The sequence below is a fragment of the Sinohyriopsis cumingii genome, chromosome 13 (assembly GCF_028554795.1).
Source record: "Sinohyriopsis cumingii isolate HCF-2022 chromosome 13, ASM2855479v2, whole genome shotgun sequence".
NCBI lineage: Eukaryota > Metazoa > Mollusca > Bivalvia > Unionida > Unionidae > Sinohyriopsis > Sinohyriopsis cumingii.
In genome coordinates this window covers 29999423-30052612 of record NC_142973.1, presented here as the reverse complement: position 1 = coordinate 30052612, position 53190 = coordinate 29999423, and the positions used below count along the sequence as shown (strand labels likewise).

General features: G+C 39.8%; 1 long non-coding RNA gene across 1 annotated transcript; it reads right to left on the bottom strand.

The window, feature by feature from the left end:
• Positions 1-2157: 2157 nt before the first annotated feature.
• Positions 2158-4877, bottom strand: LOC149785129 (uncharacterized). Its single transcript, XR_016413485.1, has 3 exons — positions 4755-4877; positions 3234-3454; positions 2158-2504 (listed from the first exon to the last, which is right to left on the bottom strand). It is a non-coding gene; the product is annotated as an uncharacterized LOC149785129 (long non-coding RNA).
• Between the last annotated feature and the right edge of the window lie 48313 nt (positions 4878-53190).

The window sequence follows — 53190 nt, the reverse complement described above, 5'->3', positions numbered from 1 at the left end:
AAGTGCCGTGCCTACTGACACAATACGGTAGCTCAACCAGGGCTGATGGCATGACAGGATTCGAAGCCGGACCCTTTCGATCGGGAATCTAGAATCCTGCAAGTCTACCTTTAAGCCACCAAAAGCACGCGAAATATCCTTGTATTTGAATAAAGATTGTTGCACGACATACTTTCGAAATAATTTCTAAGGCCGACATCTCTGTCTGTCTGTCTGACTGTCTGTCTCTCTGTATATAAATAAATAAATAAAAGTGTGTGTGTGTGTGTGTGTGTGTTACTACGAACCGTACAATTACGACGTCAAGACCCGGGTTACGAATGTTGATTATCAGTCAGGGATTACAAATGAGATAATACATTGGAGTTTTTCTCAATATATTTGTCATTGGCTTATCAAAGTAAACAATTAAATGTGCATTTATTCCCTCTTTTCAATTTTGCCTATGTTTCGTTAAATAAGAAAAAAAATGTGCGTATATGAATTGGAATTGAACTCAAAACCTTTTGAAATTAATTCTTTGAAAATGTATTATGTACCATAGAGTCTGGTTTATTTCGTATTAGCATAAACAAGCACCTGCCTGAGGAATTTAACATCGTAATTTGTTACAGACTACGTCCGACCTTCTTTTTTCACTTTATGTAACTTTACAGCCAGGACCGAGGCTTGATAAGATAACAGTGAAAGAAAACAAAAACAAAGCTACATTTTTCGCTCAGATTTCAAAATTGAGTGTGATGCAGATAGGCTTTGTCATTTTTATTTTCTGTCCTCTTCAGAAACAACAGTCCTTTTATTTAAACAATGATAACATATCTGCGACTCCATAATTTGCAAACCAAGAGACATTAGTATCACTCGACTCGAGAACTCAAGACGATTGTGTTGACCTTCCGGCTCACATTTAAGCATTTTATTTTTGATAATCCTAACTCAGGCGGTCAGGAATAAAGTCGACATTGAGTGGTGAAAGACATGGTGTTGTACCAGGAAAGCAGAATCCATACGAGTCTCTTATAAACATTGTAATAATCTGCTTAAGGTTCTTAATTTGAAAGTTAAATCTACAACGCATATTTCGTTTAGTGTCCGGACGATATCACCTTTACAGATATGTTTACATACAGCAAAGAAAATTTAAAACAAAAAAATATATATTTTTCCTTCATGTCTTTATGAACGAGTAAAACGGTTGTAAAAGTCGAGCAAAGATGTATTAAATATGCTGCAATATGTATTGAATAAATCAATACCAGATGTCCAAGCTATTACATACGTGATCAAGGAAAAGAAAAGCATGCACATTTACAGTGAAATAGAAAGAGACAAACAGATGCACGATCATTTATGCATATAGATAGAAATAACGACTGATAAAACGAACGCTAAGATGAACAATACTAAAAGACAGTCAGAATTCTTGTTTGAATTTACTTAGACCACTGAATCCATTAAGTGGCCCTCTACTAGAATAGTATTACGTAGATCATTGAGTCCATTTAGTGGCCCTATACTAAAATAGTATTACGCAAATCGTTGAATCTATTAAGTGGTCCTCTACTAGAATATTATTACTCAAATCACTGAATCCATTAAGTGGCCCTATACTAGAATAGTATTACGCAAATCACTGAATCCATTAAGTGGCCCTCTACTAGAACAGTATTACGCAAATCACTGAATCCATTAAGTGGCCCTCTACTAGAATAGTATTACGTAGATCATTGAGTCCATTAAGTGGCCCTATACTAGAATAGTATTATTCAAATCACTGAATCCATTAAGTGGCCCTCTACTAGAATAGTATTACGTAGATCATTGAGTCCATCATGTGGATAAAACAGCATATTATTAACAGGTGAGCAACGCAAATAAACACAACGCACCCGTTCACCCCAAGAGTGACGTAAACAAGCCTTCGGAACGTTTACATAGATATTAAGAAATTTAATCACTGTATATAAAACGTCAGTGATCATAAAGCAACAGAACTATTCTCTATGTGTGCGTGTGCGTGCGTGTTTCTTTGTGTGCTAAGGATAACAATGCATACAGTTAGATATAATAGGTATTTTTATTGTCACCAATAATACGTTAAACATGTGCAATAGAGAAAGTGAGACTATTTTACATTATATCGATAGTTTGGTCTGGAATAGCGATTGTTAACTTTAAGTAATACCACCAGCACTCTTGCATTGTTATGCTTAAGACGAGATAAAGAATGATTGTAGTCCAGATTTACAGTCTATGGACTTCTTTGAAAACAGGTACTTGCATAAATCAGGTAGACTGTGTTATGTGGTCGGTTCGGAATTTTACTTCTTAGAGGCGTTACCTTAAAGAATCGTTAAAGTTTTAAAGCAACCTTTACATACTAGTAAATATAATACGCAAGATATCATCCTACCAGGCTGTCCGATCGGAGAGAACTGGAAGCCATACACTCTTAATAGAAGCTCTTGGCTGTCCGATAATTCCTGGATGTTTGTGTAGCTGATCTGTCAATGAGAATATTTTGTATTCATTATAAATACTATGTGAAGTGAAAAAAGGAGAGATATTAAATGATCTATGAGCTTTGCGCTGAGCGATGACATTAAACATCGTTGAACTTTACAAAAACAAAAGGAGCCAGCCCAAGAGTTTTTGGCACCCTAGACGAAATATGAGTTTGGCGTCCCCCCCCCCCCCCACACACATAAACACACACACACTACTTTGGCGCCCGTTTAAGCCTGGCGCCCAAGGCGACCGACTAGTTGTATGTATGGTAGTGCTGGTCCTGATAATGCCTCCATAGCTAGGCAAGCATGAGTTGTTACAAAGTAAACATTTAAGGAAACACATTGATCTTAGAGCTGAATATTCCAGAGAAAGAATATGCATGATATTACTCTTAAAAGTCAATAATAATAATAATAATAATAATAATAATAATAATAATAATAATAATAATTATTATTATTATTATTATTATTATTATTATTATTATTATTATTATTAATAGTATATTATCAATAGTATTATTATTATTATTATTATTATTATTCAGTATGGTTATCCATCACCTCAAAAGTTTAAAATGTTTATATAGATCATGTAATTTTTTGTATAACAACATATATTTCTCATGTGTTCAGCTTTTCGCATTTTGTTGCTCTTTATATTTATATACCTATTTATTTATGTATAAAGTGATCATAGTATTTTGCTACTTTTTAACTGACCTTTGCTCGAAGAATGAAATTTCCAACACTGATGACGTCAGCTGTAGCATTCAGTCGGTAGATGTATTCGTATCCAGGCCGGAAGTTTATGAAACCGCTTTGCACTTGCGTCAATACACACAAAAGACACACATGCAGAACCCACCAGCGGCCGAGATTGCCGCATTTCGCCTCCATGACCGCTTTCTATGCTTCACAGCATAAGGTTCGAGGTCTCAATACTTTGGTTTTGCGAGAAAGAAAAAAGACAAGTATAACTTCTCCTAATAACTGAGAGTTTAATATTGAAGACAAGAGTTCTTTAAAAAAAATTGTATAACTTGAACTTTAACCTTTAGGAAATTATTATATGCGATTCAGATGTGTTATTTTAGATCAGTATTTTCATTTGAGTACCATTCGACATAAAGATGGACAGTTACGTACATGCAAACAAACTGTGCACACATACATGCATCTATTTACGCATTCATCCATACAGAGCGACACAAGACAGGTAGGCAAAGAAACTGAGAACGCTATGTTAATGCAGCCAGATATATATATATGGGGGCATTGTGAGCTGCAATCTTCAAATAGCATTACTCTGTAAGTGCTGTTTAAAGGTTTTTCCTTTTTTTTCTTGAATTCTGGCCAGAACGTACAGCTTGTCTCTTTCAAAATTTATTGCTTTCCTTGTCCATTTAGTTACGTTTCTCAGTCACCAGAAGTAATAGAAATAAACAGTTGTTGTAGCGGTTATTAAAATAGTTAATATGGTGTTATTGGAATACACCTACAGGTCCTAAAACCCTGAACTATGGATGAAACACGCACAGATTATTAGGTTTGTTATTTATATTCTTATGCTGTTTTGCGACTATGACATATTTTATATGCGCAGGACTGATTACTATGTGTATAGCAACCAACAATCATTATTGAATATATATAGTATCACAGTTGTGTACATTTTTTTTCATGCACATACTAAAGAGAGACCTTTCTGAATACGAGTCTACTTCGCTTCAAGAAAAATAAAATTGATTGGAGGTCCTTTTCTTCTTACACCAATGGTACAAAACATCATTCAATACTGAGTTTTGAACATTAATTACGTTTTTGTTTCTTCGAAAAGTTGCATAATCAACAAATGGACGGCAAATAAGACTCTAGCATAATGTTTATACTAGTTCCACATTTTTTGCAACATGAACATATGCAAAAACAATTTAAAATTATGAATATATTTGACCGATAAATGTACTTTAGAAAATAGCCGAGCCCTTATATAAAATGAGAAAGAAACCATTTTTAACATTAAACATTTAAACTCAACCGAATTGTTGACAACAGAATGAATAATATAGAATATAAAAATATATTCCTTATGTATTATCAGATATTCACAGTTAAACCTGATTACATCTAAAAACACAATGATATCAAATATATTGAAAGAAAATATCTTCTGGAATTGAAACCATCTCGCTGAAAAATGATTTGTATCCCTTTATTTAAAAAACATAAATGTTCACTTACCAGGAGTATGTGTCTGTAATCCAGTTTCAGGATTGTGAATGTTTTGCGATTAGGTTTGTGGAATATACTTGTGATGGCTGAACAGCTGATAAGGGTGGGCTGTGACTAAACATATGCCTCGAGAACCAGACCAATACCGCTTTATCGTAATCGACATGTTCATGCAAGTTTGTAGTATTTACTGCATGCACCCGAAGAGAGAGAGAGGGTCGGTCACATATATTTGATAAAGTAATCTGCATACGTGTTGTCATTTTGGAGAACCAAAGGTCTATTATATTGCCTAGATTTCTCACGAATACGTAGGGAACCATGCAGATATATATAATGTTAAACGCATACCGAGCGAATCAAACACATGCGTTAGCGTGGCTTGATAGTCAGTGTTTTCCGTTAGTTCCAAAGACCTGAAAAGAACAGTCACTGTCATCTGAAAAGTTCTTAAACGAGCAAAAAGCTAAATTTATTTTGTTATAATCATATAATTACAGCACATCATGAAACTCAAACTTGACACTTGCATGGTTTTTCTCTTGTTTCACATTTGTATGACTTAATAATAAGCATTTTTAGCCGGATATTAGATCTTCACGCCATGCAATATAAACAAGACCCCAAAACATACTAAAAAGAATTATTTCTGTCTCAAATTACTAAACACGTGTATCTAAAAATATTAAGATAATTCCTCTTGTGAAGAAATTAAGGATGGTCCATTTTGTGAAACTAGTCTATGCTGACACAGAGTCTCGTGAATAATGTACATTATGACGTCTGCTCCTAGAAATTGGCAAATTACTCGTGCTGAGAAATATTTTCCCAACACCCGTTCACCATTATCAACGAATAATCACTTATATCTAACGAATCTATAAAGGAAACGCAAATGCAAATAGCACATAACACATGTTTATTACAATAACTCCATTTTGTCGACCATGCCCTATACATATTTAATTACCTTGTTCAAAAGAAGAGATAGTTCGACAAGTCGCGATGTCAAATCCCTACGCATTTTATTATTTGTTACTCCCATTCATCCATGCCATGCACCACCTCTACTCAAATAAAACCCACCCACCATGGATAGTGATGGATAGTAACTAAATTATTTGTCTTCATGCTAAATTATACTGATTATACTGATTAAATGATTTGATGTGGGGGAAAAAGGAAAAAAGCTGAGACGTATTCTCCAAAACTGGCTGGAATTTATCAATCTACATATGTCTCAAATGATGGACTCTCCATTTCTAAGCACTTTTGAAATGGATCGTTATCTATAGTTTTTCTTTTTCATGTTTATTTCTTAATTCATTTTTTGTTGCACAGTTTTCGGTACGCTCACTGGGAACCGTTACTGGTAGAAAGATTTGGGAGATTCTTTTTAATACCATCAAGAGAAACAACTCAACAATCGCTATTCATTACGTCCCTTTGTACTCGGGATTGTTCGTGTAAGAACGACCGACCCACAGATGCTCCTGGCAAGCTTTCTCACATGCCCACAGTGGCCGAGCTTGAGACTCTAATCGACGCAGATATTGCAGTGATCGGTAAAGGGGAGTGCTTTAGATCATTAGGCCACCCGGGGCCTCGGCAAGACTATTAAAACATCAGTATACCCAAAATACTGAAACTTCAAAATTGTGCCAAAACCCCCATATTTATTATTTGTAAACGACCAGTCATACAACAATCATGAATAGATAAAATAATGGACAACTGCATTAGGAATGATTTAAATCTACATTATTTGGTATAATATTCTTAATGTGAACAATTAAACATTTTACAGAAATGTGAAGAAAGAAAAAAAAACGGATTTTGTTTAGAATATACATTTTTTTTTTTTGTAAAATAAGAAAGAGGCGCCTCACAAGATATCACTTACTTTTGAGTGTTGTATCCTTTACACCTTTTCTAGTATTTTAATAATTGACATGCGGGAAAACGACAACAGTTATTTTGCCTGTTAAGAGCCTGGTATAAATTCTTGTAAGGTTATCAAGTTGTGACTTTGAATCAAGATACTTTCTATAACTTTTCTGAGTATCAGTTCTCTTTAAATTTATTTTTATTGACAAACATAGATTTAAGAGTCACTCTGGTCTTTTTTTTGTGCAAAATTAAATAAATAAAAGATTAATATTATTGCCAAAGTTTCGTATTTTTCTCAGACATCATCAAAAACTGTAGCATATCACTATTTCCTGCATTCGATTCCGTTTTATTTTAATACTAAATAAAAATTGAAGTTCAACAGTAATTGCATATATGTATTAGAGCAGGAAGACAGTTTTTAAGCGATATGTTGGAAACCTTTCTTGTCTGCAGCTTGATATGTCATTTGACTTCCATGACTATAAAACTACACAGTAGTAACACACAGCCAACGCGGGGTGACGCTGTGACCAAAATCCGAATAAGAAAAACAACGTAGCAGTACTAGTTGCATTTGTAACAGCTTTTGTAGTACTAGTACGATCATTATCAAGCCCAATTTGTTCGCTACATCTGTCTTATGGCGTAAAAAAATCGGGCGCAGATGATTTATAATTTGGCTTCTGAACGGAGGTAGGGGATGAACCAGGGTGGGGGATCTGACTCTTTCTTTAACACCTGCGTAAGCATATTAAGATGCCTGTTTTACACATGATGTATGACAGTAATTATATGGAGTGTAGAATGTGGAAGTCAAGCGACATACCAAGTTTTAGGCAAGAAAGTTGTTGATAGATATATGAAATCATATTCAAGCTTTAAAAGCGTAGAAGCTGAGAACATTTAATGTTAATTACCTTTTGCTTGTGTAGCTTGTGAGGTACTTAGCTATTTCCTTCTTTTTTTCAAGTATACGGAACACTCTTAAGAAGTCTGAAGAATCAATATCATTGACATCAGACATAGCTGAAGATTCGGTAATATCATTGACAATAGACTTGAAGATTCGGTAATATCATTGACAAGTGACGGAGTTGATGATTCGGTAATATCGTTGACATCAGACATAGATGAAGAATCCTGTCAGGGCAAGACTTATGACAATTTGACGGATGTGTCCCCGCATTTCACAGGGGCCCGGTGCGTTAGTAATAATTAAAAAATATATATCCATAGAGAGTAATTTTAAGCGATGGAAGAAAATTTTAAGTTCAATATCATATAAAACTTATTTAATTTTTTTTCTCCAAATGCCGTGCTCACAGGGGGCTCCTCGCACGTAAATTCAGGGGGCCCCCGCCAAAATGATCCAAATCGGACCCCGCGTTTGCTATGACCGTTACTGATTCCTGAATATCATTGACATTGTACATAGCTCAAGATTCGGTAATATCGTTGACAATAGACAGAGTTGAAGATTCGGGAATATCATTGGCAATAAACAGAGTAAAAGATTCGGTAATATCATTGACAATAGACAGAGTTGAAGATTGTGTATTACCGTTGACATCAGACGAAGAAAAGCAAATTATATTTGCATGACACTCTCGTATATGTTGCGGAATCAGCTGCAACTGTTCGGCAAGCTGTACTTAGTTTCCCCTATATAACTACTATAGATAATATATAAGTAAAGTACGAGGAAGTGAGTCTTAAGTCAGAGTTTTTTTAAATATAATATAATGAAAATCCATCAATCTACTTTCTTGAACAATACAAATTAATAAATCTTCCTCCAAATCATCCTTTACAAACATTTTACGAAAACGCTTCTTCACATACTATAATGAAGAGTCATACAAATTTTCGGTTTTATTTATATGTCCTGGTGTAAAAGCAATACTTCATTTCACATCCCTTTTGAGAGAAACACGAGGTATTCAGGTCGAGTTTTATAATAATCTTCATTGATGTCTTCTTCATAGCATGATATTTCTTAATAAAATTAAAAAAATCAGCTAATGATAAAAAATAGAAATGTTTCATTGTATTCTAACTTTACGAATTCGGCTCAGAAAGGAACACTTAAGGTGACATAAGAAACTCTATTTTCATACCTACATAATGCAATAAAAGTTAAAACACACATAAATGCACACATACACACTGAAGTACTATCACAGTTTATTTATACGAATTTGGCGATCAAACGTAGTTTTTATGTTGGTGTATTTCGAGATTTTTTGGTTTTTTTTAGCAATTAGTCGTGAAGATACTATATAATAATGATTCGGCTTAAAACACACCACCTTCCACGAAAATATGAAATTAAGCGTAGACTGAGAGAGTTAGTTAATATAACCAAGAAAGTGCCCATAAATATTGTATGGCTTATAACTTTGTAATGTCAGCAAGGCACTGTTTGAATACCGTTTAGCTTATTTATGCATTCTATGGGTCCGTATTGATCTCTAATTTCCTTATCAGATTTGAAAAGATTTCTTCCGGGCCAACTGAGAGTGTGTACCTGTGTTGTTAATTCACACAATTGTAAATTTTCTGATATAGGGGTTTATGTTATAAAGCATTTTATCTCACAGTTTTAACTTTTATCTTAACGCTTTTAAAATTAAAACGTATGATAAATCACGTGTTGGAGAAGCAAACTGACTGAAAATATATGTGAAATGAGAGTAGCTTGTTTTTATGCTAGACTATCACAAATTACTGCCGAAGAAAAATTCGAGATCAGTCATATAAACTGCTAGTTTTGATTTCATTAATACTTGTATTGCATCATGCAAGATAATATTCTGTTAACTTATTTAATGACAAACTGTACTTGATTCATTATTTTGCAATACAATTTTTAATATATAGAAACATATATATATAATGATAGAATAATACACCTTTATGGTATAATTAAAATTCCTTAAATAACAATAATATGTAAGGTGTACCCTGTGGTTGGCCATATTTGCTCAAAATGTATATTTGCGATTCGATTACATAAAGCAGACCTCTCCCCTTGAAACCATACAATTTCTTCTAGTTACATTGACCAAATGATCAAGCTGTTACACGGCACGGTATAATCCTATGACAGTCTCGATTCTTATGGCATTTACATTTTAAATCTGACTGCTTGATCTCACATAATTGAAGTTCCTGATTCGTTAATTTGTTTATTTTACGCTGGGCTGCGAATTACTGGAAGGAAATAATCTTGATAAATCACTGGATTGAAATAATATCATATTTTCTCACTGCCCGTCAACAGACACGGAAACATTAAGACCAAGAAATTTTAAGTTATTCTGGAGAGGTAAGTATAACATTTAATTTACTTTCTTAAGGTGATATTTTAACTTTGAATTGGGAAGGAGAATTATGTTACTGCTTATACTGTATGTGCCAATAGTCACAAAACACAGCAGAACATAAACGGTGAACCGCCAAAATCGCACGGGATCCAGTAAGAATTTTTCTATTTTAGCCTGTTATACATACATCTGGTCAATACGTTTCAGCATAAAATAAAAAGAAATTTTGCTTGCTACGAGTAAATAACGGATATTTCATTACCCACTCTATGAATTTTATCCATTTTTCACTTGTTTAAAGCAAATATCATATATTTCCTTAGTATTTGAAGAGTAGATGTAATTTTTAAGGAATAATAATTTTTCTGACGCTTTTGTTTAATTAGTATATCATGCCTTCTCAATACGTTCGAAAGAATGTCAAGGACAAAAACACTTATTTGTGAGTACTGATATATGAATTATAGCACAAACCCAAATAATAAAAAACATTTGGAAAAGCATGTAAAACACGTAAATAGCAAAAACAACTACGAGTAAAACTTCTCAAAACGTGTTATTTTCCGTTAGAACAAAAGTACGCAGATTGCTTATATACACAAATGGAGAGAAATATCAGTGCATACGTAAGCAGCATAAACTGCATTTATCGGACCAAAATTACCTTATTAGATGAAATGAACATGTTCTATTAATGCTTACAATACATCAGCAGAAACAAAAATCGTGTCACGCTTTCCCTATGTTACTTACATCATACATATGATACGTATTAACAATATGTGAAGGTGGTGTCAGTAACATCGATGGTGGACATGGACATACGCAAAACAGAACAGAGCCTTTTAAAGTTTCAAAGGCCTTTATTTGTACAGTATGCAAATAACTTGTCCATTTATTTCATACTGTTTTAATGCTGAAGTGTTTTTGATCATTGGATTGTGTGTTGTAGTTCACGACATACCAATTGTGATCTGTACGTATCTAAATTTTATAAGAGTACTGGTTTTATTTCCTTGCCCTATTTTTATTTCGCTAATTTGAAGGTTGGGTAGAAATATTTCCGAATTTATTCTTACATTGTATTCCTACGCAACACCTTTCCTTGTAGTTTGCCAAATATTTCAATAATATTTTAAAAACTTGATTGAACTTGCGTATTCTTTCTTCTTTCCAGACAAATTTTAAAATCGTCTTAAAGGATACTGCATTTGCGTCCGAACCAACTTTAGATTTTCAACATTTAATGGTGAAATTAGGCACAAAAATGTTAGTAATAAAACACAGCAATTAAATTTGGAAGAATGAGTAGTGATAATGTCCATATTCTTTAACATTCAAATTACTGGAAACATTAGTAAGTCTAATGCATGCTAAAATCATCGGAAATAAATTCTCTAAAGTACTTAGCAGCGTACACAGGCCCAAATGACATATGCTTTAAAACTAAACAAGATTGAAGGTTTATCCGAAGCGTGCTTGTTCACTATGATTGAATAAGCACTGAGTGACATTTCTAATATATTTTAAGCTATGTAGCTTACGTTTTGACAGTTTTAATTGTGACATAAAGATAGCAAAAGGTAACATATGCTAGGCTGAAGTGCACTTTGGATTATTTTGGTTATATATGGTGCTTTGATCTATCTATCCATTCTATATATGTCTGTATGATGTAAATAAGATTCAATGGTTGGGCATCAACCATTGATACAGAATACTGAATAAGAGACCCATTAGTTACAATACAAATTACTTGTAAAAATAGTTTTTCTGGCGTAACGTCAGAAGTGTGTGTGTGTGTGTGTGTGTGTGTGTGTGTATATATATATATATATATATATATATATATATATATATATATATATATTCTTTTATTGCTTTGGCGATGAAAGAATCATAAAACTTGGGCTATAAGTTCTCTTCTTTGTATAATATAATCCTGGTTTTGGACTCGAGTCAGCGATATATCAGACTCGTGTCAAACTGTATAAATGTTTCTTGCAGTATTACACTTATACCTTAAAGTTATGCATAAGAAAATATATAATTCCCAATCACAAGGGCTTGTCGACATTGAGCATTTTGATCCGACACACGATTTATATTACTTCAGTACGTGTAGTGTTGAAAAAAATAGAAGACTGTAAGGTATTAGGTTAGACATTGTGACTGATTCTTTAATATAAAAGCAGAATAATTTGGCGAAAATTATACCCTACGTTTGCAATGGTTCAGTCCCTAAGACACCGATTCTGAACAGGGTTAGATATAAAATGTTCAGTGTGACCAGAGATTGTGACTGAATTGAAAATATTACGTGTGTCAGACATTCAAAATCAAATTTCATCTTAGAAATTAAATATGTAACATGTAATTGCTTAATTATTATATCAAATGAACATTGGTTCAAATATCCAAACGTTTTGTACATTTCGATTGAATAACTGAGTAAATTCCGTTAAATTAGAAACTGCTGACGAGTTACCAAAACATTTCTGCTCATATAAGGAATACATTCTTTAAAACAATATTTTTCTCACTGTACTCTTTAGAATTTTGTTATTATTATTGTTTGGTTGTTTTTGTTGTTTTTTTCGGGGGTAAGTTATTCCATTACATGACATCTGTTGTGACATATTTCTGAAAATATTTGATGAGCAGCAATTATTTAATTAGCATTATGCAGGTTTTTGTGTAACAGTATAGGTCGTAAATACTGTAATACTTCTAAATGTCGTTTTTGGGCAAACAAACAAGAAAAAAAGCCAGATCAGCATGTCTTTCACAACATTTTCGAAAGAAACAAACACTTGATGCGAATACGCCGAGTTTTCCGCTTGGTAGTGTTTGCCAGTATAAGAGTATTACCTTTCAGCTACTCAGTGATAATCTTGTCAGGATTATCGATAAGCCTCAGGAAAAAGAAATCTCCGCTCTGATTTATATCGCCGTTATGCTTGATTGAAGTCCTTTATGTTTGATTGAAGTCCGGTTGCTTTGACCTAAAGTAAACTTATGACTCGTGATCTTTCAAGAGATTCCATAATTTGTATCTTTCCTACGGATCTGGCTAGCAACGGTAACTCAGTGGTAAGCGCGATGAAGCTGCAACCGAACTTGAGTTTGTTGGAATCCTGACTAAATTAACCAATCGGCTGCTGTACTGAGTTTGTATGTAAGGCAGTTTGTACCCATAACCTGGGCTTTATAATGCCTTTATGTCTTGTTGTGCCGTTAAAAATCAAGCAAGCAAACAACAAATCTTAAAAAAGCAAGCAAACAGCAAGCCTTAAAAACAAAACAAGAATAATATATAATATCTCATACAATTAAAATTAATTAAATCACACCTGCTTGAAAAGAAACATTGGATAAGGTGGGAAGAATCAACAATCAGTATAAAATGTTCTATTCTAGCTTGGTAAGCTTATGCATATTAATATTTTGGTATTCAAATTAGGTTTTGTCTTCTGTGCAAAACGGCACTTTACGGTTTGATAAAAATAGTTAAATAAAACATATTAACAACTTTGCCCTGTGTCTACATGTCACTATTACTCTTGTATGCCAAGTAATCGGTCTGGTCTAAATGAAGGACACAGTAAAATCCTTTGTAATTCTGCCACGAATCCCTGATAAAATTAAATATTCACCGTGGTTGACCTCGTGAACTTTTTGTTTGGTTTAGAGACCGCTCGACTTGAAATTAGATATGTTTCACATTCAGTATGTATTTTTCTAATTCTTTTATTATGTGTTGGTACATTTTGTTTGCTGTAGAATTAGGTCGACTTTCGGCAGAAGAGAGATGATATGGAAAATACATTCGATAAGATTTTTTCTTTAATCGCTCCGGAGGCACACATTAGTTTGACGTCTTCAATACCAAAATACTACGCCGTATTCAAACGCTGCGTTTACAATCTCTAATCATGTTATGACGACCTATCATATCTCGAGAGTTGATGTTCGATTAAAAAAATATTTGTAATTTTTGTACCTGACAGAAAAACAGATTTTATCATAAAAAGCGCGCTCGTTTCATCTAATATCAACTTTGGACCGACAACCCTGGAATCGTATTTACTTACACACACATACATACATACATAGTTCTTACAAATATATAGTTCAACAGATAGATTGAAGCACAATAACTAAACAAGCCAGTGCGTTGGTCCAACTTATTTTACCTCTTTATCGCAACTAAAACTGTCAGAACGTAAACTGCACAATTTTAAATGTCATTCAATAAGTAGTTAACAAACACACTTCTGATAAACACTCAGTTTTGTTCCACTTAAAAAGCTCTCATTTCGACAGGTATACTCTACAAAGTAATCTGGTGTACGTAACAGTGATACAATTTTATATCGGACATACTAAAATTTCCAGTAATTTGAACGTTAAATGGATATTTAAATTATAATTTCTTTTTCTTCATAATTTCGTCGTTATTAATATTTCTTTCCAGTTTTCTATTGTATTCCACGAACTGCGTACAATGCAAATTTTAGTTGGTTCTTAATGCAATGACATTCAAGATGAAGTAATAATACGTTTGGGCAGAAATGCGAGTAGTCAGGCTGAATCTAATTTTCAGGATTTATTAAATATTTGAAAAATATTATTTTCTACAATATAAGAACAGTCACAGAAAATATCTGCATACAGGCATTATTTAATAAGTATACAAAACTAAAAATAGAACACTTATAAAGTGTTGCTATAGACCGGCATTAGCTGTAAGTCTAACTGGTGCGACAACAAGAACACCACCTATTAAAAATAATATTGGTATTAAAAATGCATGACATTAACTATTGTTTTACTTAATGTACTACAAGAAAGAAAAGCTCTGGAACTTTTAGAGAGCCAGGGTTTGTTGACTTTCTAATACTGTCCACAAGGGATGCTACTGACTTGTTTTACTTCCTATTACAGTATATATGGTGAGTAATTTGTCTGATTATATGTAACCCATAGACTGGAAGTTATTTAAAATATACTTTTATATGGGACAGATTCCATCTTTGAGAGGCTCAACTTTTCAACACTCTCCCAAAATGTTTAAATGCGTGTAATACGTGTAGAACACAAGCTTGCAGATCGCCTAGTTGCATACATGGAGAGAAATATCAATAAATATATCAATAAATAACTACGCAACATAAAATTGCCCTTCTCTGATCAAAAGGGCATTATTACATGTAAAAGAATTGCTCATGTTTTTATCCATTTTTTTATGAAAATTATTGTATCAGCGGAACAAAAATAGTCTTGTCCTTCGTTCCCAAAGTAGCATCTGTCGATCGGTTCTTTTAAAATTACATATATGTTGATTGAAAAGTGATAAAATTGTTATGTGGTTTACCGATTTTGGTGCAAAAGTTTAAAGACTTTTGAAGTGTACCTTATTTTAGTGTCCGTAAGATTTTTTTCTTTCTAAGAACTTCAGAAATTCATAACTTCACAATAAATTTAATTGTCTTTTATTCTGTAAATGTAAGTTTTTGAGGCAGCCTATAAATTTTTCAAGAACACTCTTCAATGATGTGCGATCAATAGCTTTGAATAAAAGCCAGATCTGGGACGAAAATGTCCATGGTGCAGTCTTACTTTGGTACACCACCATCCAGTTGTCATTTGTCCCTTAAATAAAACAACCAAAGAAGTGTTGATACTGATGCCTCCAAATCGCCAGTCAATGTTATTACAGGTGTGGGACTGATTTATCGGCCTACTTTGTTCTGGCCTAAGCTGGGTTTTTCCCCCGGCGAAAATGAAAGAAAAACATCATAACTAATTATTCTAGTATTTATGGAATACAACTTTTGTAGCTTAAAAGATTTAAGTTTTCTAAATACAAAAGCATCTCAGGCTTGATGGTAAATTGTATGTCAGTAGTATATAGGGACGATATAGGGTCTATGGGAATTAGCATTAAAAACACCCCTGGGACAATATAGGGTCTATGTAAATTTAACATGGACAAAACCCCTGGGACGATATAGGGTCTATGGGAATTAGCATGGACAAAAACCCTGGGACTGTATAGGGTCTATGTAAATTTAACATGGACAAAAACCCTGGGACTGTATAGGGTCTATGTAAATTTAACATGGGAATTTGGGACTGTTGAGCGTCAAATGGAACAGGGTCGGGACCCTATTTTAATACGGTCCCGACCTGATGGGTCCATGGAAATGGAACAGGCGAAAATTGAAACAGGGAGGGGTCTCTATTTTTTTTTTAAAAAAAAATAAAAAAGGGGTAGGTAATGAAAGTCAAGGTCTTTTCGAGATATTGGAGTGGCCCTGAAAAGGGCCTTTGGTTTTCTTCTTCTTCTTCTAATTTCTTCTATTTCTCCACCAGTTTCTTATTTTGTGTCCTACACTTTTTCTATTCTTTTCTTTCTTTTCTTCCTCCTTTTTCTTCTTTTTCTTTTCTTTCTGCTTCTCCTCCTCTTCTTTCTTCCTATTCTCATTTTCTTCTTCCTTTTCAATTTTTTCGTTCCATGCTCTCATCCTTATCCTTTCCTCTTCATCCTCCTTCTCCTCCTTTATTTCTTTCAACAGATCACTGATGATTTCCTTTAGTTTTCTTAAATTGTTGATCTCCGTCTTCACTCGATGTGGACTATAAGAATAGTGATCCTCGTTTAGGTTAACTAACATTTGCTCCATCATGCCCAAATTGTCCAGGACGTCTTGCAATTTTTTCATTATATCAAGGTGGTTCGAAGCCATCTCCTTTTTTATTCTTTGTAGAATGGTGTGAACGACGAACGTTGTGGGTTCTTATACGAAAAGTGCGGACGTGAAGGTAAACATCCCCTAAGACCCGAATCTTATATTACCTAGATCATCACTTAAAACGCGCGGACGTGAAGGAAAACATCCCCTACTTTTCTCTTCTCATATTATCTACTATCAACATAAACGAAACAGCAATAAACAAACCCAAAATCTACCATGCACACACGCAAAGCATTAAAATCAAATCCCAATAATCTACTATCCACACTAACCTATGCTAGCGCTTATAAACACACAATCATATACATAAACACATACACTCACACTAGTAAAAAAGAGTCAGTGCTTATATTCACACTACTCTACATACTCACAAAGGCAAATGGATTACTATATCTTTTCTAGAGTATTGGGTAGCCCTGAAAAGGGCTGTTTGTTTTGAACTCCAGGGCACCTGGTTAATGGTTGCACCTCCCCGGCCTGGCAACGCAAACGCATCTCCGACTCCAATCTCCTTTCACTCTTTTTGCTGGGAGTGCAGAGGCGGAATGAGTGGCTTCAGAATCCCAATCTTCTGTCTCTGGGATTCTGAAATTTCCTTGTTGTGTCTGTGGTACAGCCATTCCTCTCTCCTTTTCCTTCTCTTCTTTTTTTCTTCTTTCCTCCTCTTCTTTTTTCTTCTCTCCTCCTCTTTCATCCTTCCTTCTTCCACTATAGCCTCTGCGGCCAGCTCATTCAGTATGAGCCTGGCATATTCCAGGTGCACATGAAGTTCTAACAGTTTCACTAGCCTTCTGCTCATTCTCTAGTGTTGATCAATCAACAAGGGTAGCTAGACTGCCGAGCGATTTTCAATTTATAGTTAAAGCGCGGACGTGAAGGAAAACATCACCATAAGACCCAAAAGTTATATTACCTAGATCATCACTTAAAACGCGCGGACGTGAAGGAAAACATCCCCCAAGACAAAACGTATATTACCTAGATCATGACCAAACAACACGCGGACCTAAAAGAAACACTTTTTTTTATACTACCCATCACTATTCTAAAATTTTTTACAAGCCATTTAAATAAATATTATACTATCCACATACGCAAAGCAATCAAATCAAAACCAAAATGTACTCTCCACACACGTCAAACAGCAAAAAAAACATTATCATTATATACTATCCACACAAACGTACTTGATCGCTTAAAATCACAAACACATACAATCACACCAGAAAAGAGTGAGTGTTTATATTTACACTACTCTACATACACACATTGGCAAATCGATTGTTATTTCTTTTCTAGAGATTGGGGTAGCCCTGAAAAGCCTGTTTTTTGTGTGCGAAGTTGAAGCTAGGGCGATCTTTTATATTCTAAGAATGCGACGTCCTCTGACGATAGGCTTTCTGACGATAGGTCTGCTTCTTCGGAAAGAGAAGAAGAACTCTTTGGTGTCGATACGACAGTCGACAAAGCCTCTGTCAGGTTCAGGTTGCTGCTGCTGTTGTTGTTGCTGTTGCTGCTCTCTCTGTTGTTTCTGAAGTCTGTACTTCTCTGTCCATTCTTCTTTCTCCCTGTTAATTTCTTCTCTGAAGAGCTCTTCTATCAGGTCTTCAGTGACTTTTAACATTCTCACATTCTCTGTCTCTTCAGGCTTCGGTATCAGACTGTGTCTGACCCTATGCAAATTCACGTAGGCTTCGTTTAGCTTAGCTAGTTTGGAGTACATCTTCGTAGGAGGATGAGTCGACAATGGATGGTTCGACTGGAAACTGCCCCGGTTTTTAAAGTCAAGGCGCGGACGTGAAGGAAAACATCCCCACACGGTTTTCGAGTCGGACCGTTCAATGAGTGTCATGAGAGGGATAGTAAGAAGTCAAAGAGCATGAATCAAGATTCCTATAGCAAAACAAACCACACAGGCATTTATTCTTCAAAACAACATTTTTTATTCAAAATCACTTAACACTAATAAACAACTATAACATTTTTAACAATAATCAAACAATATAACATCAAATATTTTTTTCAATTAACACATTATTTTGGACAGGGCTGACAACGTTGTGAATGAAATGGTGATTTCCAGTGTTGGAAGTCATTAGGCCATTGATGGACACTACGTTTCCTAGCTTGAGACAAAAGACCAGTATAATGGTCACAAAACCATCGATCTACTTTCACGTCGTTTCTAGAAGAAGAACGAGGATCAAAATGAGTCACTAAATGTTTTAGGGAATAGCCCAGGCTGCGATGATGCAGAAAATACAAACAGTACTGTCCACACACCAAGGAATCTGTGTCTTGTAATTTCACATTATTGAATCGGGTGGACTGAGCATTTCTTCTCATAAAGTCAATGATATCGTCTTCCAAAGGAGGCAATCCATAGGAATCGAAATATTCCACACATCCTTCTTGAGGAAAGTAGACGGCTACCCAGTGGGTTCCTGGGAGATGACTGTCGTCCGTGTTGATCACATAAGCTTGATGGTCTTGAGGTTTGCGACGAGGGAGTTCATCTTTAGCACAGACGACATAATTCCAAGAAGCCGTGTACGAGCTGTGGTTCAAAAGGTAATAAAGTTCCCAGGTATCCATGTTTTGTGTGTTTTTTTCTTCACAGGTAATAATAAGTGATCAATTCGATCCTGACATTTTGCTTGAAAATATCTGACAAATAACCGTTTCTTCGCTTCGTCTCCCCACTTTGATTCAGGAGAGCTTCGATACGATGGATCTCTTGAGTGGTTAATGGTGGACAACAATGTTCACGCAAGTCTTTATACCATTGATGCAACACGACTTCGTCCGAGATGAGACTCCAAGCTTCGTCCAGATACTCGTCCAATTTTTCTGCTTGATTCAGCATCAGGCATTTATCGTGTTGAATTTGACTGGGATGATCGTTTTGACATCCATAGCAATCTTTCTTGATCAATTCCGTAATTTTTTCGACCAAGTGTTTGGCAAAACAGGAGACTAAATGGGCTTCTTGTTCTGGCCATCTTGACTTCATCTTGATGGCTTCTTCGTCTTTGTCTTGGGATTCTTCTTCTTCCACGGTCTCCTCACATTCAATCTCCAAAGTTTCTCCACTTTGTAAAGAGGGATAACAGTCTTTCATAGCTTCTAATAGTCTAGAATGACTTCTCTCAAACTGTTGATTTCTATGGTATTATCGAATTCTGCATACAGGATGACGTTTACTGTCTCTCTCAGTTGTTCTGCAAACTGAAGTTCCACACGAATCTGGCCAGATTTTATAGGGTGGAAATGTCCCTCGTCACTGCCTTGGTCTGGAGTGAAATCAAAAGCCCACAAAGCATAGCCTCCTGCGTAATCTTCGTACGTAATACCGTGACTGGTGTTGGTTCCTAACCGGCCGGTGGCTTCGTACAGGGACAAGTACGATCTCAAGTAATTCATTTTATTCACGTCACTAAAGTCCTGTTCGAAAGGTCTGGTACACAAGGTCTTGCCATCGCGACTGACTTAGATTTTCTTCACCTTAAAGTGTTGAAAGTTGAAAGGATTTTTAGTGAAGGCTCCGTTGAAGGCTTCATTCTCGACCATACCAAGGATTAAACGTTTGGGTAACTGTCCTTGAAACAGATGATCTTCGATCATGGAATGATGGTTACGGGGAATGGTGAACGTTTTCTCTTCCACGCGTCGTATGGGATACTTGGCGGCCGTTCTGCTCAAAGTGTTCTTGATGTCATTTCCCACTTTAGGTAACACTTCCACGCGTCGTACGTAGAGTTTGGCCTCCTCGATTTTGCTTTTGGGATTGACACCAGCAGTAGCATCAGTATCAGCCAACAAATGTTAAGCGGTACTGCTGCGATTCAGTCTCAAGCGAACATTTACACCGTTCAGCAAATATTTCTCTTGCAACCACATGTCCAAATGCAAACGATTCATCAGTTCTAAACTCTTTCCCTCTTTGATTTTGTCTTTTCGTTCTACAAATCCCTCATTGGTGTCTGCTTTTTTTTGGGGTCATCACTAAGACCTGTTTTCTCAAAATCGCCCGCTTCGTCAGGTTCCCATAGCAGGCAAGCACTGACAATGGGTGTTCTTGGCGTCTATTCCGTACGTCAAGAGATTTTCCAGGTAGGCACGGTAAGGATAAGTATCCATGCTACTGCTGATCAGTTTGTTATTCAAGTACAAGTCCACTGAGCTGAACAAGGAATGCATGAAATTGTTGACGGGAGCTACTTTCTCTTCGCCGCTTATAGAATCTCCTCCCTTATCTAGAACTTTGACTTGCTTGGTCATCATGGTGGGGGGCATGGCAAACAGTTCCAGTTCCGACTTGGAACAAGCGCAAGATTCTCGGTGCATCATTTTTTCTCTTTCTCCATAATCGAAAACGTCGAAGTCTCGAACTGTTCCTCTTTTCTTAGTCTTTCTAGCTTTAGACGTGTGAAGTCTGGTGAAAGGGTGTTTTCTTCGTAGTCTCTTTCTGCCTTGTCCTTGCTCTGGCTTCAGGGAAGTAGGAATGCCTGACTCGGTAGCGTGCAGGGCATTTATAGGTGTTTCTCGTCGACCCAAAAGGTCTTTACCTGTTTGCAGCAAGACATTTTTGCCTGCCCTCAAGAAGGCTTCTTTGGGGCTTTGTTTGTCGATGATGACATTTTGGAGAAATTCTTTGCCTTGCGTCAGTGCGGCATCTTTCAAGGCGTGCAATCCGCGTGTCACCATCGGTTTCAACACCGGAGCCACCGAACGAAAGGCTGATTTCAACATATCTCCTAAACCGTGTCCTTGCAGTCGAGCAACCCCTCTGTACACTGGATACATGACTTACGAGTCGTGAGAGAACCGTTTTCGAAAATGGAGTTGCACCGTGACTTTTCCTTTGGTGAATGGAATATTTTGTCCCAAATCTCCTTTTATAGCAATGTTGACCGTGTCCAAATAAGACTTGCTGACAGGCAAATAATGAGGATGTACAAATTCGCGGTGAACGTGATAAGTGTTTCCACCTTCCTGGTTATTGGTCGTGGTACTATCCACTTTGAAAGGAATGACACGCAGTAACGGTACGGAGGTGTGTCTCACCACGTTGTACTCCACCACATCGGAGTACACGAAGATCAAATTCAGTCCCTGGTTCAGTTCTACCGGGAAACGAAAATACCTCGCAAAATGCCCGTTGTTGTCAATGTCTGCGATGTGAATCCTTTTAGTCTGATTATCCGTGACCATATTGAGGTCTCCACCCAAAATGTCATACAATTCAGGGCAAAATTTAATACGTATACTTTTTTCCTTACTTTCAAATTTAATTAGTAGACGATGAGACACTTTATGGTACTCAATGGTGACACGTTTTTTTAGTCCGGTCAGAACTTTGTCAAATGCTGCATAGAATTTGTCAGCGATTGCCTCCACCAGATGTTGACCACTAAAATAATGGCCTGAGTTAATTTTAAAGTGATAAACGTAAAAAGGAGGAGAAGTGTCACTGCTGCTGCTGCGGGGTACTGTATCCTTCGGAAGTGATGTATGTTGATTAGTGGTAATCATGGTTTGCTGCACCGTTTGGTCCAGAATTTCGACGTCAACAGTGTTTTGAGTTTCAGTGATGTTTTTGATTTGTGTTGGGTAAATCATTTCTACCAAAGCCACTTCCCAATGGGCTTCTTGATCTAATTGGATGGCCTGAGGTAATTTGGCCGTGTAACAGCACAACGTGTTGTTGGGAAACACCTCCATGGAACTGTCACTGGGTAAGGTTAAGTAAAACTGGTTTTGGTGACACATAATTCCAGAGTTCTGTGGCTGTCCGAGGGGTTACTGGACGTCAGAGGCGTGTCTTCGCCCAAAATGGGGTTATTGTTGTTGGAGTGGTGACTGGCACTGGCACTGGACACAAGGTTCCCGTTGTTGCTGTTCGAGGAGAATTTCATGGAGGGATTGGGAAGCAGGTAACCGATGCAACTACTCAATAAAATGGTCCACAACTGTTTGTCTCATTGTTGCAAACTCAGATTGGCAACGGCTGCCACGATGACACAATACACCACGAAGATTTGGCAGAAAAAGACGGTTTGCGTTTTAGGCACACGTTCTCCACACCACACCCACAAGGGTTGTTTTTGTAAATCTTGCAGAGAAGAACTGGGTGAAGGAGTGGTCGACGTGGCTGCGTCTGTGTGAAAGGGCATGATGGTCACTTCTTTTTATAGTCGATGACTTGCGAAGCGTCGATCCAAGAATCAAAACTGGGTGGATATCCTTTCCAACGTATTGTGACTTCTTTGACACGTCGTTTGCCTACTTTACGGGTTCTGCGTTCGAGAATGCTTTCGATGTCGTATACGTCGTCTTCTTTTTTGGTGACACGTTGTAACTCGGGCAAATAAAACGTTCCTTTGAGTACTTCTCCGTTCATGTCTTCCAATTTATAGACAACAGGATCGCGGCCATGCACTCGTTCAGTGACACGAAACAATTCGGTCGTCCAGTTAGGTAAGTATCCTTTGTCGAAAGTGCGTTTGGTTTTGCCAATGCGCACCCAATCTCCAACGACCAACACTCCACTTTTCTTGGGGACAGCCCTCGTCGGTGACGTACCAAACAGGCGCTGAAACACTAGTACTTCGTTCTCGGGGGTCACTTCTTGCGGGGCACGTCCAATGCTTCGATGGTAAGATTGGTTGTACGCTTGCACCAGGTGCGGTAAGATGTCGATGTACTTCAGAGTGTGGTGATGCGTAAAATATTTCCACATGCGTTCTTTCAAAGTGCGTTGAAAACGTTCCACGATGCTGGCTTTGGTTTCAGGATTCTCGGTGGTAAAAATATGAATGTTACGTTTCTTTAATTCTTTTTGGAAAGCTTGGTTCAGAAATTCGGTACCTTTGTCCGTTTGCCATCGAAGAGGGTGACGACCGCTTTGTTTCAACACCCGTTGCAGGGCTCGCACTAACTCACTGCTCGATTTGGAAGTCAAGGGTACGAACCAGGCAAATTTGGAAAACACGTCGATGACACAAAACAAATATTTATATCCGCGATTGTAGCTGGCTAAATGAGAGACATCGGCTAAATCGGCTTGCCATTGATGATCGATGCCTTCCACTCGGGTGCGACTTCTGGAAACCTTGCGTCGAATGGGTTTGTGTAAAGTGTAAGTAGCTTGTTCTTGTAACCATCGTTGCACTTGCGGTAAACGGAGACTTTTCAGTCGCATTTTGGCAGCACGATACAATTTTTGAACTCCTGCGTAACCTGCAGGATGGGAGGGATCGTAGTAAATGCTGGCTAACACCTTCTCCATTTTTTTTTTGTGTTAATAAGTCACCCACTCCTGGAGGATGCTACTCTTTATCTCTTGGGGTATTTTCTTGGATTGCAGTGCTTTGCGTGTGCGACCAGCAATAGGTGTCGAGGAGGAGGATGTCTGAACAGGGGATATCGGTTCTTGTTTCACTTCTGTCTTCACCTTCTTTTTCTCTTCTGATGAAGAAGGGGTGGCCATCATCTTTTTAATCCATCCAATTCTGGAGGTAGGTGGTGTTGTTAACTTGCGTACTTTTTCTGGTGGAGTTTGAAACCCTTCTTCTTCTTCTTCTCCTTTTTCTGTCTTCGTCACTGGTTGTGGTGGTGGTAGTGGTGATGGTGCTGGACTTTTCATCAAGGTCTTAAAATCTTTCAGAGTGGGAAGAGCTGTTTCGTCTGAGGCTTTCTGGTGAAAGAGTTGCAGTCGTTGCAAGAGGTGACCGTACTTTTGCGATTTTTCTGTTTCGGACAAATCTTGGCGATCCATTAAGGTCTGCTATTCTTGTTGTAACTGAGACATCTCAGTCAAATTGGGATTCGGAGGTAAATGCGAGGTGTGTTGTTCTTGCCAACGATGGTATTCCATCCATCGTTTGTAAGGCACTAAAGCTAGATTTCGTCCTTCCATGGGATGTCAGGGGTCAATTCTGAGATCTTGGGGACTTCAGAGGGCTTTTTTATCTTGCTCCCATTAGTCCTCCCAACACGGTTCCCAAGACTCCTTTCAGTAATGGGCCTAGCAAGAGGGGTAAAATTCCTCTACGTTGGACCAACATCTTCTTCTTTTGGCGAAGGGGGATTTTCTTTTGGACCATTTGGCGAAGAACGTAACGATGTTTGCCTAAGCATTGTTTCTGGTGTTTGGACAAAGGGATCGTGCCTTTCAAGACGTTCAAACAACATTCGCACACGGTATCGATGACCTCTTTGGAGGCTGATTGAATGAGTTTTTTTTCGCAGGGGTGGAGAGGCTTTGGACAGGACAGATAACATGTCCCCATGTTTGACTAAACGTGGAGGCAGTCCTTTCCTTTTCTTTAATTGGGGTTTAGAAGAGGAATGTTTTCTGGAGGGTGACATCTTTGCTTGTGGATTCCGGGACATTCACCAAACATACACTAACGTCGATGACTTAACACACGACCTTTTATCTTTTCTTGGGGACTATCGCTTTATCGTAAAGGTGACAATGTTTTTCCAAAAATCGCTTTGTCGAATGACGAGTCTGCCTTTGTCTCTTTCTTTTTTGACTTCTTCAAGGTGACATCTTTTGCAAGTTCACTGATACCCCTACTTGGTCTCAGGCCTTTTTTATACTGGAACGCGTCGCCATTGATTGTCTTTACGTCGTATCAACTTCAGGACAGGCATGACACGTCGTGCAGGGATACGTAACGGACTAAATCGAGCCAGTTCTTGCTTGGACAAATCCAGTAAACTTTGTAACATGCCCGATCTTTCTTGAACTTTGATTTTGGGAGAAGGTACTTTGTGAGCAGCAGCCACTGCCACTAAATTGGAGGGTCCTGCCACTGGGGAAGTTCTTGGGGTCATCAACGGAGAAGTTCTTGGTGTGATCAACGTCTCCAAGTACTTTTCAGTTCTTGGTGTCATCAACGGAGAAGTAAATGAACCTGAGGCTACCGGAGAAGCGGTCACCGCCGTGGCAGGTCGTGGTTTGCGAGTGTAAGGTTGCGTCCTGGCCGAAGTGCCTCTCTTGCGACTAGTTCTTTGTGGACTTTTCTTTTTCTGGGGACTTTTTCTCTGTTTCGTTTTCGGGGACATTTCTTTTTCCGGGGTGGTGTCTGGTAAGAGGAGGGTCCCGCCACTGTAGAAGTTCTTGGAGACACAGGTCTCCTTGGGGACCTGGTCTTGACACCGTGGCTCTTTTTCTTCTTCTTCTTGGAGCTTCGTTTGACTTTTTTCTTATGGAGAGCTTTGGGGGCATTAGGATCCCATCTTAAGAGAGAGCGAATGATGACCCCTCCTTGAGTACCGCTCCCTCCAAGTTTCAAAATGATTTGTTTTTTGGTTTGAGTTTCGATGCGGAGATTGGCCAGTTGGGTCAAAGCGACTTTGTTTCGGTCAAAAAAGCGTTTGGTTTGATGAGGAATCTGAATGATCCCTTGTAGTAATTGACGTGCTGCCACCGTGAACCATCGTAAGACTTCTTTGAGACTAGCTTTTAAAACACGAGCTCGTATTTGTGGATTTTTTCTCGACTGATGCCATACAAGGCACGAATCAATTTGACGGGGAGATGTGATTCAAGGGACGTCATGTTGACGCTGTGTGAGAGAGACGAAAAGTGTCTGAGGTTTTTATAGATTTTTTTTGGTGCGGTTAAGTCGAGGACGGAGACGTGTACAGGACAGGTCCTCCGTCTTGGCCCCAGTGGTGAAACAATTGGGTACGAAATCGCAAATCATCGGGGGTCGTAGGTTTCAGATCGACGAGTAAATAAGCGTGTGGAGTTTGAGTGGCATCGTCGTACGCCTGAGTTAGCCAAGGCGTTCCTACCTATTTGGCTAAGACTTGCACTTGGGATTTATCTCGAGGGCTTTTAAACAAGACCACGTAATGCGCATTGAGACTGATGGTGCGATGGGCTTTACTTTGTTGAAACAAATTTTGGGTATATGTAAACGACACTGGCATTACGATGATGCCCTTTGCGCGTGAACCACAGTTTAATTTCTTCTTCGTCTTCTCCTAACATGTCGTCGAAAATGACCAAATGGGTTTGACGGGAGTCAGACACGATTCCGTCGTCTTCTTTAGGAATGCCTTCAACAAACACGTTGGAATCGCCTTGACTTTCTCGCAAGAGGCTGTACGCCGGTTGCCACTCTTTGTAACGCCACACGATGCGTTGAGGTGGCCGATCGATCAAATGATGTTTATGTTCGATCAAACGTTTGACGAATTCGGTTTTGCCTGAACCGCTAGGTCCAGCAATGAGCATGTTAAAGGGATGGCGAAGATATAAAGCCTCCCAACTGGCACGATCTAAGTGTTCGTCGATGACTTTGACAGTGGAGGAAGAGGGAGCAGAGACAGCAGAAGTAGCCAAAGTGTTAGGAATGTCACTTGTGACACGAGAAACAGACAAGACAAGAGTTTATATACTTTTTCAGGACACGCTTATTGAATGTTTTAAACATGAACACGAAAGACAAAAATACACAAAAGCCAAAGGCTTAAGTACAACGATAAAAGGCACATGAAAACCATCAACGTGGAATAAACACAAGTGTCTATACAACATGTTTTGGGTAATGTTCTGACCAGTTCTATAGGGGGTAAGGTCACACAAGTGTCCTCCCGAAAGGGTCTTTCAGGCATGTTCACGACAGTCCTGTCCTGGGTGACGGGTTCTTCTTCTTCTTCTTCTTCTTCTGGCACTGTCACTAACACTGTTTGAAAAGTGATTTTTTTCCTTGAACAACTTTCGTGCATACTGGGCCACTTCTTGGGTCCAAGCCTCCAAACCCCGTTTTTTTCCAGGCACGGACATCTGTCCAATGGAGGTGTAAGTCACAAGCTACACACACATCGTCATACACGTCTTCGGTAGCTAAAAGTTGACGAATCTTTTTTTCCTGTTGAGGTCGAGAAGTATCCAGATGAAAACGCAAGGCTTTGAGCAAAAGGAGTCTTTCGTGACCATTTAAGGACATTTGGGTGGTAAGTACTGTTCGTAAAGAGTCCACAAGGAATCGGCTGGTAAACGAAATCCCAGAAAACAAGTCACTAAGACACACACTATGCGTCGTCCCAAATTGATTGGATACAGTTCTTGTAATAATTGATGGTAATGATCCACGGTTTGAATATGGTCATTGAGTTCCTTCCACGGAATCTGTTCAATCACATGTGATAAAAGTCGTGGCATGGATTCCTGTTTTTATAGTCTCTTTGTTTCGGAAGCAATACACGTACTTTCTACCCAGAGATCTTCGTTCTACAGTGGGAAATTTAAATGCTCCAAACTGTAACCTACAGTTCAAACTTCGTTTAGAAGTTTTCTCTTCCGCTAAGCAGATTCCACGTAATAGACCTTTGTAATCCTTTAACTCGTCTTCCTCAATGCGTTGCACTAGGTGAATCTCGAAGTAACCAAAATGATGAACATTTCGATCATTCACTAACTCAAAGTGTTGAACAAGATCTGACCACTGAAACAATTTCTGACGAATCAGTTCTCTTATACCATTCAGATACCAGTGGTTCAAACACCGGTGACGTAACGGATGCAATTGTTCTTTACGTTTGACTTGTATTTTGACCACCTCTCGGTAAATGCGTTCTCTAAACTCCACAGGCAAAGCACGAATGTTCTCTTGTAAAGTATCCATGAATAGGTCATACTAAATCCTCTTTCTGACACAAGAAATGTACCGTTTGCACAGACATGGTTTTAATTCAGTGTCGAATCTAAATCGTTTAATCACTCATTTACACATTACAATTCGTTCAGAAGTTTCATCTTTCACTAAGTTGACATTGTGTAAAAGATGTTGGTAATTCGTTAACTCTTCCTCTGGAATTCGATGCAGTAAGTTTGCAAAGTAGTAGATAGAATCATCAATAGCAAACCAATCCTTTTTAAAACTAGGGGGTCGTTGATCAATGTCTGTCCAATGGAACACTTTCAACTGAATCAGTCCTTTTATAGCATTCAGGTACCAGTGGTTCAAACACCGGTGACGTAACGGATGCAATTGTTCTTTACGTTTGACTTGTATTTTGATCAGCTCTCGGTAAATGCGTTCTCTCAACTCCACAGGCAAAGCACGAAAGTTCTCGTGTAAAGTATCCATTTAAATATATTGTCCTACTAAGGGTAAGTAATGACAACTGGGAGACCATCGAGCATGTTCCAGGTAGGCTGAATCTTGCGGTTCCCAGTGGTGAAGTGACACACCGCAACTGAAGCACTTGACATTATCCCCATCACCCAAGTAGTAAAATCCGGCTCTGGCTAATTCTTCGGGGGTCGGTCCTCCCAGATACTTAGGCCATTTTCCTTTGAACGATTCAAAACGATTTTAAAGTTGCAGTATTCCGACAAACGCACAGGGAACGAATATTCGTCTTTCACAGGTTCGTTTCGATAAGGGTTGGGTGACATGGACAGGAGTTTGCTCAGGGCTGGATGACATCCGTAGGGAGGTAGACGTGAAGGTGGACATTCACCTTTAAAACGAAACCCAGTAAAGTGTCCACGAGGACGAGCGGCATCGCTTTCGCATCCCTCAGGTTTGACATGCACAGCATCACTTTCCATGATAGGGGCAGTGAGAACAAAGTTCCCATGATGCTTTACGGCTTCGCTAAGGTCACGGCGTACAGCATCGTTCCCATCGCAAGGCTCACAATCGCATTCCTCTTCAGAGGCCCCACACTTGAATTGTGCCTGTCTGAACTTGTTTTGTGTTTCTCTGAAAGTATTCATCTTGTTCGCTTGGTCTTGGTAGTCACAATGAACTATCGATCTTGACCATAGCCCCCTTTTTATACTAGTCGCAATGAAGTCTCAAGCTTGTACATCGTTCCTTTTTTATGTCTTGTTTTGGAAGGTACCATCTCTAAGGTGCCATCATAATTGTACCGTAGTGTAATGGGTGGAAAGGCCATAGAAAGGTAAGGGCAGTGCGGAGACCATTGAGTATGTTCCAGAATAGCTGAATCTTTATAGATACATAGATCCATTCGTAACTTCAGGCCACAACTGAAACACTGTACTTCGTATCCCAATCCAGTCTCCGGTCCCAAGTAGACAAATCCTGTTCTAGCTAAAACATGCGAAGTAGGTAATCCTTTCCTATCCGTAGGCCATTTTTGAAACGTGTCTAATCGACGGGCACAATCACAATAGTCAGGCAAGAAAACCGGAAAATGGTAGGGTTTGAACTTGGAGTTCTCACTGGATTTCTCACTCGATTCTTGCTGTGGCGAAGTCATCCTTCTGGTAGGTGGGTTTCCTCTTACAACCAATGTTTTATACCGACATGTCCATACGGCAATGTAAAGTGGTTGGGAAGCCGCACTCGCTTCTGGTACACGATTTGATAGACTTTCTCCAAGGGTCGACTGACGATGTGGTGGGTGGGTAAGCGTACAATCTTGTTGGGCTGATAGGTGGTCACTTTAAAGTGTTCATCTTCTCTAGATTGCAAGGCTTCTTTCAATACGTCAAAGTTCACCACTCGACTGGTACGATAATTCAGAGTCAATCCTTTCACTTTACACTTCGTGTGCAATTCTCCTTGTTTGTCCCGGTATTCGTAGCCGTAATTTTTTGGACCGCCACCGACGAAACTTAGAATCTTGTCATCGGGGTGCTCGTCTGTCCAGGCTCCTAAACGGTCTCCTTCGATGTCAGGGTGCTGTTGACTCGGGTGATCGATGTAAATGCAACTGTCCGTGTCAAAGTACAGGACACGTTCCCCTAACAGTTCTAAAGCTTCGTACAATTTTAAGCGAGAATGAGCTGTCACGTAAGCCGCAATGATGACATTTCCAAAAGGGTCGTCTTGTACAAAGTCCAGATCTTCTTCGTAATTGACCAAGATCAAATTCTCGCGAACGACGTCCACGTGTTTCATGAATTTGGTTCTGTCGTGAATCATCTGGAAATAGTGGGAAGGTTCGGTCAAATATTCCGTCTTGGGTAAACACGGTCGTTGTGCCATTTTTACCCCACAAGCAATTTAACATCACTCTGGCAAACGATCTCCTGCCCTCGTTTTTCTCGATGTGATCTAAAGTGATGCCTTCTTGTGCCCAGTATTTCTCTTTGAATGTCTTTTGGTCTTCGGGAGTGTGACACCAGGACGGATAGCCGCTGGCTTCTTGCTTCAGTTTCAAAAAGGCATCCACGTAGTCTGCGAAAATGCCTTTCTGCGTGGGGTCACCCTTGTGGTATTGTTGTGTCTTGGAAAAGTGGCAAATTTCGTACACTTCTAACAGTTGGTATCCCATGTCCAGAGTTTTGAACAATTCTACGCTGACCCACGTCCCCGTCAAGGCCCGTTCTTCCTGGGTGTGCTGACAAGGTCGATCTTGGTTGCACGTTTCGACACAAGTACGGCACAAAGGAAACATCAGTTTGCCTTGGCAATGGTGAGGTAAGACGGGCTGGTATAGGTTCGTGGGAGGCAAAACTTTGCACTTGATCAAGCCTTCGTATTGTCGAATGTTTTTCAGGTCGATGTGTTCGGTGAACAATTGTGGGTGCCCTGCAGGAAAGCGACAATATTTGCACACGTAGGGATACAGCGAACACACGTCCAAGTATTTGATTTCTTCTCCTTTCTCTTCGTCAGCTTGGTACAGCAAACAGGTGGCATTGGTCCTTCCTCTGTACAAACTCTCCCTCGGGTTCAGGGGGTCCATGAACTGGTAACTTTCCACGAGGAGTTTAAACTCGGGATCGGTTTTCATACGGTGATCGTATTCGTGTTTCCACATTTCCACCACTTGGTATCCTTCCTGTTCTAACTTTAGGCGTCGCTGACAAGTGTCCTGGTACAAGTCTTCCATGGTTCGTTGTAAAAACTGATTTTTAGTGCCACGGTCAGGGTAACAGACGGGACATCCGTGAAATAAGCAACCGTTAAACTCGTACACGATCTTGGGGTTTTCTAAGTCGCAGCCATCCACCGAATGCGTTCCGATGGTCTTTTCGCCCCCTCCGTTGCGGGCATGCTGAATCCACTTGTCTTCCTTGTCGCACAAGTAATGTAACCAGCGTAGGGCTTTGACCGAGTACTGACGTTTGACATAGTGGGTCGTTTGAGGACTGATGACAGCCACGGTGTTTTCAGGCATGAATCGTTGCCGGTACACTAAGGAACACGCTTTGGCAATGGTGCAAGCTTCTTTCAAAGGATCGACCCCTCCGTGTTCCATGAACAGTTCTCGAAATTTTCCACAGCATCGCCGTAAAATGTCCACGTCGGAACGACAATACTTTAGCATTTCTTCCTGAAAGTCAAAAGGGTCTGAGGCATGAGCCTGGTACCAAGCGTAGAAATCTTCTCGTTGTTCGGTACGCATGTTGTCGGGGTCGTAATAGTGAGCCTCAGGCAAATGAGGTAGAACGGCGTGTTGATTGGCTTCCGTATTGAAAAAGTGTGGAAAGTACTCTTTAGCCATTTCTGTCATTTCAAACCTTTTAGGCATTTGACTCAAAAGGCATGGCCAAACAGCTCATCGAATCTTTAAACTGCACTTGTCCCACTTGCATGAAAATGATTTTGGCTCCGTTCAAAGTGACTTTAGGACGTTCGGTGCCATGTTCTGTATAGTATCTGAGAAGAAACTGTCCATCGTATCCGGAGAATTGTGAACCATCACCGTGGCATGACGATGACAATCTCCGTAACGTTCGATGTCCTCTTGGCTCCACGTCTTGTAGATGGGGTCTAAGACCCATCGGGCGAAATCGTCTAGATTTTTTTCACGCCCTAAAGGAATCTTACTGCAGTGAGGGCAATGACTGAAGATAGGTTCTTGAATGCACTTCTCGCACGCTCGATGAGCCACGCAGAAATTAGGAATGTGAATGCCGGTCTTTTGCATGCATTCGAAATCCGAAAAAGATGAAATTGCCTTTCTTCTTGTGTCCATCCTCTTTCTCTGGTTGGAGTTAGTATTTTTGCACGTAGCATTCGTGTTCCAAGTCCACGATTCGGTGACAAATGTGACATTTTTTCTTTCCTTGACATACGTGTGCCTTGGCACTGTTGATACATATGCCTTGTCCACAGGTAGGGCACAATCTCAGGAGTTGAGAAGTACATTTCTGCTGTGAATCTTGCGTCTTCAGATGTTGTTGGTAACAGGCAGGGCTGACAAACGTGCGCAGACAAGCTGGACAATGCACTCGTTCTTGCCCTTCGTTCAGACAGGGTCAAAAGGCCAAACATCCTGAGCATTTCGATCCACAATGTTTGTGTTGCTCTCGATTATTATAACCATAGTCACATTTCTCACAGTAATAACCGTATCCCAGGAATGCGGTGATGCTGGTAATGGTATCGAAATGGTCATCGTGATGATAGAGGTGAATGTATTTTCCATCTTTAAAGTCTTGGCCTCGAAACAACAGAGGCCCACGCACTTCTTGATGGTGCACTTTCAAGGTGTAGCGTGGAGCTAGGATATCTTGCAATGTTTGCATCTCAGGAATGCCACAGGGTGTGTCTGTGGACAGGTCGGCTTATTGTAACAGGAGTTCTGCTTCACTTCGTTGTTTGGCTCGGTCCGATTGTCGAATGTTCTCCCAGTCTCTTTTCCATTCTACCGTGTCGTTCTTGTTGGCATAGGTTCGTCCCACCACAATAGCCCTGGCTAAACACATCTGGTCTTGAGAATTGTGAATTTGGACGAGGCTACGCTTAACGCTGTGAAGGTCGTTCACCAATAACATCTTTTTGCGTTGTCCGGTCCCTTGAGGAGGAGAGACGTGGGTCATAAACAGTGTGGCTTTTCCATCGGTGATGTCAAACTGGTCATTGGATTGCTGTACTTGTTGAATTTTGTCCATGACTTTGGAAGGGGTCAATTCTGCAGGGCTACTAAACTCGATCCAAACAGGGGATTTCAAGCCATCGTGTTGTATGGAAAGTCTCAAGCGATCGTCTTCTTTGGCTTGACATTGACGCTTGAGTGAGGTGAGCAAAGAATCCCACATCTCGGTGATGAACCCTTCTGCTTTCTCTAACGGTACGTCGGACTTGAAATTTTTAAACTTCACCCTGTACGTGTAAGCCGTGGTTCTAAATTTTCTAGAGGAGCGCTTTTCTGTCTCTCGAATGGAATAGTACTTTTCAGGGTTGACTAAGGGTGGTGAACTTTGTTTAGAGGGTTTGGATTCTGGTTCACTCATGTCCTCTTCAAAATCACTGGCATGAATTTGTGCCAAGACTTCAGCTCTGGTACGAGGCGATAGATCACGTTTCTGCCTCTTACTTTCATCTTTCTTCTCAAATTAATTGGATCGTTTCATCTTGTAGCAAAAAGTCAAATGACTAAAGTTTAAACACCACGGACTAATTTATAGTCATAGCCGACCATCGTATATAAAGTGTATGTGTCTTGTCCTTTCACTATTCATTTCACTCTCAAACCGAGCACAACGATGGAGGAGACTACACAAATCGAACGTTTCATCACAGCGTTGCGAAGGGTCATTAGAAAATTTTCTACAGACCAGTCGTCGGACTACTCACCTTCCTTTCGAGATAAAAGTCAAGATACTTGCTATATCTGTAAGAAGAAAGGGCATTGGTCTTCAGAGTGTCCAGACCGTCAAAAAAGAAAAAAGGGGTTAGGAGAGACAAAAGTCAAGATACCTGTTATCATTGTCAAGAAAAAGGACATTGGTCTCCAGATTGCCCAAAAAAGAAACAAGAGGAGTCAGAAGAAGAGAGGGATTCTTCAGAGGAAGAAGAACAGGAGGAAGAAAACAGCCAGGTAAAGAAAAAGAAACAGGAGAAGAAAAGAAGAAGGGAAGAAAGTGAGGAGGAAGAGGAGGAAAAGACTGTGACGGTGAAGAAATTTAAAAACAGAGAGACTAAAAAATGAGACAGAAGAAGTGTATGAACTTTTTAAAGTGTTATGTTGTGAATTGTGAATTGAATTGTAAAACTTGTACCAGAATAGAAAGTCTATAAAACGTAAGTGTCTTTGGGTTTTGATTTTAAAATAAGAACTTACACTCATACACAGACACGTTCTATTGGGTAAAATGGTTTTTTTAGTTATTGGCAATTGAAAGTCTATCTCTTTTCCAGAGACATGGGTGGCCCTGAAAAGGGCCTTTTTTGGTGTAGGGGTGAGTTTAAGCAATCAACTTTAGCTGTCTTAAGCCTTTGCCACGGCCAAGGCCTACTTCTGGACTGCGTACTGTTGATGCTGATTTGGTTGAAATCACTAAGGGTGGCACGATAGGCTTAGTCACAGGGTTGGAGTATTTAGCTCGGGAAGGTCGTATTCTCTTTGGTCGTGATAAAGAAGTCTGGTACATTTGTTTCAGACTTCTTAACTCCGCTAAAATGTCTAACAGTACCGTGACCGTTTGATTTTCACACCCTTGTTTTTTGCTACTGCTACTTCTTCTTCTTCTTGTTTTTTTTCTTACCTCTTCTTCTTGCTGCTGTTGCTGTAAAAGAAAAGCTTGTTCCGCTTCCTTTTGTCGTTGTATAAATTTCTCCAATTCTTCTTTCTGTCTCTGTCTAAAATTCTCCACGTGCGGTAATGAAGGAGAAGGTGGCGAAAGTTCCGGAACAAATTCTTGCGAGGTAAGAAAATCCATAAAATCCCAATTCACCTCTTCTGAAAGTAAGTCCGGGTTCCCTTGGGTAGTCTCCACGGTTGGTGCACCTCAATTTATCGTTTTCTGAGTTTCCGTCATGTTGAAAAACTGTCGCATGAATTGACTGCGCACAGGCGCTAGCGAATCTATATAGACCACGTGACGTCATAGACTGATCTCTTCGGATTGGATGCGGGCTGACTGAATTTTGTAACGCGTGTTTGGATTGGTCAATGCACTCAATCCGTTTCAATCCTTCCTCTCCCTATAAATAAGTGCAGTTCACTGCATTCCTTCACTTGTTCTCGGCGCCTCAACATGTGGACCGACGTCCAATCTTCAACCCTTGTATCTTCTATGATGTTCCGGACGGACATACCGATGTATGTCCGATCCAAGTGGACTGTTGTCCACAGGACAGACACCAGTCTGTGGATGCGAAGAGTATATGTGGAGCGCCATGGATGCCTCAAAAGAGTCTTGATTTAGGGTCTTGCAGTCAGGCGCAGCCTAAGGACAAGAAGAAGACCAATGCGGTGCCCTTTATGTTAATATATCTTAATATTAGCATAAAACCCAAAGGCCCTTTTCAGGGCCACTCCAATATCTCGAAAAGACCTTGACTTTCATTGCCTACCCCTTTTTTTATTTATTTTAAAAAAAAAATAGAGACCCCTCCCTGTTTCAATTTTCGCCTGTTCCATTTCCATAGACCCATCAGGTCTGGACCATATTAAAATAGGGTCCCGACCCTGTTCCAGTTGACGCTCAACAGTCCCAAATTCCCATGTTAAATTTACATAGACCCTATACAGTCCCAGGGTTTTTGTCCATGTTAAATTTACATAGACCCTATACAGTCCCAGGGTTTTTGTCCATGCTAATTCCCATAGACCCTATATCGTCCCAGGGGTTTTGTCCATGTTAAATTTACATAGACCCTATATCGTCCCAGGGGTGTTTTTAATGCTAATTCCCATAGACCCTATATCGTCCCTATATACTACTTATGTCATGATCGTATGTAATATGCTAATCCGTGGTATTTCTTGTGTATTTGTTGACTTGTTCAGTGTCCAAGCACTTAAAATAATAAAAGGACATTCTTTTTAAAAGTAAACGCTTTTTCTGTAGCGTTTTGTACTGTTGTGTGAAATGATAACACAATGACTCCACTAGAACATATTTACTCAGCATCCTTTTATTGTGGCAAGGGACAGCTTCGTAAATTGTCCCATGTCAAATTTCTTAACTTTAGGATATGGTTTGACTTTATGAGCTATTATTGTGTAATAATGAAAGATTTGGACATGTTTGTGTATTTGGTCTTTCCGGTTTGTGTTGTTCTTGAAACTGATGTGAGGCATGTACGTCTCATGTGGTCACTGCACAGTAAGACACGGTACTAATGATATGGAAAAATGGGAACCAGCCTGGAAATGGGTTAGCATAAAATAGGGTATATATGGGTTTGGCTGACCAGGATTGGTTAATAATGTAAGTTTTGTTTTAGCAAAAAGAATTGTTTGAGAGCTTATCTTAGATGTGAGAAGAAGAAAAATGGAAACATTGTTTTATTGATGGAATTTCAGTCCTTTAACAGTCTTTAATTTGGAACTCTAATTACTAGAATTAGCTCCTGACTCTTTGGTGCGGAATCGAAAGCACATGTTTCAAACACGTGCAGGTCCAGAAAATGCCGAGGGTCATATCCTTTCCTCTACACATAAGATGACATCCAAATTTCATCTATAAGGGGGTTTCACGGTTGTAACGGAGTTACTGATCGTAGCGCCTAAAAGTACCTTCCTTAGCTCCAATACGCATGCCCACAAAAAATTTCCAGTTCCGGATAGTTCACCGTTCTACACTTGGTTAGCGAAACATAAAGTCAACAAAGTAAAGTATCTTAGCTGTACTGCAAACCATTGAATCAATTATATATGTCAAACATCTTTTGTTCATACTAGGAGAATAATTATAGACATTAAATCCGATAATTAGATTCAGTGTCCATACTTACATTATATCAGATAATTAAATAATATTTAATTTCCATACTTAAATGATATCAAATAATTTAATTAAATACACTGTCCATACCTGATAACATAAATTCATTATCCATAATTTCGGATACATTTGTAGGAACGTTTCACTCTGCTCTCCGATTTTAAACATTTATTGCACATTTTTGGTTATATAACTTTAACGAAAACAATCTCAACAGTTAGCATTTTTCATATGTTGATATACCCTTCTTTCTCAGTTATTTTCGCAAGGCTAATAGTTCGTTTATAACACGAGTTAAGAAAGTTATAACACAAGTTCGATAAGAAAATTATAACACGAATTCGATACGTCAGCTGATTTATAATGCTGAATATTTTAAACCAGAAAAGCTTTTTTATATAAAAAAATGGAACACAGTATTTTAATGTATTCAGAGGAACTTAACAAAGCAATAATTACATTATCTATCATAACGATAAATTAGTGCAATTAATCCAGACGGAATATCTATTCATATTATTCATGCAAATATCGTACAATAATCAGATTATTTAACTTGCCCAATGAGGTTTTGTTTTTGTTGTTTCATTTTCTTTTTGACTCTTGAAACATCAAATATCGGACGATACATGCAGTAACTTCCAGCATGATTTTTCTTTGATTATGCTGACACGTAATAACTCTCAAATTTGCTGGGGTCTTTAGACAACAAATTCATCTAGAACAGCCTTCTTAAAATTAGTTTAATTATCTTTAACTTTCCTTGCATCAAGTATGTACCTTTTAAAGATCCAATTATTTCGCAGATTCCGTCATGTTACTTTGGTTTGCCTTTTAAATCAATATTGATCCACGTGACCGGATGTAAAATTGCAAACAGTATGATTTAAAAAAGAGACTGCTTGTAAGAACATACTCTACAAGTCAATAATAAATGGATACTCACAAATATTCATATTTTGTTGTCTTTATCTATCAGTCACCCTTGCTAACTTAGCATCATTTTATAATCGTTTTTAACCAGAAGTATGTTCATGTATGTTCATGTAATATACGTATGCGAACACACATTCATTCGAGGATATACATACCCATGCACCAGATGAAAGAAGACAGACATACATTCAGACAGACAGGCAGATAGGTGAGACCCACAAATGTCCTGTACATGCATAGTGTGTCTAAAATCGTTATTTCTCCAAACTGTATACTTTAGCACTTCAAACCGTTCAAGGAAATACAATTAATATAAGCATCAAGGAGACTCGTATGTGCGCCTGTCTGTTCAAGCGTGGTTGACATTTGTGCATTTTGAAAACAACTCAAGTTATTTTATGAAAAATATAATCAACATTAATAGAAAATCCAAGGAAATAAATTTAAAATAATCATCAAGGAACTCGTACGTGCGCCTGTCTGTTCAAGCGTGGTTGACATTTGTGCATTTTGAAGAAAAAAACTCAAGTTATTTCATGAAAAATATAACGAACATTAATAGAAAAGCAACAGTCTAAATCAAAAAATAAAAAACAACTTAAGAAGTTAGAATTTTTTTTCTCGTTGTCGTTCAACCTATGATTGAAGCTGTACATAATAAACATATTTTCATTATTCTTCAAGCGAGATAAACTGCAATAACTTTTTACGCAGCGATAAACTTTAGCACATTCAAATAATACAAACTAGAGCATAAGGTAGTAATGGAAAGATAATGACGTTCTGAAATGGGCAGGAAACATTTATTTGAAAGCTGGGAGCAGCGCAAGTTAATGAACAAAAAATAATAAAAGATGTAAAAAAAATTGATCAAATATTTATAGAATTTCTTTTTAAGATAGTGAGATATAGATCCTGCTTACATAATGTGAGTGGTCTGTCACATTTTCTTGATGTATATCGGCCATCTTAATTGATTGAGCTATCCGGAAGTGAGTTGCACCGATATGCCCTCTGGTGTTTTCAAGGGAAGATACTAACCGTGAAACCCCCATACTGATAAATATAGATTTGATCATGAGCACTTTTGTAATATAATGATGTTTGCATAGGATTACCATGGGAACTGAATTAGTACCGTGAGTCCAGTACGTAGCCAATGAAATACGAATAGGCAGCTAGGAAGTAAAGCTGGCCACTTGTAGCAGTAGACACGTTGATTTACGGCAAGTAGAATATGTAAACCAAATTACCTGGATGACAACTATTTTGTATTGCATCAAGCTGTCAAGTACACATTGTTTTTCAACATTATCACCTTGGGAAAGGGCTTGTGGTTGTACTGTGAGCATCACGTGTTCTCAAATATGGCCCTCTGACATGAAATATGCATATATAAATTTGGGGGTTGGGTGCATTAACTTTTTATTCTATGAATTTCCACTGACTTATTAGGTTAAGTGAATGATTTTCTTTATTTTTGGCTTTATTATACCAATAAAAAAGTGTGGACCTTTTTGACCTCACTAGTGTATTTTTTTTAATGAATTTTTATATTCGACAGGTATATGCAACATTCAATTGTTGCACATAAACTGTCCCTTGCACCCTATACTATATTATACATGTCCGCCATTTTGTTTTGTTCACTAGATTCCGCTATTTGATAGTCCCTTCCTGGGGATAGTGTTTAAACTTTAAACTGATGATCCAGCTTTCCCGCATGGCAAACGGATGCAAACCAGTTTTAACCACTGAGTCGTACGTGCTGCAAACGACTGGATGAATGATTGATTCAAATGTGAAATTTGTGATAAAATGTTTAAGCAGAGCAGTGATTTGAAAGTGCATACGAGGATACGTACCTTAGATAACTCATTCAAATGTGATGTTTGTGATAAAGTATTCAGGCGGAATTGTGCTTTGAAAGTGCACACGAGGATACATACTGGAGATAAACCGTTCAAATGTGAAGTTTGTAGTCAGATGTTTAGGCAGAGTAGCAATCTGAAGAACCACAGTAGGATACATACTGGAGCTAGACCATTCAAATGCGAATTTTGTAATAAAATGTTTGGACGTAGTAGTACTTTGATAGAGCACGCCAGGATACATACTGGAGTTAAACCATTTGAATGTGAACTTTGTCATAAAATGTTTAGGCAGAGTAGCGCTTTAAAGACGCACATGGTGATACACACTGGAGATAAGCCATTCAAATGTAAAGTTTGTGAAACAGTGTTTGCCCATAATGGTGCTTTGAAGGTACACATGATGATACATACTGGAGATAAACCATATAAATGCGAAGTTTGTGATAGAATGTTTAGGCAGAGTAATGCATTGAAGATGCACATGATGATACATACTGGAGATAAGCCATTCAAATGTACAGTTTGTGAAACCATGTTTGCCCAAAGTGTTGCTTTGAAGTTGCACATGAGAATACATACTGGAGACAAACCATTCAAATGTGAAGTTTGTCATAAACTGTTTAGGCAGAAAGGTGATTTGAAGAAGCATCTGAGAAAGCATACAGGCGATGGACCATTCAGATGTGAAATTTGTGAAATGAAGTTTATCAGCAGCAGTGATTTGAAGAAGCATCTGAGAAAGCATACAGGCGATGGACCATTCAGATGTGAAGTTTGTGACATGAAGTTTATCAGCAGCAGTGATTTGAAGATGCACATGGCAACTACTGGAAATTCACAATTCAGATGTGAAGTTTGCCATAAAATATATAGGCTCAGCTGTGCTTTAAATGTGCACAAGAGGACACATATGGTCCAATACCCTAATTTGACAGTCTTGGTAAAGAGCACTAAGAACTACTAAGAAGCACTAAGAGGCTCTGTGTGCTAGGAATTGGACACTAAGAACATTGTAAAGCATTAAATTACACAAGAAAACCAGAAATAATGCTAAAATATATAGATAATTTCAGATAAATATTGTTAACACGGACCATAGAAGATACAGTACAAACATAATACACAGATAAACAGTTTCAAAGTGCGCATGCATATACTGTTGAGTTATGCAAGAGTTGTTGTTCTTGAATTGTGCATTAAAAAAAAGTGGCACTAAGGTGTGCTGTGAAGCTTTAACTGTAGGAGATCAAGTCATATTTGATTAGGCAAAAAAAATTTTTAAAAATTTAACAAATGTGTTTCCAGTTGTCGGAATGTCTGTTTCTCATGGCCAGCCCGCTAAAGTACGAAACAGAAATAGAAAAGAAACAATGAAAACTCTTCTCTCAAATATATTTAAGATCCAGTCGGGAATACAATAGTTATTTTGTATTTATTTTTACAAATTGTGTGCTAATTTGGCAAGACTGTTTCATTTTTTCCTAGCAAAATCAGTTAACTTGCTTCCTATCTCTACATTATGTTACTGTCTTTACAAATAAAGACTGTTTATTTACTGTATGACAGCATTAAGAACTACTAAGAAGCACTAAGAGCACTAGAAAACAATAAGTTTTAGAAATTAATATTAAAATCTGTTGCAAAAAATGTATATGGTATACTGATATAAGCATCTTGAACAGGAGAAGTACAATTCTTTATACACATGTAGGCTTTTTATCGAGGTATTATTGTTATCATGAAGTCTTCATCACACCAGTATTTTAAGAATAGAAGAATTTAGTTGCCTGTAAGAATCATTATAAGATTTATGAGATCATGTTTCAAAACAGTCTGTGTAAATTTAATATTGATTTGAAACCATATATTAATCCCAAATCTAAAGTTCATGAACAATCACAGAACCATGGCTGCTATTCAGAGTGAATGGTTCTTTCCTTGGTTAATTGTTTTCCATACATGTTCTACCAGGTTTCACCCATGTCTTCTGAGTAGTTAAGTGGGATACTATACGTACAATGGGAATTAGCATTACGGAGACCCCTGGGACAATATACGTACAATGGAAATTTAACATGGCAAAAAATCGTGGGTCAATATACGTACAAGGGGATTTAACATGGAGAAAAATCGTGGGACAATATACGTACAATGGAAATTTAACATGGAGAAAAATGCTGGGCCACTTTAGGGACAATGGGAATTTAACATAGAGTTTGGGTCTGTCTAGGGACAAGGGAAATTAACATGGGGAATAGAGTTTGGGCTTTTGGGATTTTTTTTTTTTTTTTTTAAAAGTTTTTTTAAATTTAAATTTAAAATTTAAAAAAAAGGGGTAGGCAATGGAAAGGCTATCTCTTTTCGAGAAATATGGCTGGCCCTGAAAAGGGCCTTTGGGTTTATGTTAATGTATTCATTAACATAAATGGTACCGCATTGGTCTTCTTCTTGTCCTTAGGCTACGTCTCACTGTTGGTCCGTAAATCAGCACTCTTTTCAGGCATCCTTGTCTTTCTACGTAGATCCTACGTATCCACAGGTTGGTGTTTGTCCTGTGGACAACGGCCCACTTGGATCGGACATACATGGGTATGTCCATCCGGAACATCATGGAAGACACAAGCGTAGAAGATTGCACATCGGTCCACATCTTGAAGCGACGAGAACAGGTGAATCAATGCACTGAACTGCGCTTATTTATAGGTAGAGGCAGGATTGAAACGGATTGAGTTCATTCACCAATCCAAACACGCGTTACAAAATTCAGTCAGCCCGCATCCAATCCGAAGAGAGTAGTCTGTGACGTCAGTTGGTCTATATAGATTCGCTAGCGCTTGTGTGCAGTCAATCTATGCGACAGTGATTCAACATGACGGAAACTCAGAAAACGATCCATTGGGGTGCACCAGCAGGGGAGACTGCCCAAGGGAACCCGGACTTACTTTCAGAAGAGGTACATTGGGATTTTGTGGATTTTCTTACCTCGCAAGAATTTGTTCCGGAACCTTCGTTACCTTCTTCATTACCGCAAGTGGAGAATTTTAGACAGAGACAGAAAGAAGAATTGGAGAAATTTATGCAACGACAAAAGGAAGCGGAACAAGCTTTTCTCCTACAGCAACAGCAACAGCAACAAGAAGAGGTAAGAAAAAAACAACAGCAACAACAGCAAGAAGAAGTAGCAGCAAAGAAACAAGAGGGTGAAAATCAAACGGCTACGGTACTGTTGGACATTTTAGCGGAGTTAAGAAGTCTGAAACAAATGTATCAGACTTCTTTATCACGACCGAAGAGAATACGACCTTCCTGAGCTAAACACGCCAACCCTGTGACTAAGCCTGTCGTACCACCCTTAGTGATTTCAACCCAATCATCAGAAGTAGGCCTTGGCCGTGGCAAAGGCTTAAGGCAGTTAAAGTTGATTGGTTAAACTCACTCCTACACCATAAAGAAAAAAGGCCCTTTTCAGGGCCACCCACATTTCTCGAAAAGAAATACAATTTCAATTTGCCAATAACTCAAAAATAAACCCACCCATTTTACCCTTATAGTACGTGTCTGTGTATGAGTGCGTGAGTGTAGCTTCTTATTTTAAAATCAAAACTCAAAGACACTTACCTTATATCATTCATGTATTCTTTTATCCATTTTTTTACAATCCAATTCACAATTCACCACAGAACACTTTAAAAAGTTCGTACACTTCTTCTTTTTCATTATTTAGTCTCTCTCTTTTTTGAATTTCTTCACCGTTTTTTCCTCATTTTCTTCCCTTCTTCTTTTCTTCTCCTGTTTCTTTGCCTCTTTTAAATAGAATTGTCTTCTTTCTTCCTCTTCTTCCTCTGAAGAATCCCTCTCTTCTTCCGAAGAATCCCTCTCTTCTTTTGAAGAATCCTTCTTTTCTTCTGACTCCTCTTGTTTCTTTTTTGGGCAATCTGGAGACCAATGTCCTTTTTCTTTACAATAATAACAGGTATCTTGACTTTTGTCTTTTTTAGCCCGTTTTTTTTCTTTTTTGACGGTCTGGACACTCTGAAGACCAATGCCCTTTCTTCTGACAGATATAGCAAGTATCTTGACTTTTATCTCGAAAGGAAGGAGAGTAGTCTGTCGGCTGGTCTGAAGAGAATTTTCTAATGACCCCTCGCAAAGCTCTGACGAAACGTTCCATCTGGGTAGTCTCTTCCATCGTTGTGCTCAGCTTGAGAGTGAAATGAATAGTGAAAGGACAAGACACACACCCTTTTTATATACGCTGGTTTGCCAAGACTATAAATTAGTCTATGGTGTTTAAACTTGAGTCATTTGACGTTTTGCACTCAAGATGAAACGATCCCATTCATTCGAGAAGAAAGAAGAAGAAGAAAGTAAGAGGCAGAAACGTGATCTATCGCCTCGTACCAGGGCTGAAATCTTGGCACAGATTCATGCCAGTGATTTTGAAGAGGACATGAGTGAACCAGAATTTGAAACCTCTAAACCAAGTTCGTCACCCTTAGTCAACCCTGAAAAATACTATTCCATTCGAGAGACGGAAAAGCGCTCCTCTAGAAAATTTAGAACCACGGCTTACACCTACACGGTGAAGTTTAAAGATTTCAAGGCCGACGTACCCTTGGAGAAAGCAGAAGGGTTCATCACCGAGATGTGGGATTCTTTGCTCACCGCACTCAAGCGACAATGTCAACCGAAAGAAGACGATCGCTTGACACTATCCATAGATCACGACGGTTTGAAATCCCCTGTTTGGATCGAGTTTAGCAGACCTGCAGAACTAACCCCTTCCAAAATCATGGACAAGATTCAACACGTACAACAATCTAATGACCAGTTTGACATCACCGATGGTAAAGCCACACTGAAAATGGCCCACGTCTCTCTTCCTCAAGGGACAGGACGCAAAAAGATGTTATTGGTGACCGAGCTTCGCAGCATTAAGCGTAGTCTTGTCCAAATTCACAATCCTCATGACCAGATGTGTTTAGCCCGTGCCATCGTGGTGGGACGAACCTATGCCAACAAGAACGACACGACAGAATGGAAAAGAACCTGGAACACTATTCAACGATCCGATCGAGCCAAACAACGAAACGAAGCAGAACTCCTGTTGCAACAAGCTGGCCTGTCCAAAGACACACCCTGTGGGATTCCTGAGATGCAAAAATTGCAAGATGCCCTAGCTCCACGCTACACCTTGAAAGTGCACCCTCAAGAAATGCGCGGGTCTCTGTTGTTTCGAGGCCAGGATTTTAAGGACGGAAAATACATTCATGTTTATCATCACGATGACCATTTCGATACCATTACCAGTATCACCGGATTCCTGGGATACGGTTATTATTGTGAGAAATGTGATTATGGTTATAACAATCGAGAGCAACACAAGCATTGTGGATTGAAATGCCCAGGATGTTTGGCCTCTCCACCCTGTCTGAGCGAAGAACCAGTGCCTTGTTCGACTTGTCTGCGCACGTTTGTCAGCCCTGCCTGTTACCAGCAACATTTGAAAACACAAGGTTCACAGAAGAAATGTGCTTGTCAACTCCTGAGATTGTGCCCTACGTGTGGACAAGGCATACTTACCAACAATGCCAAGGCACACGTATGTCGAGGAAAGAAAAAATGTCACATTTGTCACCACATCGTGGACTTGGAACACGAATGTTACGTGCAAAAATACCAACCCCCACCAGAGAAAGAGGACGGTCACAAGAAGAAAGGCAATTTCATCTTTTTCGATTTCGAATGCATGCAAGAGACTGGCATTCACATCCCTAATTTCTGCGTGGCTCATCGAGCGTGCGAGAAGTGCATTCAAGAACCTATCTTCAGTCATTGCCCTCACTGCAGCAAGATTCCTGGAGGACGTGAAAAAATCTTTCGGGGACCAAACACGTTAGCCGATTTTGCCCAATGGGTCTTAGACCCCATCGACAAGACGTGGAGCCAAGAGGACATCGAACGTTACGGAGATTGTCATCGTCATGCCACGGTGATGGCTCACAATTTCTCCGGATACGATGGACAGTTTCTTTTGAGGTACTATACGGAACATGGCACCGAACGTCCTAAAGTGATTTTGAACGGAGCCAAAATCATTTTCATGCAAGTGGGACAAGTACAGTTTAAAGATTCGATGAGTTACTTGGCCATGCCTTTGAGCCGAATGCCTAAAACGTTTGGAATGACAGAAATGGCTAAAGGGTACTTTCCACACTTTTTCAATACGGAAGCCAATCAACATGCTGTTCTACCCCATTTGCCTGAGGCTCACTATTACGACCCCGACAACATGCGTACCGAACAACGAGAAGCTTTCTACGCTTGGTACCAAGCTCACGCCTCGGACCCTTTCGACTTTCAGGAAGAAATGTTAAAGTATTGTCGTTCCGACGTGGACATTTTACGGCGATGCTGTGGAAAATTTCGAGAACTGTTCATGGAACACGGAGGGGTCGATCCTTTGAAAGAAGCTTGCACCATTGCCAAAGCGTGTTCCTTAGTGTACCGCCAACGATTCATGCCTGAAAACACCGTGGCTGTCATCAGTCCTCAAACGACCCACAATGTCAAGCGTCAATACTCGGTCAAAGCCCTACGTTGGTTACATTACTTGTGCGACAAGGAAGACAAATGGATTCAGCATGCCCGCAACGGAGGAGGCGAAAAGACCATCGGAACGTATTCGGTCGATGGCTGGGACTTAGAAAACCCCAAGATCGTGTACGAGTTTAACGGTTGCTTATTTCACGGATGTCCCGTCTGCTACCCTGACCGTGACACTAAAAATCAGTTTTTACAACGGACCATGGAAGACCTGTACCAGGACACTTGTCAGCGACGCCTAAAGCTAGAACAGCAAGGATACCAAGTGGTGGAAATGTTGGAACACGAATACGATCACCGTATGAAAACCGATCCCGAGTTTAAACGCCTCGTGGAAAGTTACCAGTTCATGGACCCGCTTAACCCGAGGGATAGTTTGTACGGAGGAAGGACCAATGCCACCTGTTTGCTGTACCAAGCCGACGAAGAGAAAGGAGAAGAAATCAAATACTTGGACGTGTGTTCGCTGTATCCCTACGTGTGCAAATATTGTCGCTTTCCTGTAGGGCACCCGCAATTGCTGACGGAACACATCGACCTGAAAAACATTCGACAATACGAAGGCTTGATCAAGTGTAAAGTTTTGCCTCCCATGAACCCATACCATCCCGTCTTACCTCACCATTGTCAAGGCAAACTGATGTTTCCCTTGTGCCGTACTTGTGCCGAAACGTGCAACAGGACCAACCTTGCCATCACAGCCAGGAAGAACGGGCCTTGACGGGAACCTGGGTCAGCGTGGAATTGTTCAAAGCTCTGGACATGGGATACCAACTGTTAGAAGTGTACGAAATTTGCCACTTTCCCAAGACACAACAGTACCACAAGGGTGACCATACTCAGAAAGGCATTTTCGCCGACTACGTGGATGCGTTTTTGAAACTGAAACAAGAAGCCAGCGGCTATCCTTCCTGGTGTCACACTCCCGAAGACCAAATACAATTCAAAGAGAAATACTACGAACAAGAAGGCATCTCTTTAGACCACATCGAAAAAAACGAAGGCAGGCGATCGTTTGCCAAAGTGATGTTAAATTGCTTGTGGGGTAAAATGGCACAACGACCGTGTTTACCCAAGACGGAATATTTGACAGAACCTTCCCGCTACTTCCAGATGATTCACGACAAAACCAAATACATGAAACACGTGGACGTCGTTCGAGAGGATTTGATCTTGGTCAATTACGAAGAAGATCAGGACTTTGTACAAGACGACCCTTTTGGAAATGTCATCATTGCGGCTTACGTGACAGCTCATGCTCGCTTAAAATTGTACGAAGCTTTAGAACTGTTAGAAGAACGCGTCCTGTACTTTGACACGGACAGTTGCATTTACATCCATCACCCGAGTCAACAGCACCCTGACATCGAAGGAGACCGTTTAGGAGCCTGGACAGACGAGCATCCCGACGACAAGATTCTAAGTTTCGTCAGTGGTGGTCCCAAAAATTACGGCTACGAATACCGGGACAAACAAGGAGAAGTGCACACGACGTGCAAAGTGAAAGGACTGACTCTGAATCATCGTACCAGTCGAGTGGTCAACTTTGGGGTATTGAAAGAAGCCTTGCAATCGGGAGAGGATGGAAACTTTAAAGTGACCACCTATCAACCGAACAAGATTGTACGTTTACCCACTCACCACATCGTCAGTCGACCCTTGGAAAAAGTCTATCAAATTGTATACCAGAAGCGAGTGCGACTTCCCAATCACTTCACCTTACCGTACGGTCACGTCGGTATTGGTCTGTATATGAAAAGGAACCCTAGGCAAGATCGATAGTTCATTGTTCATTGAAGTAACTTACCATGTCGTTGACGAAGAAGAAACCAGATTGGTTAGGAGTCAAATGTTGGACATCACCGAGACCAGGGTTTTGAGGCTTGGACACAAGAGGTGGCCTAGTATGCACGAGAGTTATTCAAGGAAAAAAGTTACTTTTCAACCTGTGTTAGTGACGGTGCCAGAAGAACCCGTCACCCAGGACAGGACTGTCGTGGACAGGCCTGAAAGACCCTTTCGGGAGGACACTTGTGTGACCTTACCCCTACTATAGAACTGGTTAGAACTTTACCCAAAACATGTTGTTACAGACACTTGTGTTTATTCCACGTTCATGGTTATCATGTGCCTTTTATTCTTGTACTTAAGCCTTTGGCTTTTATGTATTTTTTATCTTTCGTATTCATGTTTAAAAAAAAACATTCAATAAACGTGTTCTGAAAAAGTATATAAACTCTTGTCTTGTTTGTTTTTCGTGTCACAAGTGACATTTCTCACACCATGGCTACCTCTGCTGTCTCTGCTCCCTCTTCCTCTACTGTCAAAGTCATCGACGAACACTTAGATCGTGCCAGTTGGGAGGCTTTGTATCTTCGCCATCCCTTTAACATGCTCATTGCTGGACCTAGCGGTTCAGGCAAAACCGAATTCGTCAAACGTTTGATCGAACATAAACATCATTTGATCGATCGACCCCCTCAACGAATCGTGTGGTGTTACAAAGAGTGGCAATCGGCGTACAGCCTCTTGCGAGAAAGTCAAGGCGATTCCATCGTGTTTGTGGAAGGCATTCCTAAAGAAGACGATGGCATCGTCTCTGACTCCCGTCTAACCCATTTGGTCATTTTCGACGACATGTTAGGAGAAGACGAAGAAGAAATTAAACTGTGGTTCACGCGCAAAGGGCATCACCGTAATGCCAGTGTCGTTTACATATACCCAAAATTTGTTTCAACAAAGTAAAGCCCATCGCACCATCAGTCTCAATGCGCATTACGTGGTCTTGTTTAAAAGCCCTCGAGATAAATCGCAAGTGGAAGTCTTAGCCAAACAGTTAGGAACGCCTTGGCTGACTCAGGCGTACGACGATGCCACTCAAACGCCACACGCCTATTTACTCGTCGATTTGAAACCTACGACTCCCGAGGATTTGCGATTTCGTACCCACTTGTTTCACCACTGGTGCCAAGACGGAGGGCCTGTCCTGTACACGTCTCCGTCCTCGACTTCATTTCACTCCCCATAAAAAAATCTATAAAAACCTCAGACCCTTTTTCGTCTGTCTCACACAGTGTGAACATGACGTCCCTTCAGTCGCATCTTCCCGTCAAATTGATTCGTGCCTTGTATGGCATCAGTCGAGAAAAAGATCCACAAACACGAACTCGTGTCTTAGAAGCTAGTCTCAAAGAAGTCTTACGATGGTTCACGGTGACGGCACGTCAATTACTCCAAGGAATCATTCAGATTCCTCATCAAACCAAACGCTTTTTCGATCGAAACAAAGTCGCTTTGGTCCAACTGGCCGATCCCCGCATCGACACTCAAACCAAAAAACAAATCATTTTGAAACCTGGAGGGAGCGGTACTCTAGGAGGGGTCATCATTCGCTCACTCTTAAGATGGGATCCTAATGCCCCCAAAGTTATACCCAAGGCAAAAGTCCAACGAAGCCCCAAGAAGAAAAAGACCAGGTCCCCAAGGAGAACTTCTCCAGTGGCAGGGCCCTCCTCTGACCAGACACCTCCACCCCGGAAAAAGAAAAGAAGCCCCCAGAAAAAGAAACAGAGAAAAAGTCCCCAGAAAAAGAAAAGTCCACAGAAAACTAGTCGCAAGAGAGGCACTAAGGCCAGGACGCAACCTTACACTCGCAAACCACGACCTGCCACGGCGGTGACTGTGTCTCCGGCAGCCTCACGTTTGTCCACTTCTCCGTTAATGACACCCAGAACTGAAGAGTACTTGGAGACGTTGATCACACCAAGAACTTCTCCGTTGATGACCCCCAAAAGAACTTCCCCAGTGGCAGGACCTTCCAATTTAGTGGCAGTGGCTGCTGCTCACAAAGTACCTTCTCCCAAAATCAAAGTTCAAGAAAGATCGGGCATGTTACAAGGTTTACTGGATTTGTCCAAGCAAGAACTGGCTCGATTTAGTCCGTTACGTACCCCTGCACGACGTGTCATGCCTGTCCTCAAACTAATACGACGTCAAGACAATCAGTGGCGACGCGTTCCAGTATAAAAAAGGCCTGTGACCAAGTCGGGGTATCAGTGTTTTTTGGTGCTCCTGAAGACTCAAAGATGTCACCCTCCAGAAAACCCCAAGGAAAGAAAAGGAAAGGACTGCCACCACGTTTAGCCAAACATGGGGACATGTTATCTGTCCTGTCCAAAGCTTCTCCACCCCTACGAAAAAAACTCATTCAAACGGCCTCCAAAGAGGTCATCGATACCGTGTGCGAATGTTGTTTGAACGTTTTGAAAGGCACGATCCCTTTGTCCAAACACCAGAAACAATGCTTAGGCAAACATCGTCACGTTCTTCGCCAAATGGTTCAAAAGAAAATTCCCATGCGTCAAAAAAAGAAGATGTTAGTGCAACGTGGAGGTATTTTACCTCTCTTGTTAGGCCCCATACTGAAAGGAGTCTTGGGAACCATGTTGGGAGGACTGGTGGGAGCAAGATAAAAAGGCCTCGGAAGTTCCAAGATCTCAGAATCGACCCCTGACAACCCCATGGAAGGACGAAAACTAGCTTTAGTGCCTTACAAACGATGGATGGAATACCATCGGTGGCAAGAACAACACACCCCGCATTTACCTCCCAATCCCCATTTGAGCGAGATGTCCCAGTTACAACACGAATTGCAATCCTTGATGGATCGCCAAGATTTGTCCGAAACAGAAAAATCGCAAAAGTACGGTCAACTCTTGCAACGACTGCAACTCTTTCACCAGAAAGCTTTAGACGAAACAGCTCTACCCACTCTGAAAGATTTTAAGACCTTGATGAAAAGTCCAGCACCATCACCAGTACCAGTACCAGTACCACCAGTACCCGTGACCAAGACAGAAAAAGGAGAAGAAGAGGAAGGGTTTCAAACTCCACAAGAAAAAGTACGCAAGTTAACAACACCACCTACCTCCAGAATTGGATGGATTAAAAAGATGATGGCCACCCCTTCTTCCTCACAAGAGAAAAAGAAAGTGAAGACAGAAGTGAAGACAGAAGTGAAACAAGAACCGATATCCCCCGCTCAGACATCCTTCTCCTCTTCGACACCTATTGCTGGCCGCACACGCAAAGCATTGCAATCCAAGAAAATACCCCAAGAGAAAAAGAGTAGCATCCTCCAAGAGTGGGTGTCTTATTAACACACCAACCGACACAAAAAAATGGAAAAAGTCTTAGCCAGCATTTACTACGATCCCTCCCATCCTGCAGGTTACGCAGGAGTTCAAAAATTGTATCGTGCTGCCAAAACGCGACTGAAAAGTCTCCGTTTACCTCAAGTGCAACGATGGTTACAAGAACAAGCTACCTACACTTTACACAAACCCATTCGACGCAAGTTTGCCAGAAGTCGCACCCGAGTGGAAGGCATCGATCATCAATGGCAAGCCGATTTAGCCGATGTCTCTCATTTGGCCAGCTACAATCGTGGCTACAAATATTTGTTTTGTGTCATCGACGTCTTTTCCAAATTTGCCTGGGTCGTACCCTTGACTTCCAAATCGAGCAGCGAGTTAGTGCGAGCCCTGCAACGGGTGTTGAAACAAAGCGGTCGTCACCCTCTTCAATGGCAAACGGACAAAGGCACCGAATTTCTGAACCAAGCTTTAAAAAAAGAATTAAAGAAACGTGACATTCATTTTTTTACCACCGAGAATCCCGAAACCAAAGCCAGCATCGTGGAACGTTTTCAACGCACTTTGAAAGAACGCATGTGGAAATATTTTACGCATCACCACACTCTGAAGTACATCGACATCTTACCGCACCTGGTGCAAGCGTACAACCAATCTTACCATCGAAGCATCGGACGTGCCTCGCAAGACGTGACTCCCGACAACGAAGTGCTGGTGTTTGAGCGTCTGTTTGGTACGTCCCCGACGAGGGCTGTCCCCGAGAAAAGTGGAATGTTGGCCGTAGGAGATTGGGTGCGCATTGGCAAAACCAAACGCACTTTCGACAAAGGTTACTTACCTAACTGGACGACCGAATTGTTTTGCGTCACTGGACCAGTGCATGGCCGTCATCCTGCCGTCTATAAATTGGAAGACATGAACGGAGAAGTGCTCAAAGGAACGTTTTATTTGCCCGAGTTACAACGTGTCACCAAAAAAGAAGACGACGTGTACGACATCGAAAGCATTCTCGAACGCAGAACCCGTAAAGTAGGCAAACGACGTGTCAAAGAAGTCAAAGTACGTTGGAAAGGATATCCACCCAGTTTTGATTCTTGGATCGACGCTTCGCAAGTCATCGACTATAAAAAGAAGTGACCATCATGCCTTTTCACACAGACGCAGCTACGTCGACCACTCCTCCTTCACCTAGTTCTTCTGTGCAAGATTTACAAAAACAACCCTTGTGGGTGTGGTGTGGAGAACGTGTGCCTAAAACGCA